This window comes from Oreochromis niloticus, linkage group LG18 (assembly GCF_001858045.2).
Source record: "Oreochromis niloticus isolate F11D_XX linkage group LG18, O_niloticus_UMD_NMBU, whole genome shotgun sequence".
Lineage (NCBI taxonomy): Eukaryota > Metazoa > Chordata > Actinopteri > Cichliformes > Cichlidae > Oreochromis > Oreochromis niloticus.
This window is the reverse complement of record NC_031982.2, coordinates 10,897,387-10,969,475: the sequence shown is the minus strand read 5'-3', so window position 1 is coordinate 10,969,475 and position 72,089 is coordinate 10,897,387. Positions and strand designations below refer to the sequence as shown.

Sequence of the window (72,089 nt, the reverse complement as noted above, 5' to 3'; positions counted from 1 at the left end):
CACTTCTTGACCCTAAAAATCTCCGCAGGTATAAAGTTTCAGGCTGCACTTTTACTTCACCTGCTCCAGATGGGCTAGCATTTTCCTGCTTCCAGATAAAATATTCTGGTATCTTGGCACTATCAAGCAAAACCGATTGTATAGTGCAATATGCAAACACAGTCCAACAACTGCTGATCAAGTACTACAAAGGAATACTGCGATAGCATGAGAAATGCAAACAAGCTTCACACGGCAGGTCTGAAGTCAAAAAAAAAAAAACTTGGGCTGGTCCCTTCTCTCAAAATCTCTTCCTGCAGAGAGGCTAATCATCCATGTCTTGAGTTAAAGACTGCTATTTCAGGTTCAGCAGCAATTACACATTCTGCAAAAGAGAATAAAAGGGCTCTTAATCACAGATCAGAGGTGCAAGTCAAACCAAAACAGATTTAAAAAGGTACCACGTTTTATTTTGCTGCCAGCGTGATTCAGACAAATTAATTTAAAGGGTTTAAAGGGAGATTTATTCTGAAATTTTACCAAGTTTTTCTCTTTTCTGTATAAATTATGCTGTGCTATGTTAAGTGATCGTAACTTCTCACTTTTCTATGTGCACACTGTGTCTTAAATAAGAAAACTTCCATCGTTCTGCTCACAAGTATGCAGTCATTCAGGTGTGTTTATTGGACGTTCTAGCTAATTCACCCCAAGATCAGAAGAACTGCAAACAACCCAAGAGCTAAATCTCAAATTCCATAGTCTATGTCTGAACACACGATAAGACTTCTAAATGATGTCCTTTCGACATACAGAGTAGAGATCCTTGGCCATAATGTTTGGCCATAATGCATGCTGTGTTTGGTGAAAACCATCAGGACAAACAACTCCTCCCAGCTGTCAAGCACGGTGGTGGAGGCATAATGATTTGTGCTTGTTTTGCAGCCACAGATCCTGGGCACCTTGAGGTCGACCATGAACTCCTCTGTCCATCAAAGTATTTTACAGAAAACTATGCATTTCGACACAAAAGGATATCTGTGTAGCTTTTCAGTCATCCAGGTCATGGTAATCTAAGGAGCTTGGAAAGAAAAGAACAGTTCCTTAGAGCTTCTTCAGAACTGAAGAAGCTTCTCAGATGAAAGGTGGAATGTCTTCAAGAAACTTAAAGAAGTCCAGTTGCTTTTCTTTTCAAGCTTCAAGATTACACAAAAGGATACAAAAAGAACAATTATACAATTTTTCTGTAATGTTATATCTGTCTCATAGAAAAGATAGCACCTAGATTTGTTGGCCTAATGAAAGATGTCGACTATAAAAATGTGTTGACGCAGAATTTTATTGTTGACACATCATATCATGTAAATGTGTTTTTGTAACTGCAATACACTGCAGGAAACTAAGCGGGCAACTATGCGCCTATATTGTCTGCCGAGGGTGCACTCAATGCTAACGAAGAAGAACGTGGCGCAAACAGCAAAACAGGAGGACTGAAGAAAATGGAAATGGAGATTTAAAAAATTTGGAAGCATTGAGAAAGTAACAAAGTAACATACAAAAAGTAAAGTTAAATGCAGACTGTGCAAAGTGTAGCTTTGCTTCCACAACAGCACTGCTGCAGCGCATGAGCATTTAAAACGGCAGCACCCTGGAGCTGTGATGTCAACTCTGAATGGGTCAGTTTTAGGGAATTACACCATCTGAGAAACTATGATATACAACCAAATTTGTGATTAGTAACAGTCTTTTCTAATTCTGTTTTGTTCTGTTTCACTAGTACTAAGCACAGGCGTGAAAATGAGTTTGTCCTTTAATGAGGCTCATGCACCTCTCAAATGGCTGAAGTCATGACAGAGAGCGACTTTTGCATTGTTATCAGCAGCTGGGAACATCATCTCAAAAATAAGAGAAAGCCCCACTGCAGAGCTTGTCCACTGCAACTGTGAACTCTTGAACTGAATCATCTGTAAACTTGGGTAACTTGTTATTTTGGACTGGAAACTAAATCTTTTGGATTTAATGTGAAAATTTATTTGAACTTATGGACACAAGCCATTTTAGTTTCCTATTTTTATCTGGGGTTTTTTTGTTTTTGTTTAAATACTACTAGCACTTTAACTTGTATTACTTAATACACTGATTATTTTAAAATTAATTTCCTGAGTCGTTATCTTAATTTGCTGTAGAACAAGACAACACGGTGATTCACAGATGGAAGGAATAAGGTGGGGAGAGGTACTAGAGCCTGGAAGGAGAGGTCTGCTCACAGGAAGTGGAGATAAGAGTTATTGCAATAATCGTTGCGTAATCAAATAATCAAAGAAAAACTTGCAGATTAGTCGACTACCAAAGTAATCTTTGCTTGCAGGCATAATAGCAATCCATTATTTAAATATTAGTTGCTGTCAGTAACCCTCGAGTGTATTAAGTATTTAGACTGAGACACTTTTTACAGCTTTGGCTCTCCACATCTAAAGCCTGACATGTGAAGGGAACTAAAGAGACCTCCACGAATGTTATTTAAGATCAAATTAAGACAGAATTGAAAGTTTACTACTTTGTGGTGATCATTTTAATCAGCATGTGTGGTAGAAGGAAGAGGCAGGACTCCCATTGGGACTCAGAAGTGATCTCTGTAGGTAAAATGAGTCAAACAGTGCAGCCCCTGTGATGTGATGCCAGATACCACCAGCAGCAGCCTGGCTGAAACTCTATGGGAGAGCACTGTGAGCATGAGTGTGTGGCATTAACCACCACCATGTACATACAGAAGCTGGGCAAAAAAAAAAATTACCTTCAAGGATCAGAAAAAGACCACCTCCTTTACAGCACAATACACACACACACATGCATACAAGCAGGCAGGACCACCTACTGCACAGAGCAGCATGGGCCCGCCACTCTGCTGTATCTTACACACACAAACCCACCCGCACACATGCCATTCATTAGCACGGTGTTCAAAGTGCCAAGAACAGGGAACCATTATGAGTCAATGCTATTAACAGCAACACTCAGAGATGAAAAACCGTGTGTGTGTCACACTAGTACTACACTGCAGCTTAAACCCAAAAAAACCCTCTTAAAATTGGCTGACGAATACAAATAACATACATTAAAGGCTAAAAGAAGAGTCAGTCTGTGTGGTCTCTTCAGCGAGTATCTCGGGCTTTTTAGATTGGAGCAGCTTTTGTAATAAAGTAACACTGCTTTAGGGCTTAAGTATTGCCGGCTGTACTTCACACTTTAACTGACATGAGGTGATGAGAGGCAGGCAAGGATCAGCCCTTTGTGCATGGAAAGCTCTACATTTAGTTGACCCAAAAATGACAGATTGGTAATTGCGGACTGCGTTCTTCTGCAGATACACCAACTGGTACTGTCTTCAGTAAATCATCGCTAGGACCTTCTCAGAATGGGGTGTTATTATTTGGGTTGTGGAGGAGCTGGAGGAAAAAATGTCACAGTAACCTAAATGTTCAAAAAGCTTGGATTATCTAAACTCCTGCACGCACGCAAATTTGATGCAAAAAACGAGTGCTCACAAAAAGAAACTCTAAATAAAATTCAGACATAAAATACAGAGCAAAGCAAACCCATGCAGGCCAGGCCATCTGAGCATGGAGTTTATAACATGGCGGTGAGAATATAGTAAAAGACTTGGAGGCAACTATGTCTTTGATGATTGAGAATGGATGTTTGTAGTGAAGGCTTTTGAGGTCCTTTTAAAGTCAGAATCCTTCAAATTTTTATCAAAGCAAGCTCAGCTTTCTGACGCCACTCCTGCAGCCACAGTGATCCATTGACTTTACATTCAGTAACTGCAATTGCTCAGTGTAGTTGTTTTACCATGGGCAGATTCAACCTTCACAATACCTCCTGTATTTTTAGTCTCTGCTGATGCTAATAGAACATTTCATTCTGACACAGGGAAACACATTTTATAAATGATCCTTTTTCCTGCAAGTACAGAACATGAAGGACATTACTGAACTGTCAGATGACGAGCTGCAACCTAATCTCAAGTAAGGAAACAAACTGTACTGTCTTGCTGCCGTGTGGGAGCTACTTGTTTGTTAAATCAGATCAATCCTGCAATTACTTCTTCACTCAAGCAACAATTTTTACTAAAGAAAAAAGAAAAGCATAGACCATGCGCTCTGAAGTCGTGTTTCTGACAAATTGGCTGCATGACGAGTGCTTTCTGCAGTATCAAACTACATCTGCTGACATTATGCATGTGCAAGCTGCACATACATGATTATGCACAAGAGCCTCTTTTTTATCTGCAAAAATATAAATCACATTTGATAGGTGATTATTTCAAAAATACTTGAAAATCTACTGTCCAGACTGTAAGTGTTAGTGCTTTTCCAAATAAAGCAGTGAATTGTGAAAATGCAACATGCAGACAGATGTCTGCAGCTTTGAAAAGAGTTTAAAGACCAGGACTCCAGCCACAAGTCATTATACTAGCTGTTCCCCTTTCCATACACACACACACACACACACACACACACACACTTAATTGTGCTATCTTTCTCGACTACAACCTTCCCCCTGCCAGTAGGAGTTTCCTAGTCTGCAGGCAAAGCTAAAAGTAGCTCTCTCATACTTTGTGCTGCAACTCAGCACTTTTCCAGCTGAGTGAAAAACCGTCTCCTGCTGTACCTAAAACATGTCCCTCAGAGCTACTCTGCAGCCTGCTTTACTATAAACACTGCCCTGTTCTCATAAGGTAACGGTGCTTATCAACCTTACTAATACTCAGTCATCAGTCCTGATGCTGAGCAAAGCGTGATTGTGTTTATAAACTAGAAGGGAGACTCTGGCTGCAGAGTTTCTCAGTCTGTGAAAAAGAAGGGGCGAGGCACAACACAGACGTGGCGAGCTTATACTTGTTTTATACTGTGAGAACCACAAGCCTGACATCACTACTTTCCCACCAGAAAAAAGAAAGAGGTACTTATTAGGCTCTGGTTTGTCTGTCAGCTGCTGTTTGGCAGTTACAACAGCAATGATTTTGTCTGCCAAAGAGACAATAGAGACTTGGGACCTTTAACACAATTTATGCAAATTAACTGCACAACAAACTTCTTCTTCAGAAATGCTCATTAGTATTACTGTGTTACTGTAACATTTTGCAGGCCCTGAGAACACACAATTTTGCCATTCTTGATAAGACTTGTTATCATAAGCAACAGCTGGTACACGAGCACCAGGGCATCTGCCATCCTTAATTATCAGCTTTGTTGAAACAACTCATTAAGTCAGCAAGTCGCTTAGCAGAAATGTTCATTAATAATTTAGCATCGCAGGCTTAGGGTTAGGTAACTTTTTAGCCACATGCTGATGTAAAACATTTTATTAAAGAAAAGAAAAAGCTTCCTTTCTCATTGAGTTTCATACATTCAATTGTGCCCAACATATTAATTTTTATAAGCTCTCCATTTGTGTATGCCAAATGGTTGAAAACTACACTTCGTATAATGCCATATTCAGTTTGCCTCTCAAAGACACCCATGTTAAAATGCCCAACTTTACAGCAGAATTAAACATGTTTACAGCTTGGTATTAAGAAAGGTTTCTTTTCTTTCCCTCCTTTATTACAACTGCATGAGACTGAATTTAACTATAATTCACCTGTTGAAATTATATAAAAGGCATAAACTTATTATGGGATGTATTAATAGAGACTTTGCATGACAAGGAGTTGATATATAGGCCATAAGGTATCAGCTAGGGGTTGTCTCAACTTAAGCTTCAGTTGTAGGACCAAAGACTGGTCAGTGATCATCTGGAATCCACTGGTCAACCAACAATCTGCAGTGATTGCTTGCCAATCAGCGGGGAAATACATGCTTTTTTCCTTAGCAACTAGAGGTTGCTAGGGGGCCACCACCACTTTCTACGTCTGTGCGATTGAGGCCTAATTTGATTCACTGTAATGAACCCTTCAAGCATCTTTGCCCTTGGGTTTCTTAGATAATTGAATTGGTAAAAGAATTGGTAATTCTTGGACTAATAAAATGCAGGTAATCGGATTAAACAACCTGACCAGTAAGTCTTTGTTTCAGTCTTGATGGGTGAAATATTTACATTTTTCTCAGTTTAGAAAAATCTTAGTTCAGCATAATAGCCGTCTTCCATTATACTAAAATTATCAAAGAGAAACTCAAACCAATGGATGACAGCACATTGGTAATATCCATCTTTTATACAAAGTATGCAATGGATCCATAAAAAGAGAAGGATGTTAATCTAAACCTAAGCTTAACTCTAAATGTTGGTGATGCTGGTGACTTAATCGATGTTAAGAAATTAAGCATATAAAGCACTTTGGATGTAGAAGGTCTGAACAAAAAAATAATTGAAAAAAACAGAAGATATGCCCAAATTGCTAAATTTGGGAGGGAGACTGCTGCTTAGTCACTAGTGATAAATGTATATAAGGGTTCCAGGTTTAGCATTTGCACATACATTGACAAGATACAGAGCTGCAGCACCACCCCCAGAGCTGCAGGTTTGGCTGCTAAGATAAGTGAAGCTGACTGACCCCACCCAGCATACTGGCTGCACACTCTGTCCACAGGGAATACTCGGAAGTTCAGCGTTCCTTATGATTACCAAGACTGTTTGATTGAGATCAGCTAACAGTCATTCCTATCCCTGCGCAATCAGATAGTTTCCAGGAAAAGCAGCAGGACCGTTCAAAGATTAATGGAAAGTTGTTCACATAAGACATGTAGTGCTAAAAATAACACAGTATATTTCATGATACAGTCAAGTTCAAACCCACATACCATGGCTTCTCAGAATTAACTGCACAATCCTGTAACTTCTGCTGCAGACTGACTGGATCAACTAGTCTAATCACCTTGCAGTGTCTCCACCAACAATTCAAGCTGCTCCTTACATCCATCCATCCATCCATCCATCCATCCATGTCTGCATAATAAATGTAATGAGGGCTTTTAATTAACTTAAAAGAAAAAAAAAAAGGGTATCAAGTATATTTATCTTTGGCCAGTAAAGTTGATTTTGATTAATAATTTCAGCCATGACAGTAGACACTGTGTTATATATACACATACATCTGAATCCTAGCAATGCAGAAAATCCACATAATCATCACTACTTCACATTTCAGGTGTCCTGAGACATCAGCATTTACGTGACTGCCACGAAAAGATGTAAACCTTCAAAGAAAAAGACGAACAACCTGAAAATATGATGCCTCCAGCCACAGCTGTTGCCAGTAAGGAGGCATAAATAACAATCCAGCACACCGGAGCAAACTGCAACACAGTCCCACAGTGTCTAGACAGAAGACTAGACTGGACTCATTTCTCCAGGGTTTCTAAATCCTGAATTCATGCACAATTACTCGAGGCTCATTCTTGTCCAAATAAAGTATGAATGATTCCTTGTTTCAAGCACAGACTGAATGGCTGAGAAGTTTTGCTGCAGAAATTGCAACTCAGCCCAGTTTTTCTACAAAGTCAATTCAAAAGCACTAGAAGCTACAAAAGGTACAAGGAAAAGCTGCACATGAAGTCAGATAAGTTGGGTACATCCATGAAACGGCAAGTAAGAGAATCATGTCCTTAAACATGATGTTATTTGGGTGAGGACTGTGTGAACATAACTGCTGTACAGAGAGTGGCTGATACAGCGCACAAGAGGAGCAGCATTTGTGTCAGCGTCTCTGACTGCCTGACATAATGACAGATAACAATGATAATTGAGAGGACAAGCAGGACCGGTATGTAAAAACTAAGCAGGGCCAAGAACTCACATGACGAAAGAAGGCAATCTCAACCTAATTAGATTCCACTCCAGACACAGCTCACAGCCCAGAGACAGGTCACACACTCACTACTTGATGTGAGTGTGTGAAAAAAATCTTTTTTTTAAACATTACTTTTGTTCTTGTTTCCTTTTCTGTGAACTACGATTTTTCATCACGATTAAAACAATGGCCCAAATTCTGTCTTTGAGTTATTTGTCTTTCTCACACACACATCACTGAGTCATGTGGTAAAATCTGGCTCCCAAACTGCTGAATGGGCTATTTTCAGCAGGCAGGGTCAGCCATGTGGTGGCCCGTGGCTATTGTTGACATCGCAAATTATCAGTTGTGCAATCCTAAATGTGGGTGTACTGTGGTTTAAAGATTAGGGCTGAATGTCGAATAAGTGTAGCATAGGCAAGTGAAGGTCTAATAGGTACCTGCAGCAGGTGTGGTGGGAGTTCTGTTTGTGAATCCCAGGATACAGAAAAAAAATCTGTGACCTCCTTAACTGCAGCAACAAACATGGGTAACATAAAACAGTATAGTACATTGTAGCATCTCAATTTAGATCAAACAGTTCTTGGGGAACAGCTGAAGGCAAGTATCCAATGGGAATGTTTCCTGGGAGTCTTCCAAGGATTTCTTTCTGTTTGCATTTGCACTGCTAATAGGAAATAAGATGCAATAGTCTAGCTAGCAGCTGATAATGTAACACCCTTTATTTTCTTGTGATACCCTTTCAACCAAGTCATTTTTTCTCTTTGCACTGCTTTCTTTTTGCAGTAGAATTAGCAAGTTCAAGTAAAATGAAGCCCAATACAGCCTGGAGCTCACTAACAGTAATTTCTTCTGGGTATTGTTCAACTACTTTAATATTTTACTGATGTTTACACTTTTTCCATAATAAAAGATACCTGTGCTGCATTCATGTGTTCACCCTAACACCCTACACTTAATCTGGGCTTATGTATGTCACTCAAAGTTCCTGTTATCCTCAGAAAGAATAAAAACCTACATTTTTTATGCAAACACTCAAAATTTAGGGTACTATGCCTGAAGGTTCCTGGAACTAATAAAAGTATAGACAATAAGTAGAGACAGCCTTGGGCTGTAACTTCAAGCAACCTTTCATATCAAAAGTGCAGTAGATAGTGATGTGCAGCAGGGGTTGAAACAGATAAAATGATTAAAGGGAAGATCCAAAAAGATCACAAGTGGTTAGCACGAGGGCCTCGAGAAAGAGAGAGAGGAGGGAGAAAGAGTCTGCAATCTGCAATACACTGAACGTAAGAGTAAAGAATGAGAGATATTTGGTCTTTCCATTGATGTAACTGACAGATGACTCCTTGCATTCCTTCCACAGGAGAGGCCAGAAATAACGAAACAACTATGTAAACGACTTTGTTGATGCTCAACAGCCTTTCAGACATGACTCCTGGCTTTGCATGCATGATGTCAAAAGTCTAAGAACAGGACCTAAACTGACGCAGAAAGTTGCCCCAGTGATATTGTTAGCAGCTAGAGTGTATTCTAAAAATAGCCAGCAGCTCTTTGTTGCTACTGGCTGGTTGCAATTGGTTCAAGTTAAAAATGACACCCAACTGTAGCTGAATATGACCAATTTGGGCACCATCCAGATTAGCAAGGACTCAACAGTTTCCATGTAGTTGCCCGTGAGCCTCTGGTTCCCCAGTAATGGGTCATTATCGAGCCTGGAGCAGCCCAAAACAAACAGAGGCCTGTGGCAGATAATGCCCTTCGGACGTCATTGCAGACGCACAGAGAGTGACATGCAGGAGACATGGGCGACCTAGGCAAAGAGGCTGCCAGGCAGCGTCTCTCTCTGCGCTGCCCTCGGAAAACAAACAGCATTGTTCTCCAAAAACTGAACAAAAGAAAGCTTAGTGCAAGCCGAGTAGAGTTTGCTGGAAATGGATGCAGGGAAGGAATGAATGGCAGGGCAGAGAGTTGTGTGCTTGCGACCGAGACTCAGGGAGAGATAAGAGTTTGTATGTGTGCAGTGGAGAGAGAGTTCGGCTGGAGAAAGCAAGCTGTGCAGCTGTGTGTATGTTGCATTTGGTCCTGTGCCAAATATCTGCTGCTAAAGACGGCTATAAAACTTAAAGCTATTGTGAGTGCTTTGCCTCTCGCCTCAGTCCCCCTTGCCTCTGAAAGCTACTATTCATGACGAAGGCAGAGAGATACTACACAATGGTGCTCCATTTCTGCCCCAACACTGCCCTGCCTATATGGAACAATAAACAGACGTATTCGGCCTTTCCAGGCTCCACCCCTGAGCTCAACAGACAACATTTATGTTGCTACTGCACCGATGGTGAAAAAGAAAAGGGCAAAGGTGTGTAGTTAGTTATGCCGCAGATTCTGCCTGATCCCAGCTGGAGCTGATGCAGGAAGCGTTAAGCAACAGCATGCATGCATGGAATAATTGATAATGGCATGGACGTCACAAAGCTTATTAGAATACAACATAAAGGTCGTAAAGGGGTTTGTTTTTTTGAGCAAAGAGGAAATGGGATTAGTCAGCTGGTGACATAAATGGAGATGAGTGTGTGTGTAACAAAGATTAGGTGTGTCAGGAGGGGCAAAGTACATTTATACAAGTGTATATATGTAATGCCCCCTGTATGGCATTCAGGTATACACGTATATTATTCTAAAGCAAATTACTACAGAATCTGTTCTGAGGAAAGTTAAGCAAAATACAATATTCAAGTACTAAATCTTTTGTTGTTGATCAACAGCAGCCAACAGCCATGTAGATCAGGACAAAGGGATCAGTGGTGGAAAATGTGTGAGTTTCTTTTTCAGGATGCTCAGGTCAGAGAGAGAAAGAGAGAGGAAAAGGGAGGAAGAGGTTGAGAGAGAGGAGGGGAGCAAGGGAGGGGGAGCGCAAAAGAAAAGGGGACAAAGACAGAGAGATAGGAAAAGAGAGAGAGATAAAAGGACAGACGCCTATAATAAAGAAAAGAAGTAAGAAGAGAGGAAAAAGAAAAGATACATGGTAAATGACTTGGTTCTTCTTTCTACTCAAAGTGCTTTATGTCTCATCCCATTCACATACACATTGTACAGGCATTTTTTTTTCTGTGTACAAGTGCTTTCTATCTAATATTTACACACTCCTACGAGTTGCTCTCGATGTATTCGATACTGAATGCATCGAGAGCAACTCAGAGTTCAGTATGCTTGGCATGCAGACTGGAGCAGCCAGTGATCGAATCACCAACCTTCCTTGATGACCTGCTCTACTTCCTGAGCCACAGCTGCCCCTGCGACACCTAGGCCTACTCAATAAACTGTAAAAAAAAAAAAAAAAAAAAAAAAAATATTATATATATACTGTACATGCATGTGAGCAGGCTGGTGCATGGATAGTCATAGGTGTTCCCTTTGCTTCTACTGTGCATGCTACTTTACCTTTATCATTTCTGCTGAATCACTGTATACACTGGCATGCTTTAGCCTTTATTACTGTGTTTGCTTTTCTAACAAATGTTATGAGCCATAAATGCAACTGGAGCACAGCTCCAGAGGAACAGGGGAACAGTGAGCACCTGCATCTACATTTAAGAACACTTGTATTCCCCATTAAAAGTGACATGAGCCACTGTTGTGCCAGTGCCTCATTAATTCAGCAGATACCCAAGAAGCCATGCTCACATGGTGAAATTTATTTGTGTGCAAACTTCTCACCTTTGTCATTACAGCTCAGAGGTCATGAGGCCACATGGCTGTGGACTGTGGATGTTTTTTTCTACTCTGAGTATGAACTGCTTCCCTTACGTAAAACCTACATAAGCGAAAAATAATCCAGAGGGCTATAGAAATCGCAGAGAGGAGGTGAAACCTTAAACACTTTAGAAGTGAGAGGAATCAGGCTCTTATAAAAATTAATAAACTATACCCAGGACACCAGTTTTTGCACAGTTTAAAAAAAAAACCCTGAGCAACACCACCTGAGCATCAGGCTTCTTCCAGCCTACAGAAAGTTTGGGATGACTTTACGAGTCATGAACATGTCATGTGGCCTCATGTTTTATCTATTAGCAGTGACTGTACATAATTCAGAACCCAATGATCCCCATTATCTGCTGGTAAGAAGGGACATTACTGCACACACAGGGACAGGAATGACAGGCATGTGGATAGCAGACGGATATCTCCACATGACCACTCAAGTTGAGTTGCACGAGAAGGCGACACACACCCACGCACACACACAGAAAAGAAAACAGAAACAAGCTCATAGAAAGTGTCAGCACAGACAAGAGAAGTGCTGATCCCTGAGTTATTGGAAAATGCAGCAGTCACTCTGACAAATGCATACTCATTATTGTGCTGACATTAAAAACCTTATTAGACTTGATGCATATTTCCTATTCCAAAGTGATTAGGACTATGGGGGCTTAAGTACTTATTACAGTAAGCTCTGCAGACATTTACTGTGCCACTGTTTCAAAGTCCAGGTAAATGATTTTGTTATCACTTTATGACAGCAGTGAATGCCTCAGATAGGGTTGAACGGGAAGAGGGGCAAGGTCAGGAGGACAAATGTTTTTGATCAGGAATAATACATACGTCAGCACACAGCTACGTAAAGTCCAAGACCAAAATTGGACATAAAACTTGCAAGTTAAATTTCCTTTCAGCTTTCTCTTCTGATTTTCATGCTATTGTTAAAACATACAAAAACTCATATTAGCATATATAGAAAACTTGCAGCGATATAAAGGACACAACTGCTGCATCTGAAAAATAAAGCATTGCGGTAAACCTGTATTCTTTTCAAAGGCCATTACACTTCTGGTCCTATAGAAATTATGAGGCTATCGAACTTGACCTATACACTATGTTGTGATGAGTTTATGGTCTCATTTCATGTCACACTGAATAAAACATTTATTCAGCTTGGTCAGTTTATTTTTACAGGACCATTATCTCTGTTAGGCTCAATGTCTAACGTCTTTGGATTGACAAGTTGCTAGCTAATAGGAGTGCAGTTTTACAGTAAGCTCCACCCTTCACTTGTCTCATCATGTTTGAAAATGGCAATGGTGACTTTTACAGCATATTTTAGATCGCGCTAAGAAACACTAGAGCCAGCATTTGCCCTAAATGTACTAGACACAACCATGGTGCATCTTGTTATGAGTCTACAAACCCACACACACACAAAAAGGAACGAGTAACCATTTGAGATTCAGAAACTTGCAAGTGTGAAAAAAATTTCATAACTGCATAAAATCCCACAAAAAACACCCAAAAGATAATGAAACACTAATGACACTGAGGCTGTTGCACTTGGGGAATTTAAAGTGACAACATGCCTACTGAAATTCCAGTAACGCCACAGAAAAAAAAAATGGTGGTTTTGTTTTTGAAATGTCTTCCTTGTTCCTCTAATTACTTTTCAGACACTCAGATATAGATTCAACATGATTACAAGACATTTAGGCAGCAGGAACAAAAGTTTAAATTATGACGGTTAAAATCCAGAAAAAGAGGCAGACAGGATCTCAGACAGCCCGTTGACTTATAGTCAGATTGACTTACAATCACCCCCCTACTACACATACACACAAAGGAACCCGAGTTACTATTAATCAGGGGCCACATGAATGGCTGCTCCTCCCTCCAACCACCGTGACTCTGTTCATCTAACAGTTTCAAAGACATGTCGGGTGCAGGAAGAGGCTTACACTGTGGGTCACAGTGAGGCCACTTCCTCTGCAGCCCACCCCAAATCCCCTCAAAAATTATGTTTGCCTCCTCCTCATCCTCCCTTCGTCTCCCTTTACTTCCTCTCTCTTCATGCTCCATCCATTTCTCAGCACTACAAGGTCACTAAGTTCACCCGGCTCATTCATGCAAGTAGTTTTGTTTATTTTTAAAATGGACTATAGTCATTTAAAGAGACTCCAGTGGTGGACAAAAAAAAGAATTAGTCAAGACAATACACAGAAAAGTGTGTGCCATAAGGTCATCGTAGAGCAACACACAAGAAATCAACAGAGCGAGAAGTTCTTCTGCAAATAGAGCTATACACAGAAATGTGTGTGTGTGTGTGTGTGTGTGTGTTAATCAGATAGACTAACTGCACTAACAGTTGATGAATGTTTAAATTGCTTATCCTGCAAATGATTCCTCCACTGAGAAAAAATAAAATCTCCACACGATCAGATAACGGTGTGGTTTTTTGCAACAAGTGCAGCGAGAGTGAACAGTGCCTATTGGGAACAGTTCAAAAAGGTAGCTGCACAAGGAGTCACTGTACAAGAAGCATTCCTGGACAAAATGTGAAGCCTTGCTGCACCGTGAAGGAGCGAGTAACTCTATAAATCACAGCCAAACAAAGCCTTGATGTTGGTTTAAAAGAGAGTGAGTTTGACAAGAGTGTGAATGAGACACCTGATCTGAGCGAATGAGAAGACACTGAGAATCTGGACAAGAAGACAGACAGCGACTGTGCATCTCACAGACACCTGCTTCTGCTCCAAACAAACACTGAGCATAACAGACAAAAACTGTGGGGCCCGAGGAGTTTTTAAAAGTGAATAAAGGGGCGTGGGTTTCTTCTCTCAAACACAGCGTGGACGCTTGTGGATGCAGAGCCCTCTGCTACAGGTGTCGAGGAGGGGTCCCAGCCAGGCCTCTGTGAGGAAGGACACACACTGGCCTTTGTTTGGGATGCCAGCAAACTTCCCCATAGATTCAGAAAGGCCCCCAAAGCAATGAAAGAATCCATCAAAGTGACACTGTTTCTCCAGCCCACTTGCACACACCCAGACAGCTGAATTTACATGCTGATTGGACTGTGAGGATTATGAATGATTCATTTGTCATTGGAGCCTTTAAGCTGGGCTGCATGCTTCTGCTGCATCTTGAACTTTCCTTCAGTTAGTTAAAAATGGCATGCTGCTGACAGAGCACTGAACCCTACCCATATGTGCATATTTAGGAGTTGCTATTACACCATTAATGCAATAAAGGTAGTCTTAGCCAGCATTCCTTACTGCTGGCAGGCTGGCCTACCCACACGATCCTACAACAGGATATGCCCATATTTGGGCCTGTCTTAAGAAATCCTGTGCATGTCAGAGGAAATAATTTGAGGAGTGTTTGTAACCTAAAAAAAAAGGTATACCTTCCTGTGAGTGGGAGAACTTCAAAGCATTTTTTATCCAGTCCAACCAGACAGAAGTTTACATGTTTCTACAGGAAACTACATTTTTTTATGTACTTGCCAATCACATGTGGAACAGCCCAAATCGTCATTATGCTTCCTATCAATGCGACCTTAATCCATGGTCATGGGGTTGCATATAAAACTATGCATGAAGAAATCACAAGTCAAAAATATCTAACTCTGAAATAAGGTATTGCTCCTCTGACCTTTGTTATAAGATTAGAAATCCTTTACTGAGCCATGATCTTAACTGTATTACCAACAAACGGTAGATTACAAAGAGACTGAGGCTTGTCTGTCGGCCTTTGCGTTAATGGCGCTCTGCTTGTGCTGGTTACTATAGAGTCCTTCCAGTAAACAGTGCTGATACATAATCACAGTGCACACATGCACGCACCCATGCTATCTGAGCCCTTAACAAGACAAATAAACGATCCCTGATTCACGTCAGAGGTGCAACATATGCAAAACAGACAATGCATGCTCACCTTGCAGGAAAAATTCCCTTACATACTCTTATGAGGAAAAAAAAGAAAGGAGGAAAGTAATGTAAAGGACAATAGGCAAGCATACACAGTGACATGAGGAGTGTGTGCAAGAAAGCAATCAAGATAAATGGTCTAGTTGTCACACAGAGCTGGAACCATAAAGGTAAAGAGACTAATATAAAATAATTTTTTTAAATGTAAAAAGCATAGCTGATGGAAAAATGATGCTTTGAATTAAAACATATTTTGGCAAATGTTTGCTTATGCTGGGGTGGCACCAGCAGAAGGAGCACCAAGGAAAATGACGGGCCTCTCAAGGGAGGCAGAAAAGCAGTCAGAGTGCACCACCTTGTGGCAGGAAGAATGAACTGTCAGCTGAACAACAGACCTCTTTAAGATCCAAAAAGTCTGAAGAGTTGTTTCAGGCCTGTTTCCAATGACTATGACAGCATTTACTTTTGTTTTGGTCTACTTTAAAGTGGTAAAAGCAGTCCACAGAGAACCCGTGTTCCCTGTTATTTATCCTCACCATTACAGAAGGAACTGGCTTCAAATTATGTGAAGTATTCAAAACACACACACAGGGCTCTCAAAGCAAAACCCACATAATGCGCTTTAAGGCCAACTCTTCTGCGGGAGAGACACTATTTATTTGTTCTTAGAGAGGCCTGCTGATTGTTACGATGCTGCCAAACATCATCTGCTCCTGTGACATTACCACTGGGGAGGAAAGCAGAGCATCACACATTAAAGCAAGAGAGGAACCCACATGCTGATAGTTTTGTTTCTTAAATACGTATATTTTTGTTTATGACACACACAGCCATCCTGGGAATCAAGCCAATAAATATTTCTGTGTCCTCCCTCATTTACACATTGTTCCCCTACCCTTACAAGAATAATCTGTCTTCTCTCCATCCTCTTCTTCTTCTTCACTGACAATAACATACAGACATGTTGTTTTAAAGAAGAAAAAGCGAGGCAAACAAAGTATTTACTGAATTTATTAAATAAGTATTTATTAAATGAGTATTTGTCACACAAGTTATTGTGAGAGTAGACCGAGGAGAATCCACCTTTGGTAACAGTATAACACGCAGATTAGTTTTCTGAAAACATCATTAATAAATGTGGGCAAAACAGAAGCTACCTTGTTTTTATAACTATGTTATAAATACTATGTTGTTTACAGTAAGTCAGGGTTTCTAAATTAGCTAACACTCTCTAATCTATCCTACATTAGTTGACGTTTTAGAGAAAAAATTAAAATAAGAAGACACTTTTTAAGACACAGCAGTGACCTTGCATTATCAGAACAGTTTGCACTTTTGCTTGTTAATGTTTGAGGTAAACTGTGTTTTAAATCTGCACCACTGAGCTGTGTCTCTTCATCTTCTTAACGTCATGAGCAGCACAAATCTTTTTATCGATCACAAGCCTCGCAGCTGACGCATCCAGTGTCCGTGTGTGCACTGTAACATCAGGACATGAGAAACACTGCACATTTACACGTTTTTCCTGGAACCTGTACCGTTTCCAATAGACAGTTTGGCAGAATATAACATTAGAAGATGATGTCAGATAATAGTAAAATATATTACTATTACTAGTATTACTATAGTTGTTTTTTTAGAGCTGCTAAGATGAAATTTAGGGGTCATTAAGCATCCATAAAAAGACTCTAAGCTCGACCGTGATGTCTGCAAATCAAGCGAGACCCAAACTATAAACTTTTTAATATTAATTTTCATATTGTAAATGAGTTATAGATAGAGTTAAAAATGAATAACTTATTGATTGAATAAATCCACTAGAATAATCGACAGATCCATGAAGTGTTGCAATTGTTTGACTCACTAATATCCAAGAACACAACTGGACTGGACTTCAGGCAGAACACTGACTGTATTGTAGATACACTCACTGGACACTTCATTAGGTACAGCTTGCTAAGGGTTAGAAGGGTTGGACTCCTAATTTCAGAACTGCCTTAATTCTTTGTGGCACAGATTCAACAAGGTACTGGAAACATTCCTTAGTTTGGTCCATGATGGGTTAGGGTGATGACATGATGACGGCCTCACACAGTTGGTGCAGATTTGTCGACTACACACCCATGATGTGAATTACCACCACATCCCAAAAGTGCTCTAAAAGATTGAGATCTGGTGAGTGTGGAGGTCATTTGAGTACAGTGAACTCAATATCATGTTCAAGAAACCAGTTTGAGAGAATTTGAACTTTGTGATATGGCACAATGTCTATACTGTGGGCATAAAATGTTGGACATAGTCAGCAATACTCAGGTAGGCTGTGGCAGGGGTTAAAGGGTCCAACGTGTGCCAAGAAAATATCCCCAACACCATTAAACCTCCACCAAACCAAACTATTGATACAAGGCAGGATGGACTCATGCTTTCATGTTTCTTACATCTAACTGTGATCCTACTATCTGAATGTTGCAGCAGAAATTAAGTCATCACATATGAAAACATGTACAGTTTTGATAAGCTTGTTTAAATTGTAGCCTTAGTTTCTTAGTTGACAGGAGTGGTAGCTGGTGTGGTGTTCTGCTGTTGTAGCCCATCAGCTTCAAGGTTCCATGTGATTTGTGCTTAGAGTCAGTTGTGCTTTCCTATCAACTCAAAGCAGTCTGCCCATTCTCCTGTGGCATCAACAAGGCATTTTCACCCAGAAAACTGCTGCTCACTGGATATTTTAGGACAGTTCTCTGTAAACCCTAGAGATGGTTATGTGGGAAAATCCCATCAGCTCAGCAGTTTCTGAAATACTCAGGCCAGCCTGTCTGACACCAACAACCACATTACATTCAAAGTCACTTAAGTCACCTTTTGTCCCTCATTCTGATGCTCAGTTGAACTTCAGCAGGCTGTGTTTACCGCGTCTACATGCCTAAATGTATTATATTGCTGCCACGTGATTGACTAATAACATATGTGTGTTAACGACTAGTTGCAAAGGTATACCCAGTGAAGTGTCTGGTGAATGTACATATGTGTGCATTTAATCTGCACACAGAATCAAAAAAAATAGTAAAAAAAAAAAAAAATGTCCATTGCATTTATACAAATTTGAAATAGCAAAAATAAATGAAAAAATAAGATTAAAATACACAAAACATTGTTTACAAGGTCACATAGGAAATTGCTCATTAATAATGGCCCAAATGCATTTAATTGCTTCAGTTTCAATGTCTTGGTTTTAGTATTGAGACACTGTAGCAGTGTAGTACAAAACCACCATTAATGCCATCACCTGTGCTTTTCCCACTGTATGAAAAAGGCCTACTGAGAAAGCAATCCTCAAATCTAGGACGCTAGAAGCTTTTAACCCTTATAATTATGCAATTATTGGTTTTGGCAACTCTCTTTTGTAGGATGAACAACTATTTAAACAATTAACTAACCATTTGAACTCTACATGACCAGTGTTAAAACTCAAACATTGTCCAATAACTGAGTTATTTTTCTCAGTAATAACCCCCACCCCCACCCCACCCCACCCCCACCCCACCCCTCCCCGGTTCCTCCCAAATACTGCAGAGCAATGAGCTCCCCAGCCCATCAACTAACCTTTACACTTTGTGGGACAGCTACAAATCTAACCTCACATTAAAGTGAGGTTACAAGGAACTTCAACCTTGGACATAGTTTACACTCCAAACACACCTATCTTATCTGCTTCCCCTCTCCTGTCCAATCACAGATCGGGATGAACAGCTATGTACTGGCAACAAACTGAGGCCTGCTCACCAACCTCAACACAAAAAGGACTCATATGTCAATGTGTGCACTTACAGCATCAGTTTTAAGGTATTGCTCAACAGTTAAAGAAAACAAAACTTTAACCTGAAGCTATAAGGAAAAGAAACAGACTCAAGATGGCATTGTTGAGTTGGCTTGTTAAATCACTCTCACCATAGGCTGGTTTTGTGCAGACTTTCATACACCAACAAAAATATTCGTTCAAAATCTAGTTTTGGCTTACAGAGGCATGTTATTACAAGCCCAAAGTGCTTTGCAGGTACCATCAGTCACGGCATACCAAGGACTCTCATAAGTAACTGCCTAAAATCTTCTTTATTAGAACAAAAGTCAGTAAAAAACAACCTAAAGTGGTTTTCACTGTTTTTACCGGAACAAATGCAAAAATTGAGTCAAGCAAAATCTAAATTGTGCAACTCAGTCTGCATGTAAATGATAAAGTAATCTGGTGATTTCAGTTTCTGAGGATAGAAGTGTTGGACAATTAATCAAAGAGTCCGAAGCCAGAGGCATAAATCAATAATAACCATTTAGGCAATTTATCAAAAAAACAAAAAAACAAAACAAAACAAAACACATGCTAATTCAAGTTTCTTGTTTTAATTTAGATGAGGTTTTTATTTTTAAGTTTATTTTGAAGAGTTTTCATCTTTATTTTGGACAGGGCAGTACAGAATGACATCCAGCAAATGGCCCAGGACAGACTTGAACCTGAGGATCTGCAGTAGCGTGAGTTATATCACTGCTCCTTCTACAATTTTATATGACTGCTGACTGAATGTTTTGCTGCTGAGCTTCTGTGTATTTCTTACACTTGAAAAAAACATACCAAGAAAACCTAAAAGATATTTAAAATGACTTCTGTATATAAAACATTGGCAATAAGTCTGGGCAAGGGATGTGAATCATTATCCTTCCTCAGGCTTTAAACATTAGATCCATGAACAGTTGAAAATTTACATAAATTCTGATACTTCTATACACTGGAACAGAGAAATATTTAAATATGTCGCTGAATAGAAACAGATCGACTTCATTCAGTATTATTTATGTTGAAGTAAGCATTGTGTACATTGAAAAAAAACTTCTATGTATCTTAAAGTTTCTGCTCCATGTCTGATTGCACACCCTGTTTTTTGTTCGAGTCAGTATTGTCTACACTGCTAATTAAGGCTTATTTTAAAGAAAATATGAGCTGTGTCACTGTGAGGAGAAAGCTGCGGTAAAGAGGTAAAGAAATCCGTGGCTTCTCCTCTCACATGGATGTTAGATGCTCCGTATTTGGCACTAGTTTTACCTTTGTGCCTGTCACCTGTGTCCTCCACTCAGACTGACAAACACAATAATAGGATCTCTACAGCTTGAACACAGCTTCAGGGACCAGTGTGTCCTTGACACAACAAGCAGACAGAGTCAGCAAAGGCTGAGACACGGCGGTGAATCAGAGTCAGAAAGCCTTGACACATTTACTGAAACGAGGGGAAATTAGGTCTGCGCGCTACCTTTCTTACCTATCTGAGATGGTTGCTATGACAACACTTCCTGCTTAGCAAATGTGTACATGTCAGGCTGATGTCAACCTGATTAGTACATGAGCACAGAGAGCGCCTCACTTCCTGAAGGCAGCAGTGAATAAACGACTTTCATCTACAACCACCTTTGAAACACACAAAATAAAAAATTAATTAATTAATAAAACAGCATCTTGGAAAACGCTTCAGCTATAAAGCACATGTTTCACCAAGTTAGCCCATTTTTAGCCAATAAGAAAGGACTGAGTTATGCCTGGGATTTCATAAAAGCAAGTGAGTGTGCTGCCAAACCAACAGATGGGTGTGACTGTATATCCGCAGTGTCACCACCACTCCTCTGAGTACATCTGCTGCTGGGTAGGGTGAATTTCAAGCAAACCAGACACTGTAGGCTCAGCCTTGTGACTACCAACTTATACAATGCAGTGCATACACAGGCACACACCACAAACATCAAGCTGGAGGAGCCTTTGAGTGTATCTTTGCATACTGTATAGCTGAAGTGGAAGAAAATCATCACTGAAAAGACAACGTTGTGGAGTTCTTAGTGAAACAAAAGAGAGAAAAACGGCATAAAACTCTAACATGAGGGACATTTTTCAGTCTTGTAAAAATAGAATAAATATATTTCTTCACATACATGGCGCATGACAACCCAGAAAACTGTTTTATTTTTATATATATACAAATATATATACACACTATGATAACCTTTGTCATCCTCATAACAAATCTTGGCAGCCATCTTGGCCTTTTACCAAAGGAAAATCACCTGGACTGTGATAAAAACCATCAACCATTATGTTTTTAAGTACAGCTTAAATTACTTAAACACAGGCTCTTTGTCTTCACTATATGCTGGCCAGTCATGCTTACACGTACATGTATAGGGACCCCGTAAATAGATATGACACCAGGCTCATAAAAAAACAAAATAACAATAAATAATAGTCTTCATGTACACAAAAAAGGCAGAGAGAGAAGATTCATGTCCAGGAATGTGAATCAAAAGAGTTGTATAGACTCCTGTGAGACTGTTTAGACTTTTTTTAAGTTCTGGATTTTGACCTTCAGCGTAAGAGCAGAGATAAGAGACTGCCAAATCAGAGTGGACAACACACATAAAACTGTCTGTACATTTTATAGAAGATCCATCAGGAATGTGTCAATGAAATCTGCCATTTCACAATAATGACAGCACACAGAGTCTCTCTGTTGAAGCTGATATCAAACACCTCATCACCTTGTTTATTTGATTTCTTCAGTATAAATGTTGCCAGTTTTACACCATTTTACCAAGACATTTAATAAAGTTTTCCTTTAATCTAAGGACTGTTTTGAGTTATTTATTAATAAAATGCGGCGGCTTTGCAGAGTAAACTATGCAACATTTTCAGTGTCTGATGATAATCTCAGGACCAGATAATGTTTGGTTTTTTTCAACACTTTCAACACTCAACAATGGTTACTTCCAGGAAGACACAAAAGCAACTATCTGGCTATTGCTGACTAATCACTTAAAAGTTTGTTATAGATTGTGAATAATCAGTAATCAGATGATGATTACTAATTGTCAATGATCAGAGAAAGAAAATTAGAACTTAAGTAGGAGTGAATTACTCATTTATACCACTGATGAAGGTTGCTTACATCTTTAAAATGTCACATGGCGAGAAATGCATTTTTAGTTCTCAGAAATTATGGTTTGAATAACTCTTAATATTCATTTTAGCCAACAAAAAAAGAATCAGAAACAGCAAATTCTGCATACAGTACTGATCCAAAGTCTTTATCCACCCCTCATTTCTTAATATTTTGGTAGGAAAATTAGAAATAATTGTGTGATGTTTTTGAAGCAGCTGCAAACATCTATAAAAATACAGTATACAAGGCAAAAACAGAGTTTCTACAATTCTAACAAGCTTGAAAGTCAGTATTTGGTATGACCACCTTTATTCTCTAACACAGGCTAAACTCTCTGAGGCAGCTTTCTTTTCATTTTAATTCAAATCAGTTTTATTTATATAGTGACAAATCAAAACAACTGTTTCCTCAAGCTCCTTTATACTGTAACGAAAAGACCGTACAAAACACCAACAATCAGACGACGAGCAAGCACTTGGCAACAGGGGGAAGGAAAACCTCCTTTTTAACAGGAAGAAACCTCTGGCAAAACCAGGCTCAGTGGGGCAGCCATCTGCAGCGACCAGTTGGTATTGAGAGGAATAGTTTTCCAGGCTTCTTCAGGGACATCCTCGTCTTCAATTTAAACACTTTACAGCTGGTATGGCATGGTTGATCAAAAATCTGACCAGCTACTTTCACTACTGGCTGAAATGCAGCCCCAAATGATGACAATCCTGCCGCCCAGCTATAGATACTCTCCTGACCTCCTCTGTACTCACTGAAAATTATTTGAACCAAATATTTAAAATTTAGATTCATCAATCCATAAGACCTGTTGCCAACGATTTTCAGTCCATTTCTTGTGTAATTTTGCATATGTTGGCTTTTTGTTTCTGTTTACCTTCATTAAGAATAGCCTCTTAACAGCTACCCTTCCAATGAAACCATTTCTGGTGAGGCTTCAGGGAACAGTAGATAGATCAACTGAATAACCACATGTATATCTCAGGTCCTGTATGAGGTCTTTCCTGAAATTTTCCCCCTATTTCTTAAGGACGTGACTTTCAGATAATGTTTATCTGCTAAAGATTGTTTTCTTTATTTTCAGATTCTTTTTTGTCTCTGACTTATCCAGATGCCTCACATTTTTTAAGGCACATGCTGCACAATATGTTGATAAATCCCATGTTTTTCAATAATATTTCTTTGGGAATGATTATATTGGTGGAAAAGTATTTTATACCTGTCAAACTGTGTTATACACGGCATTTTTCAAGGATTCAGCTAAAGTCAGAGAAGAAGAAATGGGAGCATGTGTTTTTGTAACAGGCTGCTAGTAACAAAGTACTTAGAAATACTTTTTAAAATTGGTTCTTTGCTATCACTGGTTTATCTCTTGAGTTAGATACATTTTTTATTGAATGACTCATAGGTCTGTGTTAAGTGAATCATTCAAAGATCACTTTGTGTTGACTATACTATCAAACAAATAAGATTCCTCTGAAAATGGTCATATAAGGGGACTGGACTGGAAATGAGTGCAATAGCAGTTAATGACCAAACAACAACTTTGAAGGGCTTTCACAGAGCCTGGAGAAATATTGCTCAAGTCCATTTTAAAAATTTACCAGAACGTCTGGCTCCCAGGAAGCAAAATATAAAGAAATGAGGGGTGACTCAAGACTTTTTCTGAGCGTTGAATCTGTGCCTGCTAAAGTGATTAATGGGGCGGCTGATTAACTTTCTCTGACTAATTATTCCAGCGCTGAAAGAAATATCAGTGTTTCCATGAGGTTGTTGTCACGTTACTTAAAGGACTCAGGAATTGAGAGGAGAAAGGGTGTGAATGTAATAACATGTACTTTAGCACAAATACTTTTAGAAACATATAATTTACTCAGTAGCCTGTAAGTCATGTCGGTTTCTGCGTGTGAGTAACATGTTGAGAAAAATATGTGAATCTCAGCCCAGTAAGGAAGTAGTGAGATCACTGAAAAGACACGAAAGCAAGCACACACAGGCACGTACACACATACCGCCTCCTACTTCAACAAAACTCTCCACTGCGGGGAATCACAGAGAGCTCTATGAGGAAACAGATCCTGGTCTCAGACGGTGGCCATCGCTGCATTTTCCTCCTGCTTGTCAAAAACTCGCTGCCAATCGAGTTGAGCAGCATTCTGTGTCAGAGGAGGAGATGCACGCCATTCACAGATAAAGGATTACAGCATTGGTGACAGCTGCATGTGCGGCCACATCCCACAACTTAGCTCAGATGGGGAAGGAGGAAGGAAACAAAACAAAAGTGATCCTCCACTCAGTCTTGCAGCTTACAAGGAGTTCCCCTCCCCGTTCCTCTCTCATCCAACCGCTGCGTTAAGCAGGACATGGTTCCCATCTAGATCACATAGCCCCCTTCCTCTGTTACTAATCAATTTACATGCATCACACGTCACACTAAATCCTGCCAGCTATCCAGCTAACCTACTCACACAACTACAAATGCAGCCGGTGCTGCTAAAAAGAAGCAATGATCTTTTTTTTAGGTGATAACACATTGAAAACATCCCAAATCTCATCTGAGGAGCTGTTCTGTCTTTTTTGGTTTTTTTAAAGAGCTGAAAATAAGTTTAAAAAAAAAAAAAAAAAGAGTCTGTTCCATGTAATAGCATAATAGCAGCCTTATATCTGGACCCAGCACTGTAGGGCTGTCAATTCCTTCATTAATGAAACAGTAAAGTTAAAAGCTTCTATAATGGGAATAAAGCAGTGGCACAGATTCGGTCACTTCATCTCTTCTGACTTCTGAGGCAGTTCACTCTTTCAAAATAAAACTTCATGGCATGTCAGGAACGCGAAGACAGGAAATGTATGCTCCTGGGCTTCCACTGTGTGCGGTGTGATCCACTCATGTCGAGAGGAAGCTTTGATGGCAGTGAATGGGGTACTAATGAGTTGGGCTTATCAATGGCTGGTCTGTATTCTGTCCTCCTAATGGCCTGAACTGTTGATGCCCCATGTAAACATCTCAGCCACTTCCCAGGCTCAGAACTGGTTCATGGTGGGCTTACACTAGTAATGCCCCTACCCATTATACATCTGATTGGCCATGAAGGAAGTGGCTTGGTTTTATTTTCTCTTCTGGAATAATCTATCTGCTTTTCAAAATAAGTCACTATGTGGCAAACACAGTAGGTGGGGCCTTTGGGGAATAATCAGGGCAGAAGGCCTGGGCAGCAGTGTGCTGAACAAACCTTCAGTTAAAAGCTTTTCACCTGTTGAATACCAAACGAATCACACATTTCCTTGTAGACACACAACTGCAGAAATAACATTTGTGTGTCTAAACTGTCTGTGGTGCCACCTAAGTGTTGCACAGGCGGAGGGAGGCTGTGAAAGCTGGCAGCTGACAGTAAATATGTCTCATAGTAGAACAGATTGAGACCAACTGTTGCTTCAGCGTAAAGCTCGTTATATCGGCTACTAATGTGACATTTTATCAACACGTTTTACAGTCTTACCTGGCCGGTGTAATGTGCAGTCAGGTATAGCCGTGTCTCCTTTCACTGAAGCCAAACTGTCTCCGTCAACAGACTGGGAGGAGACCTTTCCCTCTGCTCTGTCTCTCACGGCGCAATGTCAGAACTACACTAACGTGTTTACACCACAGACTGTGCAAAACCAGCTCAGCGGAGACCTCGCCGTCGACTTCAAAGCTCAGCTTTCACTTTCTGCGGACGTTAAAAGCTAATTTCTTTTAATTGTGGTTTACTTTTTCTTCTTCGCCAGCTTCCCCCTTTTCTTTCCTTTTCCTCCACTTGGACGCTTTGCGTCGAGAACAGCCGAATTTTGTCGGGAGAGAGGCGGACCAACCGAAACGCAGGACGGCCGCCAGCTTCAAGCTACCCACCACTCAGACGCGACTTCCTTAAAATTTCACAATAAAATAAAAGTCGAGCAGTCTAATGTTCTTGGAATGAAGGAAAGCATTTGAAAGCTACTGCGTTATTACATAGAATTTAATCTAAAAAGCTAAGTGTAAAGTTGGCCTTTTAAATGTAAATTTGCTGTTATTTCTGCATCAGTTGCCACGGATAATGAGAAACTCACTTCTAATAAACACTGTCTTAATTAGAAAAAATAAATAAAATAAAAGCACACGGGAAATGTTTTTTATTTTAGTCAGTGAGGTCCTGGTGCAAATATTCATTGAGACTTGGAAGTCTAAATACACGGGCCACTTTATTAGGTACATTCCCTTTTCCTGTGTGAATTGCAGCCTTAGTTTTCTGTCTTTAGCTGACAAGAATAATATCTGGTGGTAGTCTACTGCTGCAGCCTATTTGCTTTAAAAATCAGTGCGTGGTGCCTTTAGAGATATTCTTCTACTACCAGCCAGGCCATTGTCCTCTGACATTAACCAGACATTTTTAATCCAGATTTCTGGATATTTTCGAACCTTTCTCTGTAAACCCCTAGACATGGTTGTGTGGAAAAATCCTAGTAGATCAGCAGTTTCCAAACTACTTACCAGCCTGACACCCAACAACCACAAAGTCACTTAAATCTTTTTTTCTTCCCTATTCTGTTGTCCGGTTTGTATTTCAGAAAGTTGCCTCGACTATGTTTACCTGCCTAATGCATTCGGTGTGATGACATATGAATGGCTGGTTAGATATAAGCAACACAATAACGCAGCTGGTGAGTATATACGAGAGAATCAACTCAAAAGTTCTGTCTGTATTGCAATACCTATTCTGAACGTGTTTAATCATGCTACCAAAAGAAACGAAACAAAACAAAAACAAAAAAATACTCAGCATATTATTTAAAAATAACTAAATTAAACATCAACAGTAATAAAGACTAAAGTAAAAATAAGGATTAAAAAGAAAAGCGAAAAAACAAAACCAAAGCATTGGTAACAAACTACACAGAAAAAAAACAAAACTACTGAAAAACACTATTCACCACATTTTGAGCAGCATTTTTTAAATTAAATATTCTGTTGCCCCTTAAACAGTTATACTTGGTTTCATATCAACTATAATCCGGAAAGCAAATTTCTAATCAAGATATACTCAGTAGTAGCAACACAGAAAGCTGCATTCATAGCACCAACGTCCCCTCTGGGACCAACATGCAGGTATGCAAGATCATTCTCAATGAAACACAGTAAAGATTTTCCCTTATTCTTAATGTTTAGAATAAACACTGAATCTGTTTCCTGTTACACCAAAAGTCTCCAGCTAACTTGATAAAAGTGAAAGCAGCACTGTCATTCTGCTGTTAGCCTTGCTGAGGCGCACTCTTTCCTTTCTGTGTGCAGCAGAGGTACCAACGCTTTATGCATCAAAACCCTTAACAAAAAACACATTTTTTATGTCTTTGGTTGATCTGAATTAAAAGAAAAAGTCTTAACAATACACACATTAAGTAAAAGTTTTTATTTAAATCAGCATAAAAGGCAAATAAAAGAAACAAAAAAAAGAAAAGAAAAGAAAGTGTAATAGGCGAAGTTAGCCTATTACACTGGGCTGGATGCATATATTTTGTGAAGTTGAAAATAAGCACTTTATAAAAAATAGATATCTACATTGTAACCAAATAAACATACAGTATGCATTTCCCAATGTGGCTATGGTCTGTACATTTCCCCAGTGAGATAGATATATAGATATATCTATATATATATTTTTCTATATTTTTTTTTTTTTTTAAAGGACTTAAATGACTAATTGTGACAGCAGTACTCCATATGATCTACTTTCTATGACACATACGTTTGTGACAGGTTCTGAACGCCTTGAATGAGAAAACGCCCCCTAATAAAGCAGAAAATCAAACCACGTGTCTAAAACATCTTGCAGTCGGTCTTTGTCAGCTCAGGTATTTAAAACAAATGGCACAGGAGTGCGACAGCGGCTCACGCCACAAAGAACTGCTTTTGTCTCCCTGTAAAGCAGCTTTTTCAGTACCAGACTTTGTGTGAAAGGTATTGCGCAACATTAACAAACACCACATAGTTTACAATAAAGTATGAAATGTGAGAAGAAATTCCACCATGAAATGAACAGGACTGATAGGAGTGCTGATATTCAGCCTTTACAAAGACAAAAAGACACTTTGGGAACATACTGGCTTTTAAACAACCTCGTGGTTTGGTGCCAGAGAGCAATTTCAGGGTGATGGTAATTGCATGGAAGGTGGATTGCAGATCCCATTTTAGAGCCATTTCAGACATAAAGAGGAAGCCTGTTTGATTACATATACATCAGTGGTGGAGCAGAGAGTAGATGGGAGTCTGCGTAACAGTGTTAAATCTATTCCTGGGCTTCTTGGCCAATCATCTTGTAGATCTCAGTGGGACCATCGACATGTGTGATAGTTGTGGTAGGCTGGATGTCTTCGCAGCTGTTCACTCCGGCATCACCTGCACATAAAACATCATCATCACATTTTTAAGGACATCTTTAGTCCTTTTTGTGTTTTTTCCAACTTTACATTACTGCAGGCAGGAGTCTGTTGCATATCAAGTTGCTTTAACTGAATTTCATTTGCATAAACACTCTCAGCTTGCGCAAAGCAGAAGTGAAACTGGAGAGCTGAAAAAGTAAATCAAAACAGTGAAGCTTGGAGAGAGCTGCCCCTCCCATGAGACCCCTTGACGCACTTCAGGGAAAGCTTCCAAACTTCAAACCCTCTTTTTCTCTCTCTCATGCCACTGACGTCAGGAGATGGATGGATGGTTTTCATTACTTCCTTGCTCTTCGCCCCACCCCCTCTCTTCACTGTTCCCTTCTTTTCCGCCTGGAAGGAAGCCTGGTGTCCATTAGAATCTCACTCTCAGGCCAAAGAGACCCTTCTTTCCCCTGGGAATCAGGCCTTTCTCACTCACTCCAAAAAACAAACTTTGGATGAATAGGCAGCTTTACAGGAGGAGACAGATACTTGCTCTCTACGAGACTGAAGTAAGAGCTACGGGGGGCATTAATAAAATTCAGCTTTAATACAGTGAAGAGAAAGGAGCAAGCAATAAAAGCTAGCCTTATTAATAAATTATTGCCATGATTTTTTAATTTTTAGAGACAAAAAAGAAAAAGAAAAAAAAAGCCAGGTTAATTATAAGGCAAGTAGAAAGGTGTACTTACCAGTGATGCACTGAATACTTGACTGCTCATCTCCATAGTGTTTGTGAGACGGTGCATAGAGAAACATGATGGCGAACACGTACAGATTCCACATGCCATAGATCCCAGTGAAAAAGGCGCTGTTCACCTGCACCATGTGTTCTCCCCGGTGCCAATGACCTTCATTCACCTGGACCAAAACCAAGAGACACCATTTTTAATGATATTGTCCTTTCAATGTCGTAACTGGCCCTTACTCTGAGACACAACAGATTTCATAACTTTATGAATGAGACTCACCTGACTTATGATGAAGAAGATCACTGTCAGTGCCGCACAGGCCAGAGTGACCAGCATGAGGAATTTAAACCTAAAAATCAGACCCTAAAATGATGACAGTGGGATTACTTAGTAAGAAAACATTAAGCGTCATAACACTGTTAGGAGTGCATTAATGTGTGTGTAAGATAATAAAGAACCTAGATGTAAACACACTGGCATGACAGACTAAACCGCAGACACACACCTCATAGTGAAGCTGTCTGGCCTTAGACATGGCAGGGAGGGACATCCTCTTGCCACTAATGTTGCGGAAGACTTGAAAAACCATGAAACAGAGGAAGAGAAAGTAGAGACACGCACAGATCCCTGCCACAATTATGAAAGCCATCTAAGGAAACTCTTGTCAAGGAAGTAAGTAGTAGTAGTAGTAGCACAGGGTGGGCCATTTATATGGATACACCGTAATAAAATGGGAATGGTTGGTGATATTAAAGTCCTGTTTGTGGCACATTAGTATATGTGAGGGGGCAAACTCCTCAAGACGGGTGGTGACCATGATGGCCATTTAGAAGTCGGCCATCTTGGATACAACTTTTGTTTTTTCAATAGGAAGAGGGCCATGTGACACATCAAACTTATTGGTAATGTCACAAGAAAAACAATGGTGTGCTTGGTTTCAATGTAACTTTATTCTTTCATGAGTTATTTACAAGTTTCTGACCACTTATAAAATGTGTTCAATGTGCTGCCCATTGTGTTGGATTGTCAATGCAACCCTCTTCTCCCACTCTTCACACACTGATAGCAACACCGCAGGAGAAATGCCAGCACAGGCATCCAGTATCCGTAGTTTCAGGTGCTGCACATCTCGTATCTTCACACCATAGACAATTGCCTTCAGATGACCCCAAAGATAAAAGTCTAAGGGGGTCAGATCGGGAGACCTTGGGGGCCATTCAACTGGCCCACGACAACCAATCCACTTTCCAGGAAACTGTTCATCTAGGAATGCTCGGACCCGGCACCCATAATGTGGTGATGCACCATCTTGCTGGAAAAACTCAGGGAACGTGCCAGCTTCAGTGCATAAAGAGGGAAACACATCATCATGTAGCAATTTCAAATATCCAGTGGCCTTGAGGTTTCCATTGATGAAGAATGGAGCCACTATCGTTGTACCCCATATACCACACCAAACCATCACTTTTGTTGTTCCAACAGTCTTGGAGGGATCCATCCAATGTGGGTTAGTGTCAGACCAATAGCGGTGGTTTTGTTTGTTAACTTCACCATTCACATAAAAGTTTGCCTCATCACTGAACAAAATCTTCTGCGTGAACTGAGGGTCCTGTTCCAATTTTTGTTTTGCCCATTCTGCAAATTCTGTGCGCCGATCTGGGTCATCGTTGAGATGCTGCAGTAGCTGGAGTTTGTAAGGGTGCCATTTGTGAGTAGCGAATATCCACCAAAGGGATGTTCGACTAATGCCACTCTCCAGTGACATGCGGCGAGTGCTACGCTGTGGGCTCTTGCTGAATGAAGCTAGGACAGCCACTGATATTTCTTCATTAGTGACAGTTTTCTTGCATCCACATTTTGACAAATCCAACACTGAACCAGTTTCACAAAACTTAGCAAGCACTTTGCTAACTGTAGCATGGGAGATGGGTGGTCTCGTAGGGCGTCTTGCATTGAAATCTGCTGCAATGACCCGGTTACTGCGTTCACCAGATATCAACATGATTTCGATCCGCTCCTCACGTGTTAACCTCTTCGACATGTCAATGGCTGTGAACAAAGAGAAACTTGCAAATAACTCATGAAAGAATAAAGTTACGTTGAAACCAAGCACACCATTGTTTTTCTTGTGACATTACCAATAAGTTTGATGTGTCACATGGCCCTCTTCCTATTGAAAAAACAAAAGTTGTATCCAAGATGGCCGACTTCTAAATGGCCACCATGGTCACCACCCATCTTGAGGAGTTTGCCCCCTCACATATACTAATGTGCCACAAACAGGACTTTAATATCACCAACCATTCCCATTTTATTACGGTGTATCCATATAAATGGCCCACCCTGTAGTACTACTACTACTACTAGTACTACTACTACTACTAATAGTGAAAATAGATGAAAAGGTTCCACAAATTGAAACTTACAAAACACATTTTCACAATAATGTCTGAGCTGAAAAACCTACTTATAAACTTATACTCATAAACCCACAACTCTATTCATGCAGTTATGGATCATTGTATAATATTTTAAAGCAGCCAAGGTGACCAAAAAAGTTGTGCTGATGAATTTTACATGAATCAGATCGCCAAGCAAACAAAACTGGATATGCACACGTAAACACAAGAATCCTCAGCAATGCACATATGGCATAACTGAATGTTTCATCATATTAGTCAAGAGAATACAGTTGCCAGTTTGTGCAGAAGCCAAGTGCAGTTTGGAAGCTGGCATAGTATTAATGAAGAAATTAATCTGTTCCAACGAATGATACAAAGGGTCTCCACTGTCATCATTTCTGCCTAATGAATGTTCAACATTTGGTCATAAAAAGGATACAGCCAGCTCAGTTCCTATGTCCGAAGCCCAGATGCTGTAGAAGGGATTTTTCAGCTGGACACCTCTAAGGAGGAGAAAAATAAATAAATAAAAAAAATAAACATCAAGTATGACAGAAATCTTTTTTATATACAGACACACTTCAAAGGAGTAATATGATAACACACAACACATGGAAAAGAAAAATATTGGTACAATGCAGTACATTTAACTAATTTTCAACAATTAGCCATAGCAGTTGCAAATAAGGAGTGATTATTGTGGTTTGAAAAAAGAAATTATGTAGTCTCCTGATGAGCATCTGGACTCAATTAATAGTGTCATGTAAATAAATCACAAAACTTGCATAGAATATGCTCAGAGTTAAAACAGGGCATTATCTAGGGCAGCGGTCCCCAACCTTTTTTGCGCCACGGACCAGTTTATGTCCGACAATATTTTCACGGACCGACCTTTAAGGTGTCGCGGATAAATACAACAACAACAACAAAAAACAGCACCGGTACTAAAAAAATGATTTATTCATAACACACAGAAAAAGACCCAGGGAAACCAAGTTAACGATAAAAACAATAAAAAAAAAAAATAAATAAGATTAAAAACTGATATAAAACCCGAAAACCAGAAATTTCCCACCCACACCTCAACTCTCGCAGCCTGGTACCAAACGACTCACGCGGGGGTTGGGGACCGCTGATCTAGGGTATATCGATTGGCTAACAGCTTGTGAGTAATAAATCAGAGGCCAATGAGCATGCATTGTCTACAGTTGTAATCAAATCAATCCATTCCCTGTATGTCTGGTTTCCAAACAGAGACAGCAAAAAAACGCCCAGTTCAAAGGTTCATAAACAAGACTTTGCGAACCAATCAGTGAGGTCACGGTGGCTACGTCCATCTTTATACCATCTGTGGTTTGCTGTAAACGCACCTCTATAATGCAATGGACATACTCAAGTTTTAATACGGTTATTTAAAACTATGTTTAATGAAACTTAGTCTCACCTCTCACACATGTCAAAGATAAAGAGGCAGAAGGAACCAAACACGATAGGTCCGACCTGCTTCCAGTAAATTGAGAAACGGTTCCTCTCCGTCTGGTCCTGAAAGAGAAGCACAAAACAGACAGATGTTTTTCACATTTCATCACTTACTGCATGCTACCTTCTCGAGGAATGGCCATGCTATAGATGAAACTGATGTCCTTTTATAAACACACCATCTTCATCAGATTTTTTGACTTGCGACTGACTGATTGATTGATTGGACTGCGATCTTAAAAATCAACACAGACACAGACATGTTAGCAGCAGCAAACGTAGATCTCACAGTCAGTGGAGGGTAATTTAGAAACTATGATAACTTCTGATGCTACGAAGACAAATCAAGCTTCAGTAGTTGCAAAATTCTCTGACCTGTGACATCTCACATTTGATGATGCCTGTTCACAGGAGAAACAGGCTCCATCCATTGATTTCCAAGAAATAGGAAAAATACCAAATATTTCATCCGAACAACATCAAACACTACACTGTAGTTACTCAGATCATTAGCAGTACATCCAGTGAGTGTGAGGTAGATTTGCGACAGACAGGTGAAGGACAAACAGAAATACAGATTCTTTGATTTGTTAGCAAAACAATTTTAGATGTAATTACTGAAATAGCAAAAGCTGAGAAAATAACTTCGCACTATGATAAATTACTCAGATTAAAGATTAATTCTACAAGATATGTGGACCTGTGCAGTTATCCAGCAGAGTTTTGTGACTTGGGTGACACAGACCTCAGCACTCCATGACCTCACACTGTAACCACTCTAGCACCATAAAGGTGCTAGAGTGCCTCTTTACATGAAGAGATCTTGCTGTATCACGCCACAAGAAGAGCTTTAAGGAGACGACGTGAATGTCTTCAAGTAGTTACGGTAGTAAGCTACTTGAATCCAGAAAGAAAGCATTGTGAAAGGACTGAAGTTTAATGTTCAGCACAAGTTGACCAAGCTGAAAGAGTTCAGAGTTAATACACACCAGAGGTTATAAATGCCAAAAGGTGTGTCTGTTAGATGTTGACAGGGAGAAATCTAATAAACTTTTGTGCAGCAGATACTTGGATGAATAATAGCAAGAAAAGGACAAGTCAAATTAATAAAGTCTGTGATATCTGCAGAGACCAACACCAAGGATTTGGAAGTTGTTTGGCAACATAATAAGCACACCTGTCTAATGTATGGAATTTTTTAAGACAGCAGAGTCATCAATTATGTAATAGTCACCTGACCATCTTTTCCTGTTTTGATTATTCTAAATGCCCGGTGCGAAAAATCTTCATGTACATAAAACAGTCTGAATCTTTCTGTCGCTCACTATTGTCATTCAAATTTGTAACAACATGATCAAACACTTTAGCATTGTATAGTGATTTGCTGGCATCTCTACATGTTACAGTGCAATTAATAAACACTGAATCTCACACACACACACACACACACACACACACACACACTTGAGGCGGGGCAAAGAGACGATGAACCTGTCTGAGGCAGACATTGAGCTCATCAAGACAATGGTCACTGTGTTCAGGTGACCAAAAACAAGCTGATGTCTGATCATCTCCGTGACTGCCTCAATCCAGGCCAGATTACAGACGTCAGATAAAAATCACCTGCGATTTTTTTGTGGAATGACGGCCAAGTTTAGGGAGGATTTTGATGGCTGGTACACAGAGATCACACATCTTCAGTTCTCCTCTGCCCAGAACCAATGTTTCAAAGAACTCTGTTTCCTGGACAAAAATGACAAGATAAAATGGGCAAAACCACTTTTCCAAACTTTATATTGTGACGTGTAGGTTTTTAACATGAACCCATGACAAGACTCAAGTTTTATTGTCCTTATTCAAAGAACAAAGCTTTTAGTCATGAGAACCAAATGTGTTTTTTTTTTTTGACATTACTGAAAACAAACCCAAACATCCTTTCATTTAAACACCATAATTCAGGATACTTAAATAAAAGTGAGATTAAGAAACTGTAAGTAAGATCAAAAGCGAGTCAGAAAAAACATGCACAAGACCAAAGTAAATGGAGCTTTGCACAGTACCATAAGGTGCTCCCCGCAGAAGATGATCCAGAAGGAGAGCAGCATGGAGTAGAAGATGCCCTGCCTGATGTCTCCAAAAAGCAGCATCCATGTCCAGTTGAAGCTGACAGAAAACCACTCCACTGGGATGTTGATGAATGTCATGGAGATTCCTAGAGCCAAGATTACCCTAGGAAAGAAAAAAAAAATAGAATAAAATAAATTCAACATTACCTACTTTGATGACTTATGTAATGACATGTGACTCAGCATAGGAAAAGCCACCCAAAGATGTAAACCGGGAATTTCAGCTAAGAGCTAAGCAATGATGCAATCAAGAACAACTGGACTTTCCGATATTTCCAGTGTTTATTATCTTAACTCCGCGGTCTGTAGATTTCTCTCAAAACTAAGTGTTGTGTACTTAACACTTTCTAATGTATAAAAATTAAATAAACATCATTTTGACCAAAGTTCTTGTCCCGCAAACCTCTGGGCTATGAGGGGAACCCCCCCCGCAACCTTCCCAGTCAGCAATCAACTGCTGCACCTCCCACCCCTCTCCACCGCAGTCATGCTGGAGTTGTTTCCATCTTTAGCCTGTTGTGTTGATTTTTTTTGAATGGACACAGTTTGACATCTTCATGTTAAAATTAATAGAAGATTTAATTAAATCTGTTTTTTGCATGTTTATTGAAAAGCTTTGAATTTTTTAGGAAACAAGGGGAAAAAACAGTTTGAACTAGCCTGGTTTTCATTTGACACATCGAATATGGTGGCATATAAATGAAGTTTCATTGAACATTTCATTGAATTTGAATTAAAGACTGGGGAAGTAGGACTCCCAGTGGGATTTATGGCATGCTTTTGGTCCCACTTGACCCCTCAGAAGGCAGGGTCACCACAAATTAATAAGGCTGTTCCAAGTGATCTGGATCATCTTTATCATAGTGAGACATTCTCATCCTGAAGTGTGTTTTTATTTTTATAAACTTATATCCCAACAAGTATTATTTGTTACTTCAAAAAACAAACAAACAAAAAAAAACCAGTGCCTAATTGTGTTGGCAGCTTTAAGGCAATTTTAAAGGATAAACCTCTGTATCTGGACTAAAACTGTTACACATACATTTTTTGTTTTAGGCTGAGCATTTACTTAACCAGGCTTAGTAGACTTCAGGACATTGATTAGCTTACCCATTCAGCTACAACCACAGCATGTTCCCATAGAAGCTTGACTTGTGCGTTTCTAAATCATGTATTTTACCTAAACAGCCTCATTACTGCTAGACCTTGAATATCTGTTTCATGAAATCTAGAGTCCACTGAACTGAGAACAATCACCACAGAGAAAGAGAAAATTAGGCTTGTCTTCTTAGCAACTTGCAACAGGTCCCTGCATGTGACCAGCTGATATAACAAATACTGTAAATAGACAGATAAGAGGGCAAAACAGAGCTACAGAAGATAGATGACCTAAAATATGTGGGTACAAACACTTTATGATAACACTGTGGGCAAGAGAAGTAATCTGATACACGTTCTAAGCAATTTGACGCCAGACAGTTCTGCAAAGTGAACAAAGTGAAACCACATTAGATCGGTATGTATGGAATGTGTCCAGGGCACCATCGACACAGGCAGGAGAACTGGGACCTGCATACGCCTGCATGTGTGAAAAAAGTCAAAGGGTTTGGTTTGTAAAACTGAAGTGGCAGACATTTTTTTCCCTACTTAACACAGGACAGCATGAAAAGTACAGGTGTAACTAATAACATGAATTATGTCTTAAGTGCATTTGAGTGAGTCAGGCAATAGATGTGAGCAACCATCAACATTATCATTTGTTTTCTGCTGTAGCAACTCAAAATGTCTGTTGCGTTCCTGAGGAGTTGACATTTTCAGCACATGTTTCCAATGACAAAATAAAGATGTTTCATATTATCCTGAGGTCCCCCTCACATCCATCCTCCTCACAACTTTAGAGAAAGTCTGAGGTTTACCATTCTGACACCTATGTGGGCTAGCATGGCAGGAGACTCTAGTAAAGCTTTTAAAGCATGAAAAAAATCATCCACTGTCCACAAATAGGGTACAATTCGCACTTCCTGAGAGCCTGCTGGTCATCTGGGAGACTTGAGCTGGAAAACAGAGGGAAGGAGAGATACACTGACTGTGTGTGTGTGTCCCGGTAGCGGGTGTGTTCCTGTCCTAAATGCGTGTGTGCAGCATGTGTCAGCTGAGTGCTAGCTTGCAGATTTTGTAACGCGTTTCTCGCTTCGCCAGGCTTTTCCTGTGGCGCAGAACGCTGCCTCTTACTGATCTGTCTTCTCTCCACGGCAGGGGGTTAGACAAACACTGGGCTCGGAGCACGACTTCAACTTGTTCACAGGACAGCACATCTGCCTCCATGTGTTGCTTGAACCTTCATCGACTTGGCTTGGTTATAGAATTCTTACAAATATTTGAGATTTTTTTGGAATTCACAAAAACAGCCATGCAGATTTCTCATGTTTCCCACATTGCTTTGCTTACACCACCTCAATGAATTTTCAGTATGGTACTTAAAAAGCCAAGTGCGAAATACCAACATTCCTAGATACCATTCCTCCTCAGACGCTTGATGAATAACACCCTCTGATGTCAGTGACCTATACTGTACACAGCTAGGATGACCTACTTGTTCTTTTCATCCATAGTTAACATGTACTTTCATCTAGTACATGCGCTGAAGCTGAGCCACGGTGTTATCATCTAACAATTACTGCAGGTCCTCAACATATCATTGTAACTGAGCCACAGCTAATTCAATTACTTGAATCTTCATCACTGGGCACCTGAGGGTAGATGGATGGAGTGAAGAGAAAGGTGGATGGCAGCAGCAAAATTTAGTGTTATTTGGAAATGTAAAAAGAAAAGTTGCACTTTATACAGATCATCACTATGATGCTGATAATGAGGGGGCCTTACTTCTCTAGCAGGACAGGAGGTCTGCTCATGAGGGTGATGCGTCTCCAGTACCAGATCATGATGATGAGGATGCTGGGTGTGAGGACGGTCTTCATGGCAAACCAAACTTTGGTGAAGCCACCGTTCTGATGAATTCCCTGATGAGCAAAAAGAAACGTTATCAGTGTCAGTGCACGATAACACTAATAGCCATTTTCCACTAATACCTACTCGGCTCAATGTGATTCGACTTCACTCAGTTTCAGTTTTTTTCCCATTACAATTAACTACAACATGTGTGTGTGGGTCGAAACATACAGCACAATAATGAAGGATGTCAAGGCGTTGGTATACCTGCTGCTCACTGTATTGATTTTTGTGCAGTTATTTCCTTTGTTGTTGGGTTTCAAAAATTGCATTTTTGATTTTGTGTAGGAGACACTCTCATGACTCATCAAGTGATGCTGCTGATTAGCCAGTTGGTGGGATGTAGTCTGTTGACGTACATTTTTGGATAGCCTCAGCCCCTGCCGTGCAGGTGCTTAAAAAAGGCCTGATAATAGGTATAACCATCTAATGGAAAACCCTAAAAACTTAGGCGCATTGACCAGAGCAGAGCAGAGTAAGTACTAGTGGAAAAGGGCTATAACAGAACATCCCTTAACCCTTTAAAGCCCAGCATATTGTAATTGATGCATGTGTTTTTGTGTGAGTAATGGGGTAATGACATGTCATTGTGAAATCTTACAACAAGTCGGATGTCTCTGATCTCTGCAATTCCCACATTGATCTTCTTCCTCTCGTTGACAGGCAGGCGAATGTTGAGGAGGTAGTACTTATGGGCCACGCTCCCCACTTCCATGAAAGGTAGCAAGTCGCACTCGTAGTGACGGCCCTCATTCTCGTGAGTCTGGAGAAAACATTGAAGCATTTGAAAACACGTTTACCTAAAGAGGAAAGCTACTTGAATTTATTTTAGGTAAGCATCAGCATCAACAGTTCTGAAACTGTGACTAAATCCACAAGATTAGCTGAATGTAGCTTTGAGGCAGCAGCGTAAGTAAATGCAGAGCATTTTCCATCCTTCTTTCCCACAAAAATGTAAGCACAAAAATAGCCTAGGCAGTGTTTTCATTGGAAATTTTGACTATAAAATATCTCCTTAATACTTCAGTTTAACTAACTTACCCATGTAACTTGTCAGAAGCCTTTACAATATAAAATATATTAAAATAATATAAAATATAAAATAATATAAACATTTCTACCTGGGATGCTGTACCTTGGGCCAATTTCTTTTTTAACCAAGGGTTCAATAGCCTGCTTTTTCACTAGGCCATAAATTTGGGTATTCTCACTAAGGCTAATGATACAGACCTTTTTCATAATATGAAGAGACATTGGAGCCAGAAACCATGCGATTCATTATATAAACTAATATATATAATAAACTAACCTAACTTTACACGTCATTCTTGTATAAGCTGATAAAAAGGTTACATTATTAGTAAAGCAATTTATCCATCTAGTCTTGCAATTAATACCTAAACAGAGTATCTATTCCATAAAAGCTTTGTACCATATTGCTTCATATTTCTATTTAACAGCAGTTGGAAAAATACTATAATACCTCTCCTTATTCAAGAGTTATGCTCTCACCTTTTAACAAACCCCATTTCCCCTCATTGCTAAACAATAACCGACTAAATATGATTCAGAGAGGAGAACCGAGTTCTTAGGTAAGTTAAGGGTGTTGCATCTAGTTCAGACATGTCTGTAAAAACAGCAGGGTAGACAGAGCTGTACTTTAAACCCCTAAAATACTTTATACTTATACTACTAATTTTTTTTTTTTTTTTTAAGTACAGCAGAGAAATTAAGTTTGCACTGAGTTATTGAAGCTACAGGACAGAGGCAAGCCCAGACATGACACAACTTTGGCTCTGTGTGCCAAGTCAATAAAATGAGCAAGCTTTTGTAATTTAAAAGTCCAGCTACAGTCTTAACTACTTTGGTAGCGGTGAAGTTGCAGCTGAGTTTCCTCTGCTCGAGGGAATGAGCCATCTCAGTCCATTCACTGTTCATATCATCTCTGTAGGCCAGGCCAACGTCAATGTGCACCAATGCTCCATCCGCTGGGGAAAAATAATGATAATATTAATAATAATAATAATAATAATCACCACCACCACAACAACAAGTTGCATTTGCATTAATATAACACTTGATATACATACTCTAAAGACAATACTGACAATAATAAAGAAGGCAGAGAGAAACATTCTGTTTGAGAGAAACAAACAGAAAGAACAAAAGACGCTCTGAATAATACATATACACACACGTCTGCGTTTTGACGTGTGTTGTGCCTCGTCACTGCACAAACCTGCTGCCTCTTATCATCCTCGCAATGAGATAAAATTAAAATGTGGTGACAGACAGCCATGGCCTTTTCAGTATACAGCCACCAAATGCTCTTAGCAGTGGACGCCTAGCTTTCTTCCTTGTATGTGTCAAAATCCGTAGAACGTTTAAGAAGCAGTTTAATCACTGGCAATCGGCATTTGCATCAAAAAGTTATTAAAGGGTACAGTTCAAACTGGCATACATTCATGTAACACTGGCGTGTTAAACAGTGGTCCTGCAAATCTGGAATAGTTCTGAAACACTCGTATTAATAAGATTATTTCTCAATATCTACGTGTTCGATATGGTTACTTCCAAAGTAACCATAGCAAGGTTACTTCCTAATACACCCAAACTTCAACAAGACCTTAAACAACCCAGCCCAGTGAATCCAACAAAAAGATCCAAAGCCAAGCTATTAAAGCTGCATCTTTAGATCACATTACAAAGCCAAGTGTTCTCTCCTCCAGCCCTCCAGAGAGCCTCTTGTGCCGTTATGAAACAAGCTGGAATGAAGAGAAAGAAACCCGGTGGCCTCTGCTGTAAGACAGGGGAAAAAAAGGAAAGAAAAAAAAAAGAGGGCGAGAGAGAAGGAGAGGGAACCAGATGAAAACTGGCAGCCGACTGTCTCTGTAATGCCCTCCCCTCTGCCATTGGTTGAGCCAGACGCCCTCAAATGTCAGCTCGCTTCATGCAAACATTCCAGTCCACTTCAGCAGCCATTGCCACGGAAACTAAGCCTCCTCAACAGCTGTGTTATTCCTGGACCCGGGCCAGAAAGGGGGTGCTTGGTGCTGGGTGGAGTGGGGCAGGTGGGTGGTGGTTAATAAGGGTGACGCTCTTCTCTGGGATGAACATTGTTACACAGATAAGGTAGTCAAGGAAGAGATGGCCTTGTGTTCCTTCGTCATACACCAGAGGAACAGAATCCACCCACCTTTGTGAGCGTGCTCTACTCGGGATTTAACCCTCACAGTATTTTGTTAGCGGCAGATTAACAAAGTGGCTCCAGCGTTTCAATTGGGAGCTCACTGGCATTTTTATGAAATCAGAATCAATAATTATTTTATGCAGTAAGTTTTATTGAATAAAAATGTAGACATGGCTTAATATTAGAAGTTGCGCCAGACAACATAAAACGGTGATTTGACTACCTGATTGTTGCCCTTTTATATGATTAAAGAGCATTGCGTAATGTGAGACACAAAAATGCCTCACATTACGCAATGCTTATGCCAATTTAGGCAGGCTGTTCGTTACCAGCCTCTTATTTTTTTCAGTTTGAAGCTTACCTCCTCAGGATAAAACTGAACAATCAATAATGTTGTACACTAGAAAAGGGATGTAAATTATAGGGTTTAAAATTGTCAACTATTTTACGTTTCAAGGTGAGATTCCTGCTTTTTCCAGCACTACCCGATTTCTACTAAATGTGGCACTCTGCTCCTTCTGCATCCATTTGTTCTCACAGCACCTCGCATAGCTCAGAAAGATCAAAATGAGTCTATGACATCTGGCAAAAAGGCTTGTCTGTGGTCCAGGCTGAATCACTGACTCATCTGTCAGACAGCCAGGCAGTAAACAACCCACAGCCCCCTGACACAACCGAGGCCAAGAATGTGAGCAAGTAAGGGATGCTGATGAGTAGGACGCCACTGTACCATGGCTGTTTAGACAAGCCAGACCAGAAAGGCAAAGATTTTGAGGTATTTTGCCCTTTTTGTTGCTACAAATACTTCTCATCACCTTTGAGTGTGCTGGCCTACAATGGATTGTATTAAGGCTGACAAGCATGTGTCAGTCTAGATAAGCCTCCCATTCCCATCGTACTCAACGTGACTTTCAAATACTTTGCTATGCATTGCAATCCATTTGAAGACAATTTTTCATTGAGATTCAAATCGACTTCCCCAGACTCTGCTGGTGATCCAGACTCTCATTAGACTTTCTCATCATCCTCTCTAATCCCTTCTTTGAGGATTGTAAGCACCCTGCCATGACACCAAACCCTGTCTTCTCGGAGGTGCTACTTATTTCCCTCCTCCCCCTCTTCTGAAGTACTTTGACACATTATTAGAATGCTGCAGATCGAGCTGTGAACTGGTACACTTCACAACAATGTTGTTTTAAATTAGGTGAAGATACAAAAAAGTTCCCAGTGGGAGACTGAAGACATCAAAAGGCAGCCTGGATCAGCAGCATAAACAAAACCAATGACAAATTTCAACCTTTTTTTCCTCCCTAACCCATTACAATTACATCTCAAACAGCTTACCCATGGAGGTGTATGGGTAATATCCTTATCAATCTAAGCTTATGTTAAAAAAAGGGGGGGAGCTTGAATTGGGATAATGACATATCCAAGATATATGGAAAACAAGGGAATGTAATTGGCCTAAAGCAACCAACATAAAATGGGTTCTGTTTACATCTCTTTATACCTGCCTCAACAGTGACTGACAAAGACCCTGAGATCTGCGAGGCTATAGAGACGAAACAGCAAGACATTCATCTTTGTTTGCTGCCTTTCTGTGCCATAAATTTAAGGAGAGACGTTTTGAGGAATTCTGAGTGTTTGGGGAAGGTGAAAGAGGGAGGAAAAAAAAGAAGAATTGTACTGAAAAAGATTAGCTGTAGCTGACTTTTACGACGCTGGTGACTGGAGATTACAATTAGGGATGGGTATCGTTTAGGTTTTATCCGACACCGGTGCCAAATCGGTACTTTTGAAACGGTGCCGGTGCTTAAACGGTGCTCGAACCGGTGCTTAAAGACTGGAGAACACAAACTTTGTCCAAAAACCTCTTATGTTTTTATTTTTAGCAGTCTCTTTTTTTCTGCAAAATGATAAGAACCGTACCAACATATAAACATCATCTGTGCAAAGATTTATGTTTTTAAAGTGAAACAGTGAAAAATTACAGCACTGTCAATACATGAATATCCAGACGTTGTACAAAAATGTCCAATTTTGGCACACAATTGGACACCATGCCAGTTGAATTTTTTAGGTATTTAAGAGCAGAAATTAATAAATTTTATTAACAGGCCTAAAAATGCTTTTTTTTAAAATACATTTTTGAAGAATTAACCACACATTTACATGGTAATGGGCCTTTTCTGCGCTTGGAGCACTTAATTGGCCTCTGGCCCTTTAAACTCCGAGGGGCTGTAACTTTGGTTTCTTTTGGTCAATTTGCATGATTGACACCTCTTTTTAATTGTTTGAGCCAATGGAGTCACAGTAACGATGCCACGTTCACGTTACTTCAACCAATCAGACGTTCCAAGGCCAAAACCCACGTGGGCCCAAATTTACTGCATGTGACGTCTGTCCAGTCATGTGTCTATAGGTGGGTCTAAAATGGAGGTTGTTGACGGAAAACGGCTCTGATGCGGCTAGGTAGGCGTGGTAACTGCTGATAATCACGTGGCTACCGGCGAAAATAACGGAGGAAATGTGGACGGTAAGCCAATTTCTGTCTTAGCGCATTTGCGCCGCTGTGTGTTTTTGTGGTCTTCTTTTGCAGCTCATTCAGTGAATTTTGGTCAGAGTGTGGTGAAACTTGGTATTTGGAATTGGTGATAGCTCTGGAAGATAACCAGCTTTTCTTTAGACGGTTACATGAAGTCTGGAGAATTTCTGGTTCACCTTGTTTGTTTAACGGACTTGTGCGCATTCACATAACTGCTCGTTTAATCATGGCTTGTTTTCGGTGAGTTTGGTGGTTGTAGAAATGGTTTATATGACATTTTAGCTGAGATTCAGAGGTTTCTGTGGATACCACACATGTCTGGACTTATATTTCTCACCCAGTGTTATAACGATTAAACGTGATCTCCTCCTTTTTGCTCGCGGTACCGGGGGCATGGGGCTTAAAGCACTTGTTGCAGGTTGCTGAGTTTGCATCTTTTGCTGTGAAGTACAGCCAGACTTTTGACCGCTTCGCCTTGGGCATTTTTAATCTGTAGCTCTGCTCTAAAAGAACGTACGTACCTGGGCCCGCCTACTATCCTTGTAAAGGTAAAATGATCGGCTAGAATCCAAAGTGTATAGAATAGAATAGAATAGAAAAGAATAGAATAATCCTTTAATTGTCCCACAAGGGGAAATTTGGTTGTAACAGCAGCCAAAAAGACACATATACAAACAAACAGTACACAGGACACAGAACAGAAACATACACAATTTTTTAAATATTTACATTAAGGACAATGGTTACTATATACAGAGTATTGTACAGTTATTAAATAAAATAAAAATATCTACAAATAAGAGGCAAACCAGGTTGTAGTGCGAATCGGTTGGTTAACTTATTGCAGTTACAGCGCAGATGTAAACATCTATGTTTGTTGGGAGCAGTTCTGATTGTACAGTCTTGACAGCTGAAGGGAGGAAGGACCTGCGGAAACGCTCCTTCATGCATCTAGGATGCATGCAGTCTGTCACTGAAGGAGCTCTGCAGTTCAGCAACATTTACATGCATGGGGTGGGAGACTTTGTCCATCAGAGATGTTATTTTGGCCAGAGTCCTTCTGTCTCCCACCACCTGCACTGGGTCCAGGGTGCATCCCAGAACAGAGCTGGCCTTCCTGATGAGTTTATCCAACCTCTTCCTCTCAGCTGCCGATGAACTGCTGCTCCAACATACCACACTGTAAAAAATGACAGATGCCACCACAGAGTCATAGAAGGTTTTTAAAAGTGCTCCCTGTACTCCAAATGACCTCAGCCGCCTCAGCAGGTAGAGTCTGCTCTGACCCTTCCTGTAAAGAGCATCAGTGTTGTGGCTCCAGTCCAGTTTATTATTCAGGTGAACACCCAGGTACCTATAAGAGTCCACTATCTCAATGCCCACTGTGATGAGGCCGACTATGGCAGAGTCGTCAGAGAACTTCTGTAGGTGGCAACGTGGGGAGTTGATGGAGAAGTCTGCAGTGTAGAGGGTGAAGAGGAACGGTGCCAGCACAGTTCCCTGTGGTGCCCCCGTACTGCAGACCAGTGTATCAGAGACACAGCCCTGTGACCTCACATAGTGTGGAGGTTCTGTGAGGTAGTCCAGTATCCACTGGGACATGTGGTGGTCCACTCCTGATAGCTCCAGCTTGTCTCTCGGAAGTCGTGGCTGGATGGTGTTGAAAGCACTGGAGAAATCAAAGAACATGATCCTCACAGTGCTTCCAGGCTTCTCCAGGTGAGTCAGAGCTCGGTGCAGGAGGTAGATGATGGCGTCCTCCACCCCGATGCCAGGCTGGTAAGCAAACTGTAGTGGATCCAATGAAGACCTCACCAGGGGGCGCAGATGGTTTAGAACCAACCTCTCGAGGGTCTTCATCAGATGCGATGTCAGGGCTACCGGCCTGTAGCTGCTGAGGTCCTTGGGATGGGAGGTCTTTGGTACCGGTATGACCGGTATGACATCTCATGAGAGAAAAAAAAAAAAAAAAGCACCGAAATAAAGCACCGAAATGTGCGCTGCTTTTCGGTCTGGTTACTACCGTTTATGTCAGAACCGGTGCCATTACCCATCCCTAATTACAATAGATGTGAATAGATGTGAATTAGCTTTGTCCAGAGCCTCTGTAAATATTTTCTTTTCAGATTGTGAAAGCAAGAAATACCACAGAGACAAAATATTGACAAAGTTCATGGGATGCAGGAAAAAAAGGCATGTCCTTGAGACGAAACATGATCCATGTTGTCCCATCCCTCATTTTCCTTTAAAACCCATAAGATACCTTTAGTTCTCACCTATCTGGTTGTACATCTTAAAAGCGATGTCAAACTGCAGAATGAACAGCATGAACTGGAACCACGGGCTCATCTCCTTGTTGGGAAGAGGAATGTGGACAGCAAACACAATGTTGTTAGCCTCGATCCCCTTGGCCATGGCTTCATCAAAGGACTGGATGTTATCACACTGGTTTGGACCCCAAGGCATGAACCATTTTGTTTGCTGCGGTTTTTTCACTGTATCCACGCATTTTGTGGCCAAGTAGTGCACTGCTGTGGCGGGGCTGGGAGCTGGAAAGACAAAGTGGTAGAGATGTTAGACTAAGTGTCACCTCTCCTTCACTGAACACAACTCCCCCTCCTCCCCCATCGCTTCACCTGCAGGCAGAGACAAGATGGACACGGCAAATCTCCGTTAATGAGTTACTGCGCATCGCCCCGTGCGTAGGACTGGACGGCGTCAACGTGTTAATGAGCTAACCACGCTAACGAGCTAGCCACGCTAATGCCATGCACGGCCTGAAATCCTTTCATTTTCTCAAAAGTTGACTGTGCGCCTTTTGTATGAATTCTGGTTGTGCTTGATGACCGCGAACCGATTTTATGTGATACACAGCGCTCAGCAATCTGTCAAAAAATGTTTTAGTTCGACTTTGGTAAGCTACGGAGCTGCACCGCTTGATGGATTCTCGGAGCATTACGGCTACCGAGGAGCCTCGCGGAGTAATCAATAGCTGTGTCCCAAAAAGTCGGCTGCATCCTCCGGAGGCCGCATTTGAAGGCCGATTACGTCACAGCCAGGCGACGAAGGCTGTCCCAATTCGTCGACTCCTTCAAATGCGGCCGACAAATGGGTCCTTCATTTCCCCGAATTTGAAGGATGGGTCGGGTGTGTCCTTCACGGCCCACCATATCCCAGAGTTCATAGCGAGGCCAAGCCAAATTTCAGCTGCCAACAATGGCAGCCGCTACTAAGTTTTAAAATTAGTCTTATTAATCTTTCTGGGTGACAAAAAAAAACTTTTAACATATTTTCAGGCGAGAAAGTAGCTGTGTAAATTACAAATATCTGCTTGGTTTATCAAGACATCCTATATTTGCAAAAGTGTGCCGACGTTTTCGGAGACGTCTGTTACCCACCTGCTCGATAGCAAGCCGGGGGGTTCAATGGTCACTCCAGCCGGCGAGAGCAGCGGACTCCGGGCTTCATCGTTTTCAGACCCCCGCTCTTTCGCTACTCAGGTTAAACATGATATACAAGTCACTCGGATAACTTAAAAATTTAATTGTTTGGCTTTTTTCGGTGTTTTATTTGTTCCGGAGTAAATCGGTTTGGCTGAGATCAAAGTTATTAGATTATTAGATTAAATAAAACTTTATTAATCCATCGGGTGGGTTCCTCTGGGATTTTCACACAGTTGAATAAACGTCAAACAGAAAACAGATTAAACAGAAGTGTGAGACGGTCGAGAATTTACGCCAGTGTCCTGTTATATTTTAGATAGCAAGGAGCAAACAGCCGAGTTTATTAAACTCCACCGACACAGCGGTGACGCAAATCTGAAGGCTAGACCGTCCCATTTCACAGCCTCGCACATCCGGCCTTCTCGGTCTTCGAAGGACCCGGCCCACGTAGACCGCGAAGGCCGGGTCCTCCGAAGGATGCAGCCGACATTTTGGGACACAGCTATTGACTGTAGAAAACATGGACGACGCGACAGCTCCCCAAAAATGAAGCCAAAACGTCTCTATCGCCCCCTGGTGTCTGGCTGCAGTATAGGTCATAAACCCCGCCTCCTCCATGTTAGCAGATGGGACTGGGGTCAGACTAAAATAAATTAATTCTCCTCAGATAATTTTTTTCCAAAGATTCTTTCTTTTGTTATCAATAGTTCTCATCATCCTGATTGATGTCCAAGGGGTCTCCTTTCCCATAAGTTTGATTCTAATTCCTACCGCGGTGATGTTAAATTGGGGTGAAACGTCATCATAGCAGCTTTGACTGGCAGCTGCAGTCACGGAGAAACTTGCATATCTGTGTTCGGGAATAGCAGATAGAGCGTAGGCTCTGAGAGGAGGGCCAGCGTTTACGTTACGAAAACACGACCGCCTGTTTTAACCTCACAGCCTGAGGTGCTCTTCAGTAAACTGGACTACCCGACAGAAGGACCCGAGGCCCGGCTGCACTTTTTCGGTAAGTTAAACGTGTTTGTAAGCTAATCCGTAACTACCGTCCTTAGGTCCTGAGACCTAGCTAGCTAAAATGAGCACTCGGCTGTCGGGGTTCGTTTAGCTAATCTGTGCAGGTGAATGAATTTACTAAAGAAATCAAGAGAAACGCCCCGGGCTACTCAGTCACTAATTACTGTTACTGTACTTTTATTACAAGTATTATACTGTAAAAGCAACAGGCTGCGCCCTGCTGCAGCTCCTGTGCAGAGCTGAATATTAAATATGTGCAAACAACAGCATGTTTTCAGTCTCTTGCCACATCTGTAAAGACAGTAACATCTTTTTTTAAAAAGCTTCTACTTCAGTAACTCCTCATTAATGAGGAACTATGGATTAAAGTACTGTAGTGTACTGTAATACTGAAAAAAATGTAAGAGACAAACTTCAGATCCTGGGTGTGTGAGGACAGAAGAATCAGCTTTATTTCAAATTTGAGGGGTAAAATTTATATCTGAGTTTGATGGTTCTGTTCTCTTTGTGATTACAGGAGCTGCCCTCAGATTCAGACCTCAGCCCCACCCAGTGACAGCAGACAGATCATCCAACATGTTCACATGTTAACTGCAAAATGAACTGATGAAAACAGTGCAAAGGTTAAAGTACCACACGTGCTGTAGTGAAAGCTGCAGCTTTATTGATAAAGTTAAAGACAAAAAAACAAAAGGATTAATCACTCATGTAACTGTGTCACTATATATCAGCATTAACAGGACCTCAGTTTGGTGTTTCACAAAGCTGCTGATCTCAGACCTGCACAGCTTCTGTTTTAAACACTTGATGTACTCAGCTGCAGGAAGAGCATATGAGATTTTCTCACAATTAAATAAAACCTGATGAAGGTCAAAGGTCGTCACTTGTATGTTGAACTACAAACTTGTCATCTGGAATTCTTTCACAGTTTTTTTGCACATAGTGTGTTATTTACCATAAAGTGATTCAGAGTTGTTCATACCAGAGTAACTAGAGAGGATCATATATTTTTAAATATATAACTTTCTACAGGACTGAATACAATATCTTTATGTAAAAGTCCGGAGCCTCTGGGGAGTATCCGAGTATTTATAACATTACACAAACCAAAGGTCCATCACAGTGTTCATGAAATGCTGGGTTTATCCATCTCCTGGGGTGGGCCTACAGAGGAGTGCTGAAGATTTCCCTGTGAGGGAGCTGCTGGTGAAGATCATGAGTCCTGCTTGATCAATGTGATGGGCTTCAGTCTTCCTGGTGTTTCTTAAATGAAGCCTCTTTCAGTGGGTCAACAGAACTTCTGGCACAGGACAGCTGTGATGAAGAAAGGGAAGAAGTTTCTCCAAACCTCTGGACCCAGGAAACCCAGCTTGGTCCTGATGGTCTCCCTCACTAGTTTCTCCCCAGGGTGAATGTAGCTGTTGATATAATATGGAGTCTATTATTAAATGAAAAGAACAAATTAGACTACACTACTGAAACGTTCTGCTGATGTTTTTAAAGTTTCCATGTTACCAGGCTGTAGAGGGCTCTGAAGATTTAAACAGTTTTAGATCCATTACACTCACAGTCTTATGTTAAAATCTCAAAGGACAGCATTACATTTTTGATATTAACAGTAACTCTGGGCCTCTGTAGAGTGTGCAGCTTATCTCATCGTTGTCTAAAAATGGATAACAAACATAAGAAGTGCTGAATCCTTCAATAACACAGACTATTAAGAGTATTAGGTGTGTAGCATCGCTAACTAGCTAGCAACAAGCCTCCAACACAGTGCGTATGCTAGCGGCTAATCTAACTAACGAATTAACAACAGAGTGATTTTAGAACTAAGATGATAAGCTGTGTGTCTTTTTTTAATAACAGTGACATGGTTGTATTTACCTTAATTAAAGGAGTTGTCAGCCACGGTAAACCAGCAAAAAAACTCGAGCAGTCGGGCTACGTAAAAAGTGTAGGGGGGCGTGTTTGCGGTCATGTCCAGCGGGTGTGTGGGCGGGAGCGTTACACAGTCGCTCCACCTCAAGTCACTACTGCGCAGACTCTGGCTCCAAATTTGCAAGATGGCAGCCTCCACAAGCGGGATATTTTGGCTTCATTTTTGCACAATGGTAGGAGGCGGAGTCGCGTCGTCCATGTTTTCTACAGTCAATGGGAGTAATACGTACTGTGCTTCAACGTAATATTACCGTATTGTGTGTATAAGGACCATAAATGGCACCTGTTCAGAGACATGGTTACGAAGCGGATTTCAAACTCCAGGCTGTCAGTCACACAGTAGAAGTTGGGAACAGAGCAGCTGTGAAATCTGTCTATGTTATTATGCTCAGCGTCTTTTAGTTTACATTTTGACTGCACAATTGTGAGCTCTTTGTTATGCACAAAACAACAGTTTTCTTTTATTTATAGAGCATCATTATTTAATAAATGCTCATAATTTATTTTTGAGTAGTTTTTTTCATGTACATCTATGCTGTATGTTAATAAAAGTGCCTGTGTGACATCTGGGACACAGCTTTGACTAAGAACTCTGTTTTTGTTCTTACTTTATGGCTTTAAAAAAAATATCGAGATATATATATCTTATATCGCCATCCAGCTAAAAAATATCGAGATATGAATTTTGGGTCATATCGCCCAGCTCTAGGTCCTACCATGCCAAATTTCCCCTCAAACTAATAAATCACATGAAATTATTTTAGCCCAAATATAATACATAAATCTTCAGTGCCGCAGATTAAACTGTTCAAGGACAATGTTAATATCTTAGGAACAGTCACCAGTTTGTACTGATTTGGCTGAAAGTCAAACACTTTGGTAATTACTTTTTACACTGTTTAGGAAATGCCTACAAGCAAGGCTCTGTCTGTGAAGTGAGAGGGAGGGAAAATTCCCGAAAGCTCTCAGGCACCAATTACAGTGTTTACGCATTGAGATTCATGAGCTCGACAAGACTGCTGTTTGCAGTCTCTACTCACAGGAACCATTGTAATAGAACAAGAACGGCCATTATCATGACAACAAAGAAACTGGCATCCTGTTGTGGAACCTATACGCCTGATGTGAACAACACCTGAAAGGTCTGGGCGAAGGTGTAGACACACACATACACACACATACACACACACACACACACACACAAAAAAAAAGCCCCCCAAAACCCCAACATTAATTCAGGAAATGATGCGGGACAATGAGCAAATAAGTGAATCTGTTAGATTCACTGTGGTTTAGCATTTACCTGCAAGCCCTTATACATTACCAGCTCAGACAAAGGTCACTTTTGTATTTATATTCCTCATAGCTGTACTCAGACATACACACAACAGCAGCATAATGAGCCAATGTAAATACACAGTACTTGCCACAGCAGTAGTGACACGTGAGGTCAAACTTTTCTGATGATTATAATTTGGCAGCATTTTAATAAATCATTCATACACTCTTTAGTAAATTGATTTTAAAAAAATGCATCCAATCAGCTGTAAATGTAGGAAATCATTCACCTGCAGCGTATAAACTGACAGAAGAGTACTGGAAGTCATTTGCTGTTGGAATCTAATCAGCCCATCTCTGTGTCAGGGATATGTGAAGTCAAGTAGTTACAGAAGTTACCACTCTGCATTAAGCGTTTACAACTGTTAACTCTCTCCCTTTATATGGAGACACTAACAAATGCATCTTGATGCTTGATCATGGAGCACGCATTTCACATACTAGAATCAACTGAATGCATCAAACTACACAACTTCCTGTTAACGATTTGTTAGAAGCAGTCCCATTAAGACCAGCACAGTCTCACGATAGGGTCACATACACACTTAAGCTAGTGATTTTAGTTTCTGGACAGAAATGTTCCGGTTTTGTTCATGCTCCCCCAACGTCGTCGTCGTCGTTTCACGTGTACTGACTTAGGTTGATATGAAAAAGGGTATTAAAAGTACCGTATTTTTACGACCATAAGGCGCACTTAAAAGTCTTAGATTTTCTTCAAAAAGTACGGCGCGCCCTATAGTGCAGTGCGCCCTATGTGTTGTAATGAGGACGTAGTAGAGAACACCATGAGAACGCTAAAGGGTGAAGTGTGGGCGTTGACTGTACCGGTATATACGATCGCACATACCTGTATAAAAGAACAGGTATGTGCGTTATGCAGAACATCGTTGTTTTAACAACCCTGAAAATGGCAGAGACACACGCTTACGAAGCACAGTTTAAACTGAAGGCCATCAGCTACGCGGAGGAACATGGAAATCGAGCAGCCGCGAGAGAATTTAAGATTAACGAATCGATGGTTCGCAAGTGGAGGAAGCTAGAAAACAAGCTCCGGCAGGTCAAGAAAACGCAGCTGAGTTTCCGCGGACATAAGGCGAGGTGGCCCGAGTTGGAGGAAAGACTCGAGCGGTGGATCATCGAGCAAAGAACGAGTGGGAGAAGCATTTCGACGGTCACCATTCGGCTAAAAGCAGTTTCACTAGCAGAAGAAATGAAAATTGAACATTTCCAAGGAGGCCCGTCTTGGTGCTTTCGTTTTATGAAACGGTGCCATTTTTCCATCCGGACCAGGACTACGGTAGCGCAGCAACTTCCAGCAGATTATAATGAAAAGCTGGCCATCTTCCGCTCCTACTGCAGCAAACACATCGGCGACAAAAACATCCAGCCCAGCCACATCACAAACATGGACGGGGTGCCGCTCACTTTTGACATCCCGGTGAGTCACACTGTGGAGAAGAAGGGGACCAGCACAGTAGCGATACGCACAACAGGGCACGAAAAGTCTTCTTTTACTGTTGTGCTTGGCTGCCATGCTAATGGACAGAAACTGCCGCCTATGGTGATCTTTAAGAGAAAGACTTTACCTAAAGAGAAGTTTCCAGCAGGAATCATCATTAAGGCAAATGAAAAGGGCTGGATGGATGAGGAAATGATGAAAGAGTGGCTGAGGGAGGTGTATGTAAGGAGACCAGGTGGTTTTTTCCACGCATCACCATCGCTCTTAATCTGTGACTCTATGCGTGCCCATCTCACAGCCGATGTGAAAAACCAAGTGAAACAAATGAAGTCTGAGCTTGCTGTCATTCCGGGAGGCCTGACAAAGGAACTCCAACCGCTGGACATCGGTGTGAACCGCCCGTTCAAAGTAAGGCTGCGAGCGGCGTGGGACCGATGGATGACCGATGGAGACCAGTTTCACCAAGAGTGGAAGGCAGCGCCGGGCGAGTTACGCCACAATTTGCGAATGGATTGTAGATGCTTGGGCTAACATGTCTGCTGGCACTGTTGTTCGAGCTTTTGCAAAAGCCGGCATCATTTCTGAGGAGCCGCACGGCACAGAAAGTGACTCTGACAGTGAAGAAAGTGAACCTGGCATGTTTGATGGCGATTTAGCACAGCTGTTCAATTCAGACAGAGGATGAGGACTTCGATGGGTTTGATTGATGAAGATTACCGGTAATAAAAATGTGAGTACCAAACTCCGTTTTGCTCCTGTTTTTATTTTTAAATACGCACACTTGTATGCTTGTGTGTTGTTGCTGATGAAGATTACCGGTAATAAAAATGTGAGTACCAAACTCCGTTTTGCTCCTGTTTTTATTTTTAAATACGCATACTTGTATGCGCCCTATAATCAGGTGCGCCTTATGTGTGTGTTAAATACAGTAACCGCACACATAACTGAGACTGCGCCTTTTAGTACGGTGCGTCTTATGGTCGTGAAAATACGGTAACGTGAATTAGTAAAAACTCAACATACATGAGCTTTGTCTTTGGGGAATTCTCTAAAACTGACTTTTTTCTAAGGAACTCACAGAGATGCATCAGAAAAGCGGACATAAAACAAGGATAAACACCTTTGTGTTGTTGTTTGCTGTGAACATCGAACTGTCTCATTTTCCCGTTCAGCTCCATGGTTTACCTCTGACCTGCGTCACCTTAAAGCTAAAGGACGCCAACTCGAACGTCTATTCAAGAAAACCGGACTTACTGTACATAAAGAAATGCACAATGATCATGTTTTGTTCTATAAGGATTGCATTGCCTCAGCCAAATCTGCTTACTACTCTGGTTTAATTAGTTCTAGTGAAGGTAACTCCAGGTCCCTCTATTCATTGTCCAGTAAAATTACAAAACCTCCAGACACATTCCCCTCCCAGATGTATTCTGTTGATTTTTGCAACTCTCTTATCTCTTTTTTTCACTTGTAAAATCTCAGACATTCACCGTCAACTTAACTCTTTAGGAGCTCCTGACTCTGAAGTAGACTTCCTGGTTCCCCCACTGTCTTCCTGTCAGTTATTTTCAAGATTTACTCTTCCCTCCATAACTGACGTATCTAATCTCATTAAAAAATCTAAGTCATCTACCTGTCAACTTGACCCTCTCCCCACTGTGTTAGTTAAAGCCTGTCTTCCCTCGTTAGCACCTCTCATAACCAGCATTATCCATTCCTCCCTGAACACTGGAATTGTTCCTGAAGCACTGAAAAAGGCTTCTGTTATCCCAATTCTCAAAAAGCCTGGTGCAGACCCCTATAACTTTGATAATCTTCGCCCTATATCAAATCTCCCCTTTATTTCAAAAATTCTTGAAAAAGTTGTCGCCGCCCAGCTTCATTTACATCTCAATGACCATAATCTCTATGAACAATTTCAATCTGGTTTCCGCCCTAATCATAGCACAGAAACTGCTCTGTTAAGAATTACCAATGACCTTCTGATGGCAGCAGATTCTGGTCTCCTATCCATTCTCATCCTTTCTCACAATATTCTCCTGAACCGGTTAGCTTCCATTGGTATTAGTCATACCCCCCTTGCCTGGTTTACCTCCTATCTCTCCGACCGCACTCAGTTTATCCAACTTAAATCCCATTCTTCAACTCTCTTTCCTGTTTCTGCTGGTGTGCCCCAGGGTTCAGTATTGGGGCCTCTTTTATTCATTATTTATATGCTTCCTCTTGGTTATATATTCTGAAAATATAATATAAATTTCCACTGTTATGCCGATGACACCCAGCTCTACCTTTCTTCTAAACCCAATTCATCCCTCCCACCTACCTCCCTCTCAGACTGTCTTATTGAGATTAGATCCTGGTTCTCCTCCAATTTCCTCAAACTTAACAGTAATAAAACTGAAGTTTTACTTGTCGGTACACCATCTATCTTAACCAAATCCCACAGCTTTTCCATTTACATTGAAAATTCTCCCACCTTTCCCTCCCCCCAGGTTAAGAGTTTGGGTGTCATACTTGATAATACTCTTTCATTCCAGTCTCACATTAATTACATAACCCGGTCTGCTTACTTCCATTTACGTAATATTAACCGACTCCGTCCCTTCCTTACCCCTCATGCTGCTGCCATCCTTGTCCATAGTCTTATTACATCCCGTATTGATTACTGTAATTCCCTCCTATTTGGTCTCCCTAAAAGGTCCCTTCATAAACTCCAACTTCTTCAAAATTCTGCAGCTCGGATCATAACCCGTACTCCGTTAAGTGCTCATATTACCCCAGTTCTTCAGCAGCTTCACTGGTTGCCCATAGAAGCCAGGATAAATTTTAAAATCTTACTTCTTACATACAAGTGTATCCATAAATCTGCTCCTTCATATTTGTGTGACCTGCTCCATATCACCACTGTTTCCCGCCCTCTCAGATCATCATCTGCTATTCATCTTACTGTTCCGTCCTCACACCTTATTACTATGGGGAACAGAGCTTTCAGTCGCTCTGCTCCCCGGCTCTGGAACTCTCTTCCCCCTGCACTAAGAAATATTGACTCCCTCTCCGTATTTAAGACACAGCTCAAAACACATCTGTTTAAACTGGCTTATTCGCTTTAATGCTGATTTTATCTGTTGTCACGCTCTGTTTTGTAATTTTAACTTATTTTATGTATATTATGACTACTGTTCCTTTTATTAATTGTTTTTTGTAAGGTGACCTTGGGTTTCTCAAAGGTGCCCTCAAATAAAATGTATTATCATTATTATTATTATTATTATTATTATTATTATCATCATTATAAGTAAATGTTATGCAGTCTGACCCAGTAAGATTACCAGTGTGCCTTTCACAAACCATATTAAGATGCCATCAGAACAGAAAGTAGTTCTGAAAGTGGATGTTTTTCTTCATTAGTACAATATGGCCTCAACTTTTCAATAATTTCATTCATACAATAAAAATTCTGAAAAACTAAGCCAGGAGGTCTGCACTACATTGCAGTGATGCAAACTTAAAATCAGAGCCATAAGTCAGACACTAAATTTGAACTGAAACAAGCAGTGAAGTAAGCAGATTTAACTTTTTTTTTTTTTTTTTTTCCCCCCCTCTTAGATTCTTTAAACACTTCCCACCAACAGACTGAATAAAAGAAGAAATGGGTACCTGGGAGTTATGAAAGTCAAAACTAGGACAAAGGACATAAAAACATATTTATGCCTCAAAAATGTTTTTGATTTGAATACTGGCTTATAACAAGCAGGATGTGGATTCAAATCATGCAGATAAAACTTTGAAATGGCTTCAATCAAAAGGTACGCACACAAAACCTCACACTCTAAGATAAATATGCAAAATGCTGAGCAAATCTGAAAGAACTACTGGGAAGTTATTAAGCTCTTAGTAAAATTCCTAGTATGGTGCCATAAGCTGTAATCACCATCTATGGTACTTGTAGGAAGTACTGACTCGCCAGGATGAGCATTCAGAGCTTTGAGTTTTCACATCCAGGTTGTAAAACAGATTAGTGGTGTTTCAAAGAGGATGCAAAGCTCTTTTCTCCATCTCTACTGTTAGAAAGCACCAACTCACGAGTGGTAACACTGTTAGACCGATGTATTTTTCAACCTTTTATCATGTCCAAAGGTGCAGTAGCCACAGAGGGAAGAAAACCGTGTGCACCTGTCCAGAAAGATCCTGTTACTTATCTGAACATCTAATCATATCTGCTCACTCCAAACCAAAAGCTAAAGGGCGGATGCCACGGTTTACACACCTATAGGCTCTTGCACAGTCATAAAACTCCACCACCAGGATCTTTATCTGTGCTAAAGGCTGTTCGAAATTAAACATTAAAATGCACACAGAGCAACAAGGACGACCCACTGGAGTGAATTAAACCCAGTTATCTGGATCCCCTCGGAGTTCAATTATCAAGTGACCCCGTGAGTCCAGAGGCACACCAGCTCCTCCAGTCTCTATCCCAGTGTGTCCAGAATAATGGCCATCCCCTCAGCCTGCTGACCCCATGCCGTGTTCCCGGGTTTGTCGGGAAACAAGGGGAGAAAACCCCCTTTCTACTCAATTACCCTCGCCGCCCCCGGCCACCGAGCAAACACAAAGGAATCTAGCTTCATTAAAACCATCTCAGCCAGGAATGAACCAAACAGGCTAATTTATCAGCCATGTAGAGAGAGGGAGAGGGGGGACTGGCTGGTGGGTGGTTTCCAGACTCTAAAAGCAACACAGGCATCTTTCACATGGACCCAACTTCTATCGACCGTGCTGGTGCACTGCTGGTGGGGCTTGTGCGCGCGTATTTGAGTGGGTGGATTTGAAGAAACTTGACAGCAACTCCAATACAGACCTGAAGGCAAAAAATGCAACGTTGACAGCTCTGCGTGTATGTGTGTTTCTGTGCAGGTCTGTGCATGTCTGCCTCGATGCAAATGAAACTCGTGGAAGAAGGGAGAAACATGAATGCTCTGCCTGCGAGGCCGTGGGGATTTGGGGAGGAAAAAAGGGGGAGACAAACGCAGGGGGAAGGAAGGAATGAAAGGAAGGTAGAGATGCTGCCTGGGGGCCCCCACACAGCAGATATTATACATGTTGAAACAGCCCATTAAAAGTGTGATGTTCTGCGTTATTTTTAAGCTCAGAAACGAAGCCAACTGGTTGTGGGCACGCAGGCAGCAAACACCTTGATACAAAAGCAGTGATTTAGAGCGGAGGTGCCATTTCGTCTCGAAAGGTAAAAAATACGGCTAAAAGTTAGCGCCCTTCGTCTTTTGTTTCACCGGGAGCGTTTATTACCGCTCCTATCAAGGTAAATAGCGATGAACTCAACTTAAAAGTTTTCCGTTTTAGCCTTTTATACACGTTAACCTTTAAATACCCGCAAGCACGCGCGTACAAACACAGACGTTATCTTAAAAAAGCACGTAATAAAAGTACAGATAAAATTGAGGCGAGGAAAACGGGAAAAAAAAAACCAACTTACCAATTAAACCGCCGACCATGAAGGCAAACGCCTGGAACAAAAGCAGAATAACTCCCACTATCACCAACTTTTTGGTGCTCATATTCTCAATAATAGCCCCCGCCATGGCGAAGGAAATGTTGGGTTGACAATATCACCACCGAGCGAGAAACAGTAATGTTGGAAGGACAAGAGGGGAAAAAGGAAGAGGGAGAGAAGAAAGTAGTAATGGGTCCAGCAGCACTGATGCACCGACGCATGTATCAAGCAAACAGAGCAAAACCTAGATCGGTGCGTGCGTCGCTTTAAGAAAAAGTCACGTGATCGATACAGCTGCTGCTCATTGCCAACGCGCCAAACTGTGTTTAAAAGGTACCGCATCTGCCAACGGAACGAGTCGCCACCAAAAAAACACAAAATTACTCTCGCAAAGATAAAAAAAAAAAAAAAAAAAAAGTAATAATAATTACACATCTCTCCATAACAAAATGGAGCCCAAAAGAAAAAGAAATGTTTCTGCTGTGTGGGATCATTTTGATCTTTTAACTGCAAATAAGGTAATAGTTTGTCTGTCTTTGTTTCAGTGTAATCTATCAGAATAGGAAGAACAGCAATGTGACTTGCAGTGTAAATTATTTATTTCATTTGCAGGTTAAATGTCAAATCTGTTCTGCGGCGCTTTCTTACACAAACAAAAGCACCTCCTCAGTGTTTAGACATTACAGAGCCAAACATGAAAATGAGGAGACAAACACACCGAGAATGAACACAGGTCGGTCTATATTGACACTGAACAGCTTTATCATCATTTTTTTTATTAATATGTGTTTTATTATTTTGAAATCAAGCATCTAGGAAGACTGTTCTGGACCAGGCTGTCCTGAGTTTTATTATAAAGGACTGCCAACCCCTTAGTATTGTGGAGAGTGTCGGAGAGGAACATTCCAAGATCAGAGGATCCTTTAACGTACCGGGGGAATAGGAAGACATCTTATCAGAACCTTTTCCACCTGGCTTTACAGTTTTTGTGTACCCCAGCTTCATCTGTGCCTGTGAGTTTTCCAACGCTGGGGGAAATGGTGTCAAAAAAAACGCAATGGACTGAATGCAAAAACATTGGATAAACTTATTTTTCTGAATAGAAATTTATAATAAACTCTGAGTCAATTACATTTAAATGGATAATATTACATTCACAATACTTTCATTTTAATTTTCACTTAATGTCATTCACAATATATTTTAAAGATGTCTACAATATTTGCAATGTAAAAGATATAAAATGATTCCATGGAAAGTACAATACCTTGCAGTGTATACAAGTATGACTAGGTCATCGAATCAGTGACAGTTGTGAGTCTCAAGTAAGTTGCCTGCAATGATATTTAAGGTCCAGCAGGTGTCAGTATGGAGCAAAACAGCAACACTGTGTCGACACAGTATCGATACAGTTTGGGGAATGTGCTGAAACGCTTCACGAGGCCTCATCTACCCATCACTAGAAGAAAGCGATGCATCCACTGCAAGTAGGAAGGCAAGCTGGGCCCCCACCGCTCTGCTCCTGCCTTTCAACTTAGGAGGAGGAGGGGAAAAAACACAGGAATCACATGACCGAATAGCGCTCAGCTTTATCCCTCAACAGCCAGCTAAGATCAGGGGGAAGATCTGTGGAGCGCCACCGCATTGCATTAGAGGCTAGTAATGCAGGTTACTGTGTCATTGAATGCAGTGGCGGTCCTAGCCTGTTTGGCGCCCTGGGCGAACACTCCCTCTGGATGAACACCCATCCCTCAACCCGAGGATCACCACAACATAACCTAACAGACCTACACCTTAGTTCACAGATTCGCTTTGTCTAAGGTGTATTTCTGGGATTTGCACAACCCAGGATTCAAATCATGAATACTTAATGGGCTTGGATTTACAACATTATGAATGAAATGTGCTTGGAAGTAGTACGCCCCCCTCCCCTTTCGACAGGTTGTGTTCGAGACTTTAAATCATCAAACTGTAAAATATAAATTTTAAATTGTTATTGATCCCTTTACCCCTAGTCCTAAAGTGTATATTTATTTTCTTACTCTTCTTATATTTATTGTTTGTTTACTTGCACTGCTAGAGCCTAGAGCCTTGTCGTCTCGTCTCTCTATATACTGGACTGTTGGTAGCGGAGATGATAATAAAGTTTACTTTGACTTCAGCAGCAAGCAGGCGCACCGAGGGCTCTCGCGCTCACTTTTCGCGTACAGAATTTCGAAAAAAACATCGGTGCAAATTATAAATCTGTATCATGATGTCTGGTGTTTTCGTGTTTGTTATTTTGTTTTTATTTTCTTTTATTTTGCGAGTTGGTTATTAGATGCTGCTCCAGCCAACCAGAGAATCCCCCGCCGCCCCGCCCTCTCCTCCCTGTGCGGCAAACAGCAGGCGCACCTCGCAAACGGAGGGCGCCCTTACTCCCGCAAATGGGTGATAGAAAACCGATTGGTGCCTATGACATTCCCAATATGCGCTGGCTGACGTCGGGGCAGCATGAGTACGGGCAAAAAATTATTTTATTTTTTTTTGCTGATGTCCGTGATGCCGCCCCCACCACGATGCCGCCCCGGGCAACCGCCTGTGTCGCCCATATCAAAAACCGCTACTGATTGAATGCCTGTAATAGCGTCCCTGTTGTGTGGGTACAGGGCTATTTAAAGGAAGGTTTGTGAGGTCCCATCTCACGTTTGGAGCCGTCGACACATTGCCCCCACTAACCTATTCTTAGTCCAAGGTAGGAACAGATATAAATAGGCGGCTGCACAATACTTAACTGTGTTCTGTAAGTTCAGATATTTCTGGGCACGTGACATACTCAAAGGTTTAAGCTAACTAATGTTCGGCAGTTAAAAAATAAAACAAAACTGTCACAAAATGTTCCTGGTTCCTAGAGCCAGTAGATCAGACTTTCGCTGCCCCTCCAAAAAAAGAGCCAAATTAATTGCTTATAATTTGTAATTAAGTCTTCACATTACATGTAGAGCAGGGGTGTCAAACGTAAGGGCCAGTGGCCAGATTCGGCCGCCAAAGTAGTGATGGGATTTCCGGCTCTTTTTAGAGAACCGGCTCTTTCGGCTCCCAACCAGCTCTTCAGGTTTTTTTGTTGCTTTAATTAATTTATTATTAACAACAATATAAAATTATGCACAAAAGGAATTACTAATGTAAAAACAACAACAACATGGTTTTATTTATATATGTTTATTCTATATATTGTACCCTCTGTAATTCTACTCACTTTTAATATAAAAAGAATGCACCCTCAGCCACGCACACAAACTGAACAGCTTCATATAGTTATATACTCAGCACTTGACACTTGCAGCAATACACAATAAACAGACAACCCAGGTACATACAGACACAAACACCATGATCCCTACGGGGGTTTTCTGGCGTCCAACGCCCGGTCCAACCCTTATGCCCCCGTCGTTAATTTAAGAGGGGTTTACTTTAACCAGAAATACACCTACGAGCCTCACTGGGGACTAGAACCACCAGTTTCAATCAATGCCCATTTAACCACAAATACCTTTAAGAGCATCACTGGGGACTGAAACCACCAGCTTTAACCAATGCCCTCTTAACCACAGATAAATTTAAAAGCATCACTGGGGACTTGAACCGCCAGTTTTATCAACGCCCGGGACCAACCCTGTCGTCCAAACTGTCCCCCCGAAGTCTAACTTCTGCTGTCCAATCAGCGCGAACCTTCTGTCCCTGACAAAAAAAGTGGTCGCTGACCACTGGTAATTAACGGGGGCCAAATCCCAAGGCTACCTACCTGGCTGCCGGTCCAACCGGGCCCACTCCCTCGTCCAGGAATGGGTGGCTTGCCAAAGCTGACCTTCGCGCTCTTAAGAGCCCAACTCTCGTACAGAATCAAATTGGTAACTTTAAGACCATCCAACGGCCGATGTCCAACGCCTGCTGGCCTATTGTAAAATTTATTATACTTCCACAACAACATGTGAAGACAACTTTGCACAGACACTTAAAATAACTTTGCAGCAGACTTAAACATCAACCTGCAGTTCTTAGCAAAAGTCTCTTGTTCTAATGTTTCAACACTACTGAGCCAATTTAACAGTGAAGATCATCAACTCAGCGAACAGACAATTTAGAATTCATCCAATATACACACTTTGATCTAACAGGCTGTGCTTACCTTTGTATTGTCGAGCCGGCTCTCCGTTCGCTTTTACAATTTCACCTTAAGCCGAATTTGTCCTCTCAGCCGTAAAAGAATCCTGGGTTTTGGCACCAAGTATTAAATCTAGTTCTTTATTATTCTTTTACTGAATAGAGAGAACACGACTCAGTTTTCAAAGTGTTTATAATTATTTATTCAATCATCTTCCGGAAGAGAGAGAGACATGCGCAGCCCAAAGCCATTTTGCAGATCTCTGGCATTAGAAGCCAAAAATGTGTATCATATAGGTGTTATTTTGGTCCTTTACACGTCACACATAGTTTCAATAAAAACAACTCCTTCTGTGTTACTTAGTTCCACTTTTTCTGTCTGGTTTCCTGTATTTTATTAATATGCCTCTGTTGCTAAGGCGACCTGTCACCCTCTGACCTAGTTCTCTCTCACAGCTGGCCTTGCTTTATACATGCCTTTATTATTAAAATACATAAAACAATATAATCAGAAAATAAGCACTAAGAATATATATTTATTCCGTAACAATACACATACCATTGTGCGACTCTTAAATTAATGTGCACAGATTCCTCCCCCCCCAAAACAGCTCCATGCAACTCATAGCAAGTGTACAACTTTCCATTATCAATGATAAAACACCATGCATTTATGTGTAGTAAAGAAGTAAGCTGTTTTGATACAGAAACTGTAAAGAAAGCATGAGAGAATGGCTCCTTCTGAACACACATGTAGAACAGTAAAAAAACAGAAACAGAGGATTTGTCCAGCTGCCTAAATGGCTTTCGTATTTTATTTTTCTATTAGAGACCTCAGTGGGTATTTGCTAAACATGTAAAGGTGACAGGCTTTTGGACATGATCAATCAACCATTTTGACCAATTAAACATAACTGCTAGCAGAAGCCATCGTTTGCATGCAGATGTGATTTATTCCTGTTTATGAAGCCCAGTGCGCTGCACTGTTGCCGAGGCAGCTATTAGGGTGATAACGGCGATACCATTGGTTTTTGGCACTTGGGGATTGAAATAAAAATGAACAAAAACAGCATTAGGGACTGCAGGATAGGTAAGGAGTCAGACATAGACGGAGAGCCTGGAGTTCTGTGTTCAGAAGCGGGCACGGATTCGGTCCAATGGATCTGTGTCCCACATCTTGGGATCCCAAGCCTGGAACCAGCCAGTGAAAGTTGGAGGCTCTGCTCCCTGTTTGATGGTGGTGATGGCAATTCCTTTGCGACCGGAGGGATCCGAGTCCACATATTCTTTTGCTGCACAACAAGAAGGAAGAGAGGGGAAAGGACAGGTGGAGAGATGGAGGATGAGAATATGAAGAGAGGTGGTGTTTACCTCTGATCTTAAGGTTTTTGGTTTTTGATTTGAAACTTAAAATACTTAAGCACAATAAGTTTACTGATTCTGTTTCACATGCAAGATGCTGTCAAACAGTATCTTGCGTGTGCTTTGGAAATTATCTTTAACTTTTTTTCAGTTGTAATGTAACAAACCTATTTTGGGAGCTCCTTCCTTTTCCACGTCATTGGCATCTTTGCCAATCCAAATGAAGACCTAGAGACAGGAGAGATTTCAAAAGTCAGAATTTTAAAAGTATGTCCTACAAAAGTTCTGAAAGTGACATTTCACACATGCCAGAAAGGTCATCTCACCTGATCCCAGGTGTCCAGGAGCATTACATCATCAGTGGCCAGATCTGACTGAGTGAAGTCTCCAGGAACTTCTTCCACCTGAGAGATGGGACAAAAGGAAGCTCAGACTGACTGCGTGCAGGTTTAGGTGCATTCAAATGTCACAGTCCTTACCAAATTAACACTATACACTGATCAGGCATAACATTAAGAGTACTGACAGGTGAAGTGAATATCACTGATTATCTCTTCATTGTGGCAGCTGTTAGTGGGTGGGAGATATTAGGGAGCAAGTGAACATTTTGTCTTCAAAGCTGATGTGTTCGAAGCTGGAAAAATGGGCAGGTGTGAGGATTTGAGTGAGTTTGATGAGGGCCATATTAGGATGGCCAGACAGATTCAGAGCATCTCCAACACTGCAGCTCTTGTGGGGCGTTCTCGGTCTGCAGTCGTCAGTATCTATCAAAAGTGATCCAAGAAAGGACCAGTGGTGAACCAGCGACAGGGACTTATGGTCCAATCCAACAGATAAGCTACTGTAGCTCAAATTGCCCAAAAAAGTTCATGCTGGTTCTGATAGAACCGTGTCAGAATACAAGGAGCATCACAGTTTGTTGTGTACAGGGCTGCATAACTGCACACCAGTCAGGGTGTCCATGCTGAATACTGTCCACTGCCTAAAGCACCAACAATGGACTCGTGAGCATCAGAACTGGACCACAGAGCAATGCGAGAAGGTGATCTGGTCTGGTGAATCATGTTTTCTTTTACCTCATGTGGATGGCCACGTGCGTGTGCATCACTTACCTGGGAACACCTGGCAGCATGATGCACTATGGGAAGAAGGCAAGCTGTTGGAGAAAGTGTGATATTTGGGCAATGCTCTGCTGGGAAACCTTGGGTCCTGCCATCCATGTGGATGTTACTTTGACACGTACTACCTTCTTAAGTATTGTTGCAGACCATGTGCATCCTTTCATGGAAACGGTACTCCCTGATGGCAGTGGCCTCTTTCAGCAGGATAATGCACCCTGCCACAAAGCAAGAATGGTTCAGGAATGGTTTGAGGAGCATAACAGCAAGTTTGAGATGCTGACTCCAAATTATCCAGATATTAATCCTGTAGGATATGCTGGACAAACAAGTCTGATTCATGGAGGCCCCACCTCCCAACTTAGACAACTTAAAGTATCTGTTGCTAACATCTTGATGCCAGATACCACAGCACACCTTCAGGGGTCTATTTGCGTCCAAGCCTAAACCAATCAGGGCTTTTTTGGGGAGCAAAAGGGAGACCAACACAATATTAGGAGATGGTCATAATGTTATGCCTGATCTTTAGCCAGATGTGACATGTACACTCTAATAAAAAAAAGTTTGAGCTGCATTCTTCTCCCTGACTTACACTGAGGTTTCCTGTTTTGTTGGAGCAGCCAAAGAGACGTGGGGGTCTGATCCCGCTCGGCAGACTCTTTGATGTCTGCCTCCCAGAGCAGACCAGAAGTCAGCTGTGAGAGAAGAATACACAACAGACTTTAGCTACACGTAACATTTAATTCATGCTTCATTTGTTTGGACAGGAAGTGAAACACGGCCTCTTTGGGCCACTGATTAATGAGATGCATCAGCTCTTTAAGTGTAATCGTAATCAGACCTGAAGATGCTCATCAGGTGGGGAGGCTCCTGACCCTGTGTCACTCTCACCTGTGGGTGGGTGGAGCTTGGGTATTAACAAAATTCACCAGCAAAGGCAATGACTAATCTAGCTATTCCAGATTAGCTACAGATTTTGCTTTTAGGTTTACCAAAACCAAGCATCCATTGGACGTAAAACGTCCAGCTTATTGCACCAGCATGCATCTGCTCTTATATAACTATCATTAGCTTACAGCTTTAAGTGTTTAAAGTATGTGCTAACTAAAAATAAAGACAAGACGATATTTTATTAAATTTTAATGAAATCTGTAGATTGTTTAGGTGAAGTTTAATAAACTCAGCCGTCTGCTCCTTGCTATCTAAAATATAACAGGGCACCGGAATATATTCTTGAGCATGTCACACTTCTGATAATCAGTTGTCTGTTTGACGTTTATTCAGCTGTGTAAAAACTATAACTTTAATCTCAGCCAAACCGATTTACTCAGGAACAAATAAAATACTAAAAAAAAGCCAAACAATAACATTTTTAAGTTATCTAAGTGACTTACATATCACGTTTAACCTGAGTAGCGAAAGAGAGCGGTGGGTTTGAAAACGATTTGCCGGGAGTCCGGTGTTCTCAACGGCTCTAGTGAGCCATAAACCCCAGCTAGCTATCGAGCCGGTGGGTAACAGACGTCTCCGAAAACGTCGGAGCACTTTTGAGAACATGTGGTGTCTTGATAAACTGAGCAGATATTTGAGGTTTACACAGCTACATTCTCGCCTGAAAATATGTTAAACGTTTATTTTGTGACCCAGAAAGAATAATAAGAGTAATATTAAAACTAACTAGCTGCCGCCATTGTTGGAAACTGAGCAGGGCCTCCTTCTTCTTCTGGGTTTAACGGCAGCAGGCATCCTTGTACATGCAGTGCTGCCATCTTCTGTTTCAGTCCGTTATTACACTCTTACTACTAAATTCCTGCGTCTTTTGAGTTATTACAAAGCTTCAAACGACGCGTCGACTATTAAATTAGTCGTTGACGATTTTGATAGTCGACTAATCGTGGCAGCCCTACTTGATATTTACTATAATTGAGTTTAAGGTAAGTGATTTTTATACCACAGATAAATGCAACACAACTTAAATAAAATGTGAAATATTTTAACTAAATAGCAATATTGCATGATGATTATTATCTAATATTTCAAATAAATTTGTTTTTTTTAGAAAATACCCAAAAATATCAGTTGTGTTGGCATGGTCGTGTGAGAAAATCAGCTTAAAACATCTCAGAAATGTCTTAATGTCTCCAGTATTGCTGAGAGTTTGATGTATAACTAGCACTAACTGAGGGTCAAGGTTTACCCACGTTTTAATGCAATTCCTGAAACGTGCTGCAGTTTGGATGCGATCAAAATAAAAAATATAGAAACACTGCCCTCTGCTGGTTATCCTGGGAGATGTTTTTTTTCTTTCTTATGGGATCTTTATGAGGCAATTAGTTTTCATCAGCCACACTAAATCCTCTCTAATAGTTAATACATTTGAAGGAGACAGGCAGACAATATTTGTTTTAGTCTTTGTTACACAGCCCATGAGTTAAAAATGATGCGTACTAGTTATGTGGGAAGTGTGATGAGCAGATTCAAAGAAAGATAAACGTTATATGTACCCATTAAGGCTAGTTTGAGACCTTAGCCATAAGCTCTTACTCAATGAAGGATCTCATATCACCTTTATCTGTTCATGTCAGTCATTTAGGAAGAAAAAAATGACGCTAATACAATAACTGTTGTTTCTTTAACATTTCTAAGTCAAAGGTCTAATGTTTCCATTACAGGGTCTTTCTGTGATTACACAGACTTGTTTCGTGCATGTGATGTTGAGGTGTCTAGTGGGTCAGGTTCTAACCTGAACTGGGGCTCCTCCCATTGAGTCATCCAGCTTCACTGTGAGGAACGTTGAAGCGGCCAGTTCGTCTTGCGTGCACTTCAGCCCCTGCCTGACACAGTAGCACCAACACAGTCTGAAACATGTTATTAACTCATGCGTTTGTGTGTGAGTGTGTGAGATAGAGAGAGAGAGAGAGATCTTAGACAGGGTGTGGCACACTCTGCCACAGATTTTACTTCATACTAATTTAAAGAGATTATATGCTTTATACATGTTTTGCTGTTTTACCCACCATGTGTATATGATGTGCTGCTCCCGTGATCCCTGTCTGTAGCTGTAGAGGATGAGGTAACAGTCTCCCCCATAGAAGTGACCATAGGAGGAGGGATCCACGGGCACATTTGCACCATCCTCAACACGCCAGATCTAGAACACCAGACCCCAATCTTTTTAAAAAAATAAAACCTCACAATTGTGTTTATCTGTGTGATTGTTTCACTTTTTAACACCCTCCTACCTGGACTTTGCCCTTGCCATCGTCCACCATGCCGTGCTGCGCCGCCATGGCTTTGTTTGTGTGTAGGGTGGAGGCATCAAAGGGAACCTGCTTCACTTTGGCTATGCGGCCAATAGTGTAGGCCTTACCGGGACCTGTGGTCTCATCCTTATCCCTCCAGTCGGAAAAGAACTGCTTAAAGAGAGACGTTTCGCCACCTGCAGGAAGTACCTGGATCTGCAAGTCATACAGAGATTTGTCTTTATGGTTAGCTGCACTGTGGGATTTACAAATTTATTTTCTTTTGTCTGAGTTACTAAGTATATGCCGGCTTTACCGTTGTATTTTTGCTGTATCCCTTTGTTAGAATTTGTGCAAAAAGAAGAAGAAAAAAGGAAATGTTTTGCTGCACCTTTCCATACAAAGATGGTCTTGTCCACCCCGTTGTCCAGGATGTAGCACTCCTCTGGAGACAGCATGGCCTGTTTGAAGGGACTGGATGGAGCCACAGATGTCACCTTCATAGAGCCAGATGCATCTGAGATCTAAAAAAAAAAGGGAAATAGGCCCCATCAGATACTGATTCAGTTTTTTGTTTTTTTTATAATTATAAGATGAAATTTCTTTTTCGCTATGAAGTCTTTCCACCCTTGTATCAAAGCCAGGGTGTTTACATTTCTTTGACTGTCACTTGTGTTTCTCACCATGTAGAGGGCAGCCTTCTTCCTGTTGGAAGTCTCCACCTTGTCGTCATCCGGAGTACTGGGGGCGATGGAGGTTTTTGGTCCTAGAACCTAAACAACAAGCAAAGGCAGTAATCACTAAAGGTTTATCATCATTAGCACTGATTAAATGCTTTTTAGTGCAAATATAAACACAGCTTTATTCAGATGAAAAAAAATCTCTATAAATTGAAAGTATGCTCGTTAAACCAGCCCTCCCCTAACTCTCTCTATCTCATTAGGCATCTCTAGAGTTTAGCCATCTTGTTGTAAAGGAAGTGTTTACAAAGCTGCCCTGGCACAGAGCTGGCGTATGAGCAGCACTTACAAAGGCCAGCATTGTGCCCCGTCATTCCCACACTGACTAACTCCGTGGCAGTCGAATGCATTAATTGCACTTAAAGCTCCTGCTCTCGAGTGATCACCTCTGAGGTTAAAGTGTGGTGACATTTGCTAGAAGAGGGAGACAAGTGAGGAATGTGCGTGTCTGACCTCTATGATGGGATCCGGCTCATCCCCTTCCTCCACCATATGCACTTTGGCTCTGCCGTTCCTCTCATTATCTCTGATGTCGATGGTGACCTCGGAGGCCTTCAGCCGCTCGAAACGGTTACACTCACTGCCGCACCACTGATAGATGTCCTGCAGGAGGGATGGACTCATGCTTTCATGTTTCTTACATCTAACTGTGATCCTACTATCTGAATGTTGCAGCAGAAATTAAGTCATCACATATGAAAACATGTACAGTTTTGATAAGCTTGTTTAAATTGTAGCCTTAGTTTCTTAGTTGACAGGAGTGGTAGCTGGTGTGGTGTTCTGCTGTTGTAGCTCATCAGCTTCAAGGTTCCATGTGATTTGTGCTTAGAGTCAGTTGTGCTTTCCTATCAACTCAAAGCAGTCTGCCCATTCTCCTGTGGCATCAACAAGGCATTTTCACCCAGAAAACTGCTGCTCACTGGATATTTTAGGACCCTGTAAACTCTAGAGATGGTTATGTGGGAAAATCCCATCAGCTCAGCAGTTTCTGAAATACTCAGGCCAGCCTGTCTGACACCAACAACCACATTATATTCAAAGTCACTTAAGTCACCTTTTTTCCCTCATTCTGATGCTCAGTTGAACTTCAGCAGGCTGTGTTTACCGCGTCTACATGCCTAAATTTATTATATTGCTCCCATGTGATTGACTAATAACATATGTGGAAATTGCTCATTAATAATGGCCCAAATGCATTTAATTGCTTCAGTTTCAATGTCTTGGTTTTAGTATTGAGACACTGTAGCAGTGTAGTACAAAGCCACCATTAATGCCATCACCTGTGCTTTTCCCACTGTATGAAAAAGGCCTACTGAGAAAGCAATCCTCAAATCTAGGACGCTAGAAGCATTTAACCCTTATAATTATGCAATTATTGGTTTTGGCAACTCGCTTTTGTAGGATGAACAACTATTTAAATAATTAACCAACCATTTGAACTCTACATGACCAGTGTTAAAACTCAAACATTGTCATGTGATGACTTAATTTCTGCTTCGATTAATTGCCTAAAGAGTCCCCCCCCCAGTTCCTCCCAAATACTGCAGAGCAATGAGCTCCCCAGCCCATCAACTAACCTTTACACTTTGTGGGACAGCTACAAATCTAACCTCACATTAAAGTGAGGTTACAAGGAACTTCAACCTTGGACATAGTTTACACTCCAAACACACCTATCTTATCTGCTTCCCCTCTCCTGTCCAATCACAGATCGGGATGAACAGCTATGTACTGGCAACAAACTGAGGCCTGCTCACCAACCTCAACACAAAAAGGACTCATATGTCAATGTGTGCACTTACAGCATCAGTTTTAAGGTATTGCTCAACAGTTAAAGAAAACAAAACTTTAACCTGAAGCTATAAGGAAAAGAAACAGACTCAAGATGGCATTGTTGAGTTGGCTTGTTAAATCACTCTCACCATAGGCTGGTTTTGTGCAGACTTTCATACACCAACAAAAATATTCGTTCAAAATCTAGTTTTGGCTTACAGAGGCATGTTATTACAAGCCCAAAGTGCTTTGCAGGTACCATCAGTCACGGCATACCAAGGACTCTCATAAGTAACTGCCTAAAATCTCCTTTATTAGAACAAAAGTCAGTAAAAAACAACCTAAAGTGGTTTTCACTGTTTTTACCGGAACAAATGCAAAAATTGAGTCAAGCAAAGTCTAAATTGTGCAACTCAGTCTGCATGTAAATGATAAAGTAATCTGGTGATTTCAGTTTCTGAGGATGGAAGTTTTAGGTAATTAATCAAAGAGTCCGAAGCCAGAGGCATAAATCAATAATAACCATTTAGGCAATTTATCAAAAAAACAAAAAAACAAAACACATGCTAATTCAAGTTTCTTGTTTTAATTTAGATGAGGTTTTTATTTTTAAGTTTATTTATAAGAGTTTTCATCTTTATTTTGGACAGGGCAGTACAGAATGACATCCAGCAAATGGCCCAGGACAGACTTGAA

The 72,089-nt window shown here is 40.9% G+C and overlaps 3 protein-coding genes across 6 annotated transcripts in view; all 3 read right to left on the bottom strand.

The window, feature by feature from the left end:
- The window catches only part of gng12a (guanine nucleotide binding protein (G protein), gamma 12a), a 30,846-nt gene extending 4,531 nt beyond the window's left edge, over positions 1-26,315 (bottom strand). Inside the window, exon 1 of the mRNA XM_003437779.5 lies at positions 25,931-26,315. The gene's annotated coding sequence lies outside the window, so the exon portion shown is untranslated. The remainder of the gene's footprint in view (positions 1-25,930) is intronic.
- A 1,788-nt stretch (positions 26,316-28,103) lies between these two features.
- Positions 28,104-59,267, bottom strand: LOC109194426 (protein wntless homolog). Of its 4 annotated transcripts, none has more exons than XM_019348300.2 (13): positions 58,998-59,267; positions 46,588-46,860; positions 40,437-40,564; positions 39,178-39,339; positions 38,451-38,587; positions 35,502-35,670; positions 35,065-35,184; positions 33,407-33,504; positions 32,402-32,465; positions 30,066-30,209; positions 29,840-29,923; positions 29,561-29,729; positions 28,104-28,842 (listed from the first exon to the last, which is right to left on the bottom strand). In XM_019348300.2, exons 1-13 carry the CDS (start codon positions 59,101-59,103, stop codon positions 28,733-28,735), a joined length of 1,764 nt encoding a protein of 587 aa, XP_019203845.1. In that variant the 5' UTR covers positions 59,104-59,267; the 3' UTR covers positions 28,104-28,732. The 4 variants fall into 4 exon arrangements, with proteins under 4 accessions (XP_019203845.1, XP_019203846.1, XP_019203847.1 ...); XM_019348301.2 differs by having other exon boundaries at positions 40,440-40,564; positions 58,998-59,266; XM_019348302.2 differs by lacking the exon at positions 35,065-35,184.
- Positions 59,268-63,504: 4,237 nt separating this feature from the next.
- Positions 63,505-70,244, bottom strand: LOC102082069 (gelsolin). The gene is given in 13 exon segments (XM_019347396.2): positions 63,505-64,450; positions 64,688-64,748; positions 64,847-64,924; positions 66,231-66,307; positions 66,310-66,333; positions 66,416-66,432; positions 66,480-66,529; positions 68,382-68,472; positions 68,656-68,789; positions 68,881-69,119; positions 69,197-69,404; positions 69,564-69,653; positions 70,074-70,244. Coding segments are annotated over 13 exon segments (1,401 nt in total). The 3' UTR covers positions 63,505-64,289.
- Between the last annotated feature and the right edge of the window lie 1,845 nt (positions 70,245-72,089).

Bases quoted from the DNA above. Each gene is read 5' to 3' on its own strand.
- LOC109194426 (XM_019348300.2), bottom strand. From the start codon at position 59,103: ATGGCGGGGGCTATTATTGAGAATATGAGCACCAAAAAGTTGGTGATA. The intron at 40,565-46,587 runs GTGAGAACTAAA...ATTTTTCCCCAG, and splicing joins TAAGATGTACAACCAGATAG to CGGATGGAGCATTGGTGCAC. The intron at 28,843-29,560 runs GTAAGTACACCT...TTTTATGTGCAG, and splicing joins AAGTATTCAGTGCATCACTG to GTGATGCCGGAGTGAACAGC.